The 60,948-nt window shown below is 45.3% G+C and overlaps 2 protein-coding genes and 1 long non-coding RNA gene across 6 annotated transcripts in view; 1 reads left to right on the top strand and 2 right to left on the bottom strand.

Annotated features, from left to right (window-relative positions):
• The first annotated feature begins 4,512 nt into the window (after positions 1-4,512).
• Positions 4,513-5,971, top strand: LOC143493638 (uncharacterized). Its single transcript, XM_076992184.1, has 5 exons — positions 4,513-4,601; positions 4,702-4,880; positions 4,994-5,188; positions 5,293-5,379; positions 5,471-5,971. The coding sequence occupies exons 1-5, from the start codon at positions 4,573-4,575 to the stop codon at positions 5,905-5,907; spliced, it is 927 nt and encodes a 308-aa protein (XP_076848299.1). The 5' UTR covers positions 4,513-4,572; the 3' UTR covers positions 5,908-5,971.
• Positions 5,972-10,959: 4,988 nt separating this feature from the next.
• Positions 10,960-12,889, bottom strand: LOC143493642 (uncharacterized). 2 transcript variants are annotated; one of them, XR_013125547.1, is made up of 4 exons: positions 12,141-12,889; positions 11,796-12,044; positions 11,444-11,714; positions 10,960-11,221 (listed from the first exon to the last, which is right to left on the bottom strand). It is a non-coding gene; the product is annotated as an uncharacterized LOC143493642 (long non-coding RNA). The 2 variants fall into 2 exon arrangements; XR_013125546.1 differs by having other exon boundaries at positions 11,444-11,566.
• Positions 12,890-43,767: 30,878 nt separating this feature from the next.
• Positions 43,768-60,948, bottom strand: part of LOC143493633 (uncharacterized) — a 22,057-nt gene continuing 4,876 nt past the window's right edge. For all 3 annotated transcript variants that reach the window (XM_076992178.1, XM_076992176.1, XM_076992177.1), the window contains exons 6-12: positions 60,288-60,948; positions 59,658-60,104; positions 51,446-51,616; positions 49,874-50,044; positions 47,419-48,566; positions 45,071-45,117; positions 43,768-44,769 (exon numbers count right to left, since the gene is read on the bottom strand). The exon at positions 60,288-60,948 is cut by the window's right edge and continues 139 nt beyond it. In XM_076992178.1, coding sequence (XP_076848293.1) covers positions 59,880-60,104; positions 60,288-60,948 — 886 coding nt within the window. In that variant the 3' untranslated portion in view covers positions 43,768-44,769; positions 45,071-45,117; positions 47,419-48,566; ... (1 more) ...; positions 51,446-51,616; positions 59,658-59,879. The remainder of the gene's footprint in view (positions 44,770-45,070; positions 45,118-47,418; positions 48,567-49,873; positions 50,045-51,445; positions 51,617-59,657; positions 60,105-60,287) is intronic.

Genomic DNA, 60,948 nt, shown 5'->3' with positions numbered 1-60,948 from the left:
TAACAATGGCTAGAGAGGATGGTAAATGTGAGGCAGCAATGAGATCATTCACAAGGGAATGATGTGAAATCGGTTTACCATCTGCGGACAGAAAACCACGTGCCTGCCAAATACCTCCAAAGTCATGTGCTACCCCGAAGGCATAACGTGAGTCAGTATAAATGGTGACGTCGTCATCAGCAGCTAACTGGCATGCTCGGGTCAGAGCGAATAGCTCAGCAGCTTGTGCAGAGTTGAACTGTGTGCTTCTAGGACCCGCTCCGGAAGTTCGCACACTGCATAGGAACACAGAAAAACACCATCAGCAGGTTTTGAACACGAGCCATCAACAAAGAGGTGGCGGCCCTTAGACAAAGGTGTCGATTTGAGGTCAGGTCTGATGCTGGTTTCGAAACTGATGTGAGGTAGACATTCATGTTCTCCATCCTCGTGGGGGGGGGGGGGGGGGGGGGGGGGGGCATATAGAGAGCAGACGTGAAAGGGCCGAAGCCACATTGTCAAGGGAAGTATGTGGTCGCACAGTGAGATTTTCAGTTCCTGTCAGTATAGCTTCATACCCGCTGCGCCTCTGGGCAGATAGGTGTTGTGTGTTCAGATGTCTAAGAACATATTGTACCTGGTGGGTGGTGTGCAAGATGAGGGGATGCGACAGCACAATTTTTTCCGCATCTGTCACCATAACAGCACAGGCAGCAATAGCCCTGAGGCAGGAGGGCAAACCACAGGCAGTGTTATCTAACGTTTTAGAGAGAAACGCACAAGGCCTCACACCCCCCCCCCCCCCCCCCCCCCCCCCCCCGTGCTCCTGAGCCAACACCGCGGAGGCGACCCCCCCTCTTCTGTCACCCATAGGTGGAACGGCAGTTCGTAATTAGGCAGCCCAAGGGCGGGGGCCCTGATCAAAGAGGACTTGAGGTTCTTGAAAGCCTCTTCCATGTTGCTTGTCCACTGGATAGTCTGTTGTGGAGGATCGCTGTGGGAGTAAGCAGCACGCAACATTTTGTCATAGTGAGAACAGTCCGGTATCCACTGGCGGCAGTAATTCACAAGTCCCAGGAAAGCCATCATGTCCTGCTTTGTGTGGGGTTTAGGAGCAGCGGCAACAATTGCCACTCAGTCCTCAGACAGGGATCTGCAACCCTGCGATAAGTCATGGCCCAGGTAATGTACAGTGGTTTGACAGAACTGTAATTTGTCTTTGGATACCTTGAATCCGTGTTCAGCCAGGTGGATCAGCAGTCGGACAGTCGCCTCACGACAATCAGCCTTGTTTGGAGATGATATTAATAAATCATCTGCATATTGGAGGATCACAGAGCCAGGGGGCAGGATGAGGTCACTCAGTGCATCTCGTACTGCTGCAGAAAAAACAGCTGGTGAGTCAATGAAGCCTTGTGGCAGCCTGGTCCATGTGTATTGCTGCCCCCTGTGGGTAAAGGTGAACAGAGGTTGTGTGTCTGGTTCAACAGGGATGCTAAAGAAAGCAGAACAGATATCTACCACACTAAAGTGTGTGTGATGATGTGGAATAGAGGACATGATAGCGGGAACATCAGGTACAATAGGAGCTCGTGGGACGACAATTTCGTTAATTCGCCTCAAATCTTGAGTGAATCTCCACGACCCATCTGGTTTGGGAACTGGGTTGACTGGTGTGTTGTACGGGCTGTGACATGGTGTGATTACTCCTTTGGCAAGGAGGTCGGACAGAACAGCGTCGATGCCCAGAGCCTTTTCCTCAGATATGGGGTACTGTTTAACATAAACAGGTTTAGTGTTGTATTTAATAGCAGCTTCGTATGGGACACAGTTAACGAAACCAACATCATTCCGGTGTAATGCCCAAACAGAATTAGGAACCGTTTCTAGTTCCGGGGAGGAAAGGGGGACCGAAACACAGCTGTGGTTTTTGAAAGTTGGGTTGCCTATATGCAGCGCGGAAGTCTCGGAGGTTGACACTGTCAGGCGGGATCCGCTGAAAGAGAGGCACAGACCCAGTTTACTCATCAAGTCACGTCCTAACAGATTAAATGGACATTGTGGCATATATACAAAATCATGCTGAAATCTAAGCTGATCCTCATTAAGCAGACACAGCAGTGGGGGTGTAAAGAATGAATCAAAAGGTTGTCCATCAATTCCCACAGAGCAAATGGACCGAGAGGACAACGGTCCCTCGTATGTAGAGCTCAGAGATGACAGTGTAGCTCCGGTATCCACTAGAAAAGGGTATAGCTGATTATTAACTACCAAAGTTATAACAGGTAGGTCTGAGTTTAAGGGCGAAGTACTTGTACTAGTAAAGCATGCATGATTAACCTGGATACCCGGAGCAGGCTCTTGGCCCTGTGGGCAGCCCTAACGGCGGTATGGGCTGGTTTCATCCGGAACACAGCGGTCATGTGGAGGGGGCGCCACACCGGGTGGAGCAGGAGGGAGAGCAGGGGGGTTTGTCCCGTATAGTGTTTGGCGAGGGGGAGGAGTGGGCTGCCAGGTTGGAACAACCTGTTCTCCATCTCGCAGCTGTTTCCTGCACTCTTCCTGCCAATGGCCCTCTTTCTTACAATAATGACACTTACCCGGTCTGCGGTTTACTGGTGTTTGCTGCTGAGCGTTACCATGACTACGGCCCCCTCCCTTCTTTCTCCGGGATGGACCGGGTTGTCGCACGGGCGTACCTGCTTGCACACTCAAACAGGCTTTATTAGTTTTTTTCTCAAACATGCCATCAGATTCCAACACTCGCAATTTCTTCTCAATCTCACCAAGCACCGAGGGCCCGCGATCGGCCAAGTGAGTTTTCAAAACCTCGATCGCCTCGGGTCTGCAATTGGTTATGAACGTATTCACAAACAAAGCATTGGGCGCGTTCAGATTAACATCCATATTTCCCATATGTATCCACGTATCAACAAACCTCGTCCAAAACTTAGTAATAGGCTCTTTTCGCTCCTGTTTACAATTAGTCACTTGTGTGAGATCTCCCCTTTTTCGTCTTTTCTCACATAAATAATCACATAACTTTTTTCCCATTCTCGCAACTTCCTTGGGGTCGCTCCAAATATATTTTGTTTCAATCTCGCATATCTGTACACAGCGCTCGGGTGTAGCTGGGGCTGAGGGTGATGCCTCGGCTTCATCCTCTTTTACTTTTTCCTTTTCAACCTGGCTACGGGTCACTGCTCTGCCCTTTTCAAAACCATATTCCTTCGTCTTTTTCTTTCTATTAACGGGTATATCGTGTTTAGGGTGTAACTGGGGCACCCCCTCGATAAGATGGTCTTCATCATACTCATCTCCCATGGCTTGGGGCAGTATAAACCGATAATCCGGTCCACCCAATTGCTGATTACGGGTTAACCGAACCAATGTCTGAGTGAACCGTACGGGGTCCGAATTCGGATCGGGCAGCATTTTTAAGATCCCCCGCAAAGCTGTGACATCAGGGGGAGTAATTTCAACTCCCACTGAACTGGTTGCCCATGCCATGCCCACGTTAGCGGGGGCGCGCGGTGGCCAGGGCGGTGGATCAGGGCGATCGCCAGAGTCATATTCTGGTTCTGAGTCGGAATCAGAATCAGAATCAGAGCTGTCTTGCTTCATCGGTTTCGGAGGTCGGGGCGGGCGAGCTGCAGCTTTACGCTGTACAGCCGGTGTCGCGACATTTATCGCGGTGAGATCGGGATAAAGAGTGGTGACGGGTTTAACAGGTGTTTCAGCCTTTTTAACAGGCTTATCCTCCTGCTTCTCATACGGCGGAGGCAGCGGGGCACTTGGTGCAGACGCGCTGACAGTCGGTTTAACTTTTGATTTAGATTTCGCGTTGACTTTAACTTTAGGTTTAGGAATGGCTTTCAACACAGAGTTTGGAACAAATATTTTCTTTGCCTCATTTCAGGGCTCTCTCATATCATACCAGCATTTATAACATTCCTCCATATAAGGGTAATCCCATTCGGGATCTCCCAACGACTCATGTATCATACGGTAAGCACTAGACAGATACCCGGCATCGAACGTACCCTGTCTCGGGTAGGACGGTATCTGCGGGACGGACTCTGTCCATCCAGCTAAATTATCTAGATACGGTGTAACAAAGTACGCGAGTCCGCATCTATTCATCCACTGTGCAGGGGTTTCATTGAGTTCAGGCTTAGGGAATGACGTACCCATGATGTACAGTAATATACTTATCACACGGCGGTGATACACAGACAGACAATCAGACCAACAAAAAAAACCAGCACTTCTCTTTTGCAGACGTGTAATATAATTCAACAAATAATTTTACTTGTAACTACGTTTCTCAAGAGAAAACCGATGGTTTCTCGAGAACTTCTCCGTCTCCTTCCCCTGGGGAAGGTCAGACTCGCTCCCTCGTAATTAGTGATCCCGTCAATCAGGCAGTCAAAAAATCAAATTTATGTCTTACCTGAGAGAAGGGATCACGTTGGGGTCACCACTTGTAAAGGTATGTCTCTTTCTCAGTAGAAAGCACATCGTGGTGCTCGTCGTGCCTCTGGTCCAGTCATCTCCTGCCTCACTTGTCAGAGGGGTGTTCTTTTCTCTGAAATGAAACTGCACAGGGAGAACTGTAAAGGGTATGTAGCTACACAACCAATTTCTGTGCTTGGATTTGTATTTTGGCTTGTTGTACATTCTAGTGAGTATGATAAGTAAATCTTATTTTGTTACTTTAAGGACATCCATTCAGGAATCAGATAGGGATGGAGAGGAAAATCAGGGTGAGGCTAATGTTAGGGAACCAGACGCGGTCAGTGACCGTATCCAAGTAAGGCCGGAGTCAGCAGGGACATCGGTTGCAAGTGCAGTAGTTGTGGCTGACAGTGAAGAGTTTGAGCACAGAGCAGCAGACCGTGGTTTGTATTCACACAGCAGAGTAGCCATATAGTTTTGATTTGTTTGTAATGATTTTCAAAATGGTATAACATTTATGGATCTTGTGTTGTGCACATATTTTTTTTGTGTGTAGAATGGGGACTTATTGAAAATCCAGTTCAAGCCTCCAAAGTTTTCAAGGAGAGCTTACTTGGGGAACATGCATCTGGAAGGCCACTTAAACTGAAGATGGATATAAGGGACACTGAGGAAGACAGAGAGCGTGCACTTCTGTCATTCTATAAAGAGCAACGTGAATGGGCATGTCCTCTTCAATGTGCCCTTGATGGTTAGTAATATAGTGAGTTAAAATTTAAATGACAGCTACAGACAAAAATCTGTTAGACACTACTTTTATTTCAATTATTGAATAAATATTTTGTTTTATGACAGGGGATGCTGCTGTTGGACAAGGAGTGGTGCGGTACTTTCTGACAACAATAATATCCAAACTTCAGTTTGGATTCAGTCTAAATCTCGGTGTGTGTATAAAGCATATATTATAGCATGTGTAAATGGGGTCAGTAAGTTACTTATACCACTGTAATGGCCTGTTTTGTATTACTGACAGGTGGCACAGGTCGAACGCTGTTATTTGAGGGTCAGCCTGACCACCTCGTTCCAGCCACATCAGAGTCCCTTATTGAGAGCAATCTCTTCCAGGTTGCTGGAAGGATGTTGGGTCATTCCTTCTTGCATGATGGCCCATGTGTGACAGGATTAAGTCCAGCTATAATCCATGTGTTGTTCAATGGAGACCCAGAAATGGCAACAATTGTCACAGAAGACTGTCCCGATTTGCACATCAGGAGCATAATAGAAATGGTACATGAAATTGCCTGTTTTAACCCTTGTGTGGTGCTGATATTTTTGTTACTCAGTGTTTGTGGGTTTGGTGGACCCGCAAACACTGAGTTCACATTCACATTTTGTTCATTGAAAATGCGTTTTGATATACAACATGTTCTTCATAGAAAATTAGCCAAGGCCAATGAGTCTGAGATTTAAAAATAATTAAGTGTATTTTTTTCATTTGATACAAAATGAACACCATACAAGGGTTAAGCGTAAAGGTTTTTGGTTTTGGTTTCTGCATTTCATAGTGCATTTTTATGGATTCAAAATATGACACATATTGGGTGCTATTTACACTTAGTATTCCTTGGGTCAGTGGCATGCCTATGGTGCACAACTTCAGAATGAAGAAGGGTTAATGAAAGAGCTCTGTGCTGATTAGTAATCATTTTGTTTTACTTTATTAATATCTATAATAATCATCAATGCCGTTATTAATTTGTTCTTAAACATTTTGTAGGATAGATTACTGGGCTTGTTCACAAGATATATGTGTTACGGAACAGCTCCGGACCCTTCCCTGTGGGCGTGTCATGATGTCGTCTGCGTTCAGTTATGTCCATGTTGGTACTTCCGTGGGTGTGGGTTGTTTGTGAGCGTGTTCGTTTGTTACACCTGTGCCTTGTCTCGAGGTCACGTGGGTCTGTGTAATTCACCTATTTAATGTGCGTTCGCGCAGTGTTGTGTGCTCGTCTTTGTCTAAAGCTACGTGTCTGTATGAGTGTGTGTGCGCTACTCTGACTACGCACGGAGCTTACACTGGTCGTTACCAATAAAGTTATATGTTTCACCGTAATCGTCTTGGTGCCTGCCTCCAACACCCGGACGTTACAGAAAGACGAGCCGAATAAAAGAAGGTATGCCTGGATATGCCACGAGGGCGCCTAAAGGTAGGAGAAAGAGCCGACGTCACCACGGCTCTTCTCCAGTCCGACGTCCCGAAGCCCCCGTCTCCGAGCAGGAGATGATGCAGAGCCCCATCTGCGCTTACATACTCTGCGCCGCTCGGAGTGTGGAAGACGCGTCCTCTCCCGAGCGAGTTCCTGAGAGCGCCGAGGAGAGGAGAGAGGAGGTGTTTTTCCAGGCGGCGTGGAGAGAGGGACTCCGCGCGATGACGCGCGAGACCAACCCCCTGACCGAAACCAGAGAGGGCACGGAGGACCCACTGGTCGTCTACGCGGGGATGGTACGTGCCAATCCTTCCGAGGACGAGTCCGAGGAGGACGGCTCGGAGGAGGAGGAGTATCCCCCCTCAGTTTGCTCAAGGAGCACTGTGTATTACGGGGGGAAGGGGGGCAGTCTCCCACCGTCTGAAGGCGAGGCGGAGGGGACAGACTACGAGGAGGAGGAGTATTCCCCGTCAGTGTGCTCAAAGAGCACGGTCTACTACGGGGATGAAGACTTCAGTCCCCCTTCGTCGCTGCAGCCAGCCCCGTCGGGAACCGACGAGCAGAGCGAGGGGGAGAGTCTTCAGTCGGTGAGTTCCCTCTCGACCGTATGCAAAGGGGGTGGGAGCAGACTGGACAGTCCGCCCACGTTGGAGAGTGGGGATTCCTGTGGGGAGGAGCCCATGGAGCACTCCCGATGTGAGACCCCCGCACAGTCCATGGACTGGAGCGTGGCCGAGGAGGAGATGCCGGCGATGGACACCACCCCCGATACCGGTTCCAGAGGAGGCTGGTCTGGCACCAGAGGGGCCTCCTACGGGGGCTTCCCAGAGAGGGGGAAGGGGCGCCGGCAGGCTTATGGGGCGGCAAGCCCCTACGGCAATCCCGGAGGAGGGAGCCGCGGACCTGGGAGGAAGGTTGCCGCGAGACCCGCCAGTCGTGCTGCCTCCAAGCGGGATACAGGTTGAGCTGCACCTCGCGCGTCCACCAATAGTGCTGCCACCAAGCGGGTGACCAGTCGCGCTGCACCTCGCGCGTCTGCCAGAGGGACGTCCCCCAAGCGGTCGACCTATCGCGCTGCACCTCGCGCGTCCACCAGAAGTGCGTTCCCCAAGCGGTCGGCCAGTCGCGCTACACCCAGCGCATCCGCTAGCCGTGCGGCACCTGGCGGTGAACAGGCGGAACAGGCGGGAGGTGTACCGCCTTCTGCAGCGTCTCCAGGCCCCGGAGCTTTTGCGCCGCTACAGGCGTTGCCTCAGGCGGGAAGCCTGGCTCCGGTTATGAATGTCTGTATACCCGTGTTTGTGTCAGTCCCAATGTGTCTCCCGAACCCACTGTTCCCGTTTGTGCCTTGTGTGTTCAACGTCCCGGTGTGCATGTTTGTGCTTGTGCCTTTGTTTAATGTTTTCTCCCCTGTCTTCCCAGGGAAGGTGTGCTAGAGCTGTTGGCGGCAGTTCCCGCCATCATGGGGTGAGGGCTCTCGGAGGCTCGTGATCCCGGCGGTTCTGGACCTGCCCGTCGGGGTTGGTTCGGGGCTTTCCAGCTGCGCGGGACGCTCCGGGAGTAGCGAGCCCCTGGTGGGGGGTTCTGTTACGGAACAGCTCTGGACCCTTCCCTGTGGACGTGTCATGATGTCGTCTGCGTTCAGTTATGTCCATGTTGGTACTTCCGTGGGTGTGGGTTGTTTGTGAGCGTGTTCGTTTGTTACACCTTTGCCTTGTCTCGAGGTCACGTGGGTCTGTGTAATTCACCTATTTAATGTGCGTTCGCGCAGTGTCGTGTGCTCGTCTTTGTCTAAAGCTACGTGTCTGTATGAGTGTGTGTGCGCTACTCTGACTACGCACGGAGCTTACACTGGTCGTTACCAATAAAGTTATATGTTTCACCGTAATCGTCTTGGTGCCTGCCTCCAACACCCGGACGTTACAATATGCCTAAGTGTAATGTTATTTAAGAACTGTGTTCAAAGGGTGTGTGTGTGTGATGTTACATTTTAATCTTTAGTAAAATACAGTACTGTTAGACAGTCCTTGGAAATACACAATATGTGGTTTGGTCATGTAGAGGTGATTCAGTTAAATAAGTGTAGAACTGTCTTATGTTCTTTGGGAGAATCAGGCCCATAAGTGAAGACAGCACATAAGCATATCCAATATTTCTGAAAATTGTCATGTACTTTTTTAAATTGTGTCTTAGTGTAATAACTTTTATATAATAATCTAAATTTTAGCTTGAAACTGAAGAACTTACTCAGGAGCAACAGGACACTGTCTCAGATCTATCCATGTCGTGGGATCTTCTAGCAGTCACAAAAACAAATAGGAGATGGCTACAGAACAAACTATTGGTCCATGCTGTAAGTTCACGCTACTAGAGACATCTTTTTTTCAGTGAAATTACTGTTTTTATGTTCAGTGTTGAGAGGTGGAAATTGGCAAGCTATTACATATAAACACCAAATTGTCACCAAATCACTTTAAAAAACTGAGCATTTTAAACATGATTTAACACAGTTAAATTTGACAATTTCTATCCGTGCCTCTCCTGGTAGAAAGTTCTCATTTGTGTTGGCTATATCCTTTAGGTCATTGGAAGGACCAAGCGTCAAATAAAGCAGCTAAGGAAGGGTCTGAAAGATGTGATGGTATGGCCCTTCCTGATATCTAGACCCGACGTTGTCTCGCTGGTTTTCCCCAGAACAGGTGAAATGCTCTACACTCCCCAGGTGATTTATTTTTCCTCAGTTTTGTATCATGATTGTGTTCACACGAGTATTTTTCGTCATCTGTAAACCTTGTAATCGGTATGTTTTGTAAACAACTGGGAGAATTTCCTGTGTAAAAATATGCAAATCTATATGTCCCGTGATCTATGTAAATGTGCATTTATGCAACTAATTAACATTGTTGAATGTTTTCACCCCTCAGATTCTCCTTGACAAAATAATTTGGCCTGTTGAGGACAGTGATGATGATGATGAATTTGATGTTGAGACCACATGTCGCATTACTGGTTTTCTGCGCCTGTTCATCGAAACAGGTACGGTTGTGTTAATACTACTCTGTTGTCCTTATCACAGGTACAGTATGCAGTTTTACAGAAAATGAATACATATGTATGCAAACAATGGAATGGAATGTTTGCAGTACAGTTGTTTCTGATGAAAAAATCCTTATTCTAATATTCTGTGTTCGTTGACTTTTAGCTTCACCAAGGAAACTGGCCGAGCTGCTAAAGTTCTGGGTGGGGTGGGAGGTGCTGCCATGTGAACTCAAAGTGGAGCTGTCCAGAGGATCCTTTCCTACATCCACCACCTGCTTTGAAACTTTGAAGCTGCCAGTTCATTTTAAGACCTACACAGACTTTGAGGCTGCCTTTATGGCTTCCATAAATAGCACACACACTGGATTTGGACTAGCTTAACACAACTTTCCCTTAGATCAGGGTTGTCCAATCTTGTCTGCAAAAGGCCAGTGTGACTGCAGATTTTCACTCCATTGGACACAAGTCTGAAGTTCAAACCACAGTTATTTGTTTGTGACATTGTATACTGTATTTAGTCCAGTTACTTTTCATTTCACACTGCAGTTTAGTGACTGAGCGCACTAAACAATTTTACTACATCCTGCCATCATCACCTAGGTGAGCAGAGTCGCTCTGTACTCAACACCGATTGACATGTAGAATGTTAGCAGTTGAGCAGTGTTATCTTTCCAGGTGTTGTACTGAATCCAACTGTAGGCCTATCCTGCAGCAGATTCAGGGTAGTGCAATCCCCTCTAATTACTTTTATTTCTGTTCCTAAAAAAGGGGGGGTGGTAGGTGGATGTGGGTGATAACGGCACAACACAGTTCTTTTTCTTCTGCTGTTATTGAATGCATTACAATATCATGTCTCAACTTCATCTGATTAGTCCAAAAGCTTAAAACATCTCAGTGTTTTCACACTGCAGATGAACTTAACCATGGTTCAGTTGTTCTGGCCGAAGACAACCTCATTAGGTTGGACCAAACTTTGGTCATTTGTTCCAGACCTTAGTTCATGGCACATTTTGTGCACCTGGTGATGTTGCTCAGATCAAATTGATAAGTCTGTACCAACAAGATTAAGTTTTTTTTCACCTCATGTTTGAAAGAGGCTTGCAAAGGGAAGAGTTTAACTCATGTTTAGCTTCACTATTTTATTCTGTAATAAAATGGACAAACAGGATAGGGCTGTTTAACAACACAGTTTATTTTAGTTCCAGAAAACAAAGAATTATGTCAAATTCATGCTGTTAAAACAAAGTGTTTATTTTTTGCTTTTCATTTACTGTTGTTGAAAATCCAATGCATGTTTATCTAGATATGCTACAAGAATAAATTATATGCAATTTATTTCAGTCTCCTATGATTCTTGACAAAATCTGAACAGTCTCCAAGTACATGCCAATTGTGCGATCCAAAGGCCCCCCTGGAACTGGCAAAGAAGCAAGTTCATCATCGGTGAGCTCACGGCGCAGCTGGATCTCCGGAACAGATACAGTGTTGTCAAGAAGGGTGTGAGGCCCATTCCAGTCAATCCCATAGTCTTCATTAACCTATGAAATATATTATCATAATAGACTAGTGACTTCTTACAGTACCCAGTGCTCATTGTAGAAGCAAAGATAACGTACTTAATGACCAGTCAGTGTATAATACCTACTGTTGCAGTAACAAACCAGCTAGTTTTTCAGCAAAAAATATAAGCAAATGTTTGAAATGCACGCATGCAGAATGTTTAATTACATTAAAATATTGACTTCTCAATGAATACATACCTCGGTTAAGTCCTCTGTGGGAGTTTGCTCTCTGTATCTTCTCCAGAGTTGTTCTGGTGACTGACCCCTTTCAGTTCTAAGGCCATGGAAGTTCCAAGCATCTCTGAAAGACTTGAGATGCCTCTGTATTTGTGGTAGGAAGATCCAATGCAAGGCAAATAGATACAGTTCATTGTCAGGGTGAAGTGCTGACTGATCTTCCAAAGAGACAAAGATCTGGTAGAAGAGGTCTAGAGCATGCTCATAAACATCCCTCCACAACCTTTCTATTCTGTAAGAAAGACATAACCTGGATTGTATATCTTCTCTTGTACAATCAATTAACACTATAATGTAAGGCAAGTGAATTTACCGTTGATTATGAACACTTCTGCCGGTGATGTGGGAATTTCTGTTGGTACCTCTGCTCCTGATCATAAATTCTGCAACGTCTGCATTCTCCCCACCTTTATCAGATTGTACCCTTGATGGCAATCCATACTCATCAACAGCTGTGAGAAAGCTCTGTAAGACTGTGTTTGCTCTGTTATTGCCAGCCACAGTAAGGTAAACCACCAAGCGACTGAATCCATCCACCCCTCCATGGACCACAAACCTCCATCTGTATGAAAGAGACAATTGTGAACAGGTTAGCTAACTCACAATGTTGTACACATATCTGTACATAGATTTTTCTTTCTGCCAGTATTACTGATACCTTATGAGCTTATGGTTACGGTTGATGTGCCATAAGTGATTTGGGCCAGGCACAGAATACTGCCGTCGTCTTAGTGTATGCAACCGTAGACGTCTCATGCACACACCCTCTGCATCAACTCTGCGAAAAGACTCTCTCAACCTTGAGACTGAAAAGAAATATAGCTGAAAAACACATACCACTCTGGAAAAAAATTAAGAGACCATTGCAAGTGATGTATGTGAGTAAAATGAACATTATTGGTTCATTCTATATACTGCTGACAATATTTCTCTAAAATTCCAAATGAAAATATTTTCATTTAGAGCATTTTCTGCAGAAAATATGAAATATAAAAATAAGGAAAAGATGCAATACTTTCAGAGCTCAAATAATGCAAAGAAAACAAGTTCATATTCATTTAGAAATAACAATAGTAATGTTTTAACTTTGGATGAGTTCACTAATCAATATTTGGTGGAATAACCCTGATATTTAATCACAGCTTTCATGCACCTTGGCTTGCTCGCCACTACCCTTCTAAAAAAAAAATCCAGCCCACGTCCAGCTGGACACCCAATAAAAAACTAGCTCTTTACCAGCATAGGCTATGTTTTTGTGGATGACAAGCTGGGCGTGAGCTGGATTTTTGGCAGGGCAGTCTTTCACACACAGCGCTCTCTTCATTCTCTAAACAGCTGTATATATCAGCCAGAACATTAAAACCATTGCAGTGCTCTCTTCATTCTTTACACAGCTAGATAGCATTAAATCCCATCCAATATGTAACCCAGATTTCAAACGATTATTTATTATGCATTATTACATAATACATATAAATAATATAAAAATGAAAATCCATATTAATTATAGTATTTTACCAGCGAGCAGACTAACTTGTGGGACCGCCCACTGCGCAAAATGCTGTCCAATCGGGCGAATAGTTTTGGAACCGCCCACTGCGCAAAATGTTGTCCAATCGGGTCAAATAGCTTGTGGGATCGCTCACTACGTAAGATAATGGGCCAATTGGCAATCGAGTAAAGGTTGCCATAATCTTCGCTGCGCGAGTATTTTTTTTCTCTTCTTCCAGTTGGCGGTTGAGCGGACAGGACGTATTTGCTGCTACGCGCTAACAACTTTGGATAACACGCTAAACTCTCGGCGTCGTGAGTGGATACTGAAAACTAAACGTTATCGGCACCCGATAAAGCTAGAAAGCTTAGATTTGCTAAGTTAGCCGCTTAACTGACCGCGAGGAGGACCGTCGGTGATTTTCGTGACTGCCGCTCACGGGAGCTGAATCATCGTCGTGGGTTTAAATTGGATTTGGTGAGTGATAAATTTGTGAAACTTAACATGTTGGCTAAACGATGCAAACAGCTGAAAGAACAACTGCTGGAATGCTATTTTAATGTACGTGGGGTGGAGTAATTGAACTGTTTTAATTTGAGTCCTCTTTTCTGTTGAATTACCGTTGTAAGATAGCTCTGTGCTATTTTTAAGTTAAAAATGTTACTGTTAAGTGTTAATGTTAAATGTAAAGATTGGATACTAAAGGCTCTGTATTATGAACAGGCCAGTTTGTGGGGATAGAGACCTGCCGCCTGGTTACAAGGATCTCAGTCGGGCAGGATATTGGATGGCGAGCCACAGCCCATAGGACTAACTTTGAGCATCACCAATTTTTTTTCATTCGAGAGGACATTCTCCATCGTTTGCAAGTAAACTGCACTTGACTCTCACCTAATGGACTGGAGTTAACCCTCTCACAGGAACTGTTGATTGTGAGACTTGATTCACATTACCAACTGCTACAGTTAATTGAACGCTGATAGAATTGGTTTGTACAGCTGGTTATCAGTGGGTTTAGTATCATTTATATATTTTTCCTTTCCTCTTCTTCTTTTTGGGTTCTCATGGAAATGATTGTTATTTGGGTCATTGCTGACAACTGTTGAATATCTTAAAAAGGGTATAGATACTTACCTTAATAACCTTCAATAACCCCTAGGGACTAATATAACAGTTACGACGATAAATTAGCCATAATTATAATAATAATTGTAAATACATACACTACATACATTAATATAAATACGAACCTAATGAACAATTATTAGTATTAAATAAGAATTATTATTAAATAAGAACTATTAGTATAATAGATTTAAATTTAATAAGGTATTAATGAGAAGGAATACTTGCATCCTGATTTTTTAATTGAGGCTTTACTGAATTGATTGTATTAGAGGTCATATTTGTTTTCTTTAGGAGATTGTAACGTGGGTCCACTGACTACAGAGGACCCACGGGGTTTTTTGTTTGATGGGCTCAGGAGCAAACTCCAAACACAAACGGTGAACTGAGGCCTCCGCGAGGAGCGGGAAACGCAGAAAATAAAAGCAGAGAATACGTCTCTGAAAATCCCAACAGAAAACACACGGAGGCAACGACTCAACGTGTCTGCACAAAACAGGGGCACAAACGAACAAAAAGAAACCTAAGAACCAAAAACACACGGGGGCAGACTCAACGTGTCTGCACAAAACAGGAGCACAAACGAACAAAATAAAGAAGCCAAAGAACCAAAAACACACGGAGGCAATAACTCAACGTGTCTGCACAAAACAGGAGCACAAACGAACAAAATAATGAAACAGTAATACAGGAAGGGAACAGTGAAGGAAAACTTGAGGTAGGCCAGGAAGGGCGCAGGAGAGAGACTCGAAGTGGAACAGGGGAAAGACAAAACAAACGAGAGAGAGAATGCACTAGAGAGGAGTAGAATACCGGCTGGCAGCACGTGCGAGTAGCAACGAACAACTCAGCAGTGAGGCACTGCAACTGTGCCTGTTAAATAGGGGAAGACACAGCTGCAGGTCCTCACCGCTGATTGCGTCTCGTTTGCGCATCCAGTCTAGCACTCCTTCTAGTGGCGACCGGAGGGACGGTTCTGGACCCAGCCCTGACAGACGTGGGTAGAGCGCGCCCTCTAGTGGCGACAGGGGGAACGGTCCTGGGTCCAGCCCTGACAGAGCCCCCCCTCCTAGGCCCGAGGCCCCGCGGGCCCAGAGCGACGGCCCTGTCGCGAAAGAAATCCCGAATAAGGGCTGGTTCCAGTACACGGGACCGGGGAACCCAGCAGCGCTCCTCGGGCCCATACCCCTCCCAGTCCACGAGGAACTGCTCGCGACCCCGGACGCGACGCACGTCCAAAAGGCGGCGAACGATGTGAGCCGGCGACCCGCCGATGTCAAGCGGAGGGGGGACGGGAGGCCTAGGGGCACCGCACAGGAATGGCCGGAGATGGGACACGTGAAAGACCGGGTGTACACGCATCGAGGGAGGCAGCACCAAGCGGTAAGACACGGGATTGATCCGTCGGTCGACCTTAAAAGGGCCCAGGAACCGAGGAGCCAACTTCCTGGTGCCCCCGCGTACTGGCAGGTCACGGGCAGCCAGCCAAACCCTTTGGCCAGGCCGAAACGACAGTGCAGGGAGGCGATGCCTATCGGCAGCGCGACAGTGGACAGCGGAGGCCTTCTTCAGGGCCTTCCGCGCTCGCACCCAGGCCTTCCGGCACCGCCGCACATGAGCCATAGCCCCAGGGACCGCCACGGCCTTTTCCTGTTCAGCGAACACCTGCGGGGCGTAGCCGAACAGGCACTCGAAGGGCGACATACCCAACGATGAATGCCAGAGGGTGTTGTGTGCGTATTCCGCCCACATGAGGTGGGTAGCCCAGGAACCGGGGTTGTCACAGGCCAGGCACCGAAGGGTTTGTTCAAGGTCTTGATTGACCCGTTCGGTCTGGCCGTTAGACTGGGGGTGAAACCCGGACGAGAGGCTAGCAGTAGCACCGATGAGGTCCAGAAATGCCCGCCAAAAGCGGCTAGTAAATTGAGGGCCCCTGTCCGACACCACGTCCTGGGGAAACCCGAAGTTGCACACAACGTGCCTGAGGAGGAGAGAGGCGGTCTCCTGAGCCGAAGGCAACTTGGGCAGCCCAATTAATTTGGTGAACTTGGAGAAGCGGTCGACGACCACCAGGATAGCGGTGAGACCCTTGGATGGCGGAAGACCGGTCACAAAATCGAGGGAGATGTGGGACCATGGCCTAGGGGGCACGGGAAGAGGATGTAACAGCCCCCTGGGCTTGCTACGGGGAGTCTTACCCCGACCACAGGTTTCACAGGCCTCTACGAACCTCCCCACCTCCTTGTCCATTCGGGGCCACCAGAACCTCCGTCTGATGAATTCCAGGGTACGGCGCGCCCCAGGATGAGCCGCAAAGCGCGCCGTGTGGCCCCAGAGCATCACCCTGCGGCGAACGGCGGGGGGAACATAGAGGCACCCAGTGGGTTCGCCACCAGGCCCGCGGTCCTTGGCCAGCTCTTTTTTAACGAGGCCCTCTACCTCCCACTGGATGGGAGCCACCACCACTCCAGGGGGAAGCACGGTTTCGGGGAAGGCGGGCTCGGGCTCGGGTTCCCACTGTCTGGACAGGGCGTCAGGTTTAGTGTTCTTGGAGCCGGGGCGGTAGGACAGGGTGAAATCAAAACGACCGAAGAACAGGGACCACCTGGCCTGCCGAGCGTTCAGGCGCTTGGCCTGCTGTAGGTAGGACAGGTTCTTGTGGTCAGACCAGACCAGGAATGGGTGACGAGACCCTTCTAACCACTGGCGCCACTCTTCGAGAGCTAACTTAACCGCCAACAGCTCCTTGTCCCCTACATCATACCTGCGCTCGGTGGGCGTGAAACGGTGGGAATAGAAGGCGCAGGGATGCAACCGGGGAGGAAGGCCGACTCTTTGAGACAACACGGCTCCTACTCCCATGTCGGAGGCATCGGTTTCCACAACAAAGGGGAGCTCCGGGTCGGGCACCCGTAGAACCGGAGCAGAAGTGAAACGAGCCTTGAGGTCCTGGAACGCCTGTTCGGCTTCCGGGGTCCATGTGAACCCCCCCAACCTCTTGCTGGTCAGGGCAGAGAGTGGGGCGGCCAGGGAGCCGAAACCCTTAATAAACCGCCGGTAAAAGTTAGCGAACCCAAGGAATCGTTGAACAGAACGAACCGACGTGGGTGTGGGCCATTTAGTAACAGCCTGGATCTTAGCGGGATCCATAGACAGCTGGTTCTTAGACACGATAAACCCCAAGAACGGCACCTCTTGACTGTGGAACACAGACTTCTCGAGCTTGACATAGAGGTGGTTTTCCAGTAACAGCTGTAAGACCCTGCGGACGTGCTGCACGTGCTCCTGGACGGTACGACTATATATGAGTATGTCGTCGAGGTAGACGAACACGTAACGGTCAAGGGCCTCTCTAAGTATCTCATTGACAAAGCGTTGGAAGACCGCCGGGGCGTTCATCAGGCCGAACGGCATGACCAGGTACTCGTAGTGCCCGGCTGGTGTGATAAAGGCGGTTTTCCACTCGTCCCCCTCCCTGACCCGCAGCAGATTGTACGCGCTGCGTAGGTCCAGTTTGGTGAACACCGACGCCTGCTGGAGGGCCTCAAACGCCGAGGACATGAGAGGGAGGGGGTGACGATCCTTGACAGTTATCTTATTGAGTTCTCGATAGTCGATACAAGGCCTAAGGCCCCCGTCCTTTTTGCCCACAAAAAAGAAACCCGCCCCAGCTGGGGAAGTGGAGGGTCGGATGATCCCGGCCGCCAGGGACTCCTGGATGTAATCCTCCATGGCCCTGCGCTCGGGTAACGCTAATGAGAACAGGCGCCCCCTAGGGGGAGCCGTACCCGGGAGGAGATTAATAGCAATGTCGTTGGCCCTATGGGGTGGTAGGAACCCTGCCTTGCGCTTGCTGAAAACGTCCCGGAGGTCGTGGTATTCCGCGGGGACCTTTCCTAACCCCTTGATCTCCTCCGGGTTACCCCCTGGCTCGGGGCGGAGAGGAGTCAAACAGACCTTCTCACATATGGTGCTCCAGCGGCTAATGGTGAGGTTAAGCCAGTCTATATTGGGGTTGTGGCGTTGGAGCCACGGGAAGCCCAATATGAGCTGTAATCGGGGCGCGGCAATAACGTAAAGGGCGGTCTGTTCGTGGTGGTTGCCTATTTGTATCAACAGGGGCACCGTCTGATGAGTGACCATACCAGAGGTAAGTATACGACCGTCGACAGCGGACACAGAGAGATGCTTCTCTAACGGGGTAAGGGGTATCGCGAGGGACGAAGCTAGGGACGCGTCAATGAAGTTCCCCACAGCTCCGGAGTCGATCAGGGCCAGTAGCCGATGCTCCTTGGAGCCTCTCCATGACAAGACCGCATGAGCCATCAGACCCGTGGCAGGGGAATATGTGGTCTGACCCGTCAGGGTTTCCCCAGTCACCGGCGGGTCTGCCCTTTTCCCTGTAGCTCGGGGCAATCCGCGATCTTGTGCTCGGTACCCCCACAATACAGGCATTTACCCCCCCGCAAGCGGTCCTCCCTTTCCTGCCTTGACAGGCGCGTATGGCCTAATTGCATTGGCTGTTCCCCTGTCTCGGCAGGTCCGGACGTAGTGCCGGGTGTGTCTGGGTGTGTTACCACTCTACTCTGTGGTCGCCGCTGCGTTTTACGGTCACGCAACCTGTTGTCTATTTTGATCGCGAGATCGATCATAGCGTCTAGCGTGGTGGGTGTTTCTCTGAGGGCTAGCTCGTCCTTGAGTTCCTCGCTAAGCCCCTCCATGAATATGGCCCAGAGAGCCTCTGATCCCCAAGAGCTCTCTGCAGCCAGCGTGCGGAAACTCAGGGAGTACTCGGCCACGGTCGCCCTGCCCTGGCGTGTCCGCAGCAGTCTAGAACCCGCCAGACCGTCGGCCAGAGGATGGTAGAAGGCCTGACGCATAGCATTGGAGAAGCGGTCGAACGAGGCGCAGGTCTCAGGCTGCTTCTCCCACACCGGCGTGGCCCACTGTAAGGCCTTGCCTGAGAGCAAAGCCATCACGTAGGCTACCTTAGCCCGCTCGGTGGGGAAGCGGGAGGGTTGCTGTTCGAAAACGAGTGAACACTGCAGCAAAAACCCTCGACAGCCTTCGGGTTCCCCGGTGTAACGTGCGGGAGCGGGTAACACGGGCTCCCCACGTGAGACGCTAGTGTGTTTGGGCACCGGAGAGGAGACAGACGGCCCGGGGTGAGCGGCAGCCTGACTAGCCGCCTGAACGGTGGCAGACAAGTTCTGCAGTTGGGTAAGTATCTGCTGTAAGACCTGCTCATGCCTGCCTATAGCTTGCCCTTGAGCAGCCAAAGTCGTCCTCAGCTCATCGACGGTCTGGGAGCCTGCTGAGTCCATAGTTGGCTGAGTTGTTCTGTAACGTGGGTCCACTGACTACAGAGGACCCACGGGGTTTTTTGTTTGATGGGCTCAGGAGCAAACTCTAAACACAAACGGTGAACTGAGGCCTCCGCGAGGAGCGGGAAACGCAGAAAATAAAAGCAGAGAATACGTCTCTGAAAATCCCAACAGAAAACACACGGAGGCAACGACTCAACGTGTCTGCACAAAACAGGGGCACAAACGAACAAAAAGAAACCTAAGAACCAAAAACACACGGGGGCAAACTCAACGTGTCTGCACAAAACAGGAGCACAAACGAACAAAATAAAGAAGCCAAAGAACCAAAAACACACGGAGGCAAGAACTCAACGTGTCTGCACAAAACAGGAGCACAAACGAACAAAATAATGAAACAGTAATACAGGAAGGGAACAGTGAAGGAAAACTTGAGGTAGGCCAGGAAGGGCGCAGGAGAGAGACTCGAAGTGGAACAGGGGAAAGACAAAACAAACGAGAGAGAGAATGCACTAGAGAGGAGTAGAATACCGGCTGGCAGCACGTGCGAGTAGCAACGAACAACTCAGCAGTGAGGCACTGCAACTGTGCCTGTTAAATAGGGGAAGACACAGCTGCAGGTCCTCACCGCTGATTGCGTCTCGTTTGCGCATCCAGTCTAGCACTCCTTCTAGTGGCGACCGGAGGGACGGTTCTGGACCCAGCCCTGACAGACGTGGGTAGAGCGCGCCCTCTAGTGGCGACAGGGGGAACGGTCCTGGGTCCAGCCCTGACAGAGATATCTAACTGTCTATTGCTTACCTTTGTTTACATTACTACTCCTTGTTCTATTTGATTTTACTTTAGCCCCATCTAACCGTGTCAATACACTATAGTTTTCATACATCTGGTTTTGTGTCTCTTATTTACACTGCTCCCAGAGTGAGCCTATCTGGTCCATATCTTCCTCTTCTGTTAGAGGGCAATTGTAGAGTAAGCACTCCGAGTGGGGCATTACAAATACAATGTCTCTCTACACACTTACTTGGAACACGTATACCTCTGGCTTTCAGAAGACCATGCATTAGCTTGTAGCCCGTGTTTGGGTGGCTTCTGTGGACATCAGTTACAATGTAGTCCAGCTCTTCATTAGTGAGTGGTGAATAGAGGTCTGTCTTTCTGCAGCAAACAAAAGCATTGAGCAAAGTCATATATGATGGGAAAGGGATATCTCTATACAATATACTTTACAATTGTACATGTTCATCTTTACAGCAGTAGACAGTATGAATGAAGAGTAATAAACAAGTTAAGTTTGGTGTTCATAGCTCAATGTTTTAGTATATTAAAGCCATGATAAACTGTTTTCATATAGTAGTAAGGTCAGTGTAACGTTTATCAGTTCAGTTTTCTGACCGTTTGAGAAAACTGGAAAAATTGGATGCAAAAATATATATTTTTTTGTCCATTTGGCATCATCAGGAAGAAACTGGTTTCATATTTTTTTTCCAATTTACTTCTTTTCATGTCTGCCCCATTAGGATCTGAATTCCTGGGAAAAAATAATAATTTTTTCCATTTTTTTCATCTTGTAAAAAAGTAGGTTGGATTATATCATCAGATTTTATTACAAAATTTAAACATTTTAAAATCAGAAAACTGAATAGATCTGATCCTGAGAAGCAGAAATTAAATACTTGAAAATTGGAAAAATAAATGAAAACCCAAATTCTTGAAATAATGAAGTTTTACACCCATTTTTCTATTTTCAAATTTAGCCTCAAATGGTCGGAAAATTCAACTGACAAACGTTACACTGACCTAGCTAGTACTTTCAGTACTTTAGTTAGAACTAGATGATGCTACATTAGGGAAATTTATATGGAACAAATGATTGGTTACCCACCGTATTCCGTTCTGTTCCATGTGTCTCCTGATGGTCCTCTCAGATACTCCATACATATCTGCGATTTCAGGAGCTGTTACTCCACAGAGAACATGGTGCTCCAGCATTCCGCTGGGGATGTGAAAGGCTGGGCGACCTGGGCCTGCTGTAGTTTGCTGTGGTTGGATGGAGAAGCGCTGGAGCACTTCTTCAAAGTTTGCAGTTACCCTGTAGTCTATATTTTGGTGAGAGAGAGCAGAAAGCATCCCTAACACTTCTATAAAGTCGTGTATTTGATCAGTGACAGAGTCTGGGGCTGCAGCCCCTGATTCAATTTCCTCCGCTAGCTGTAAGATAGTTCTAACGAACTCCTGAGAAATGTCCTGCAGATCCATGTCGAGAGCCACCATGCTGAGAAAACACTCACACAGGCCAGAGCAATCAACCTGCATCGATCGGAGTTAGGCCCGCCCACTGAGTTTGATGGCTGATGTTGACAGATTTAATTATTTCATGGTTCGACGACGCGCTTGAAATAATGAAATAAATAATGAAATAATTAATTAAATTATTTAAGTTAAACAATTAATGAAATACAAATATCACAATCAACTAACGATGAATTTAATTACATAAAATTATTTATGCTTCCTTTCCATATTTAAATAATTTAATTAATTATTTAATTAATTAAATCTCATTTTAAATATTTAATTAACGTTTTAAACAATTATTTCTTTGTTCATTTATTTATATAATATTGTCACAAATAACCCTCCATACTTCTACAGACTCTTCGTGTGTTTTTATAACTCTGTAGTTCCAAGATTGAATCCCAAGTGATTAATCAACTGATAGAATACCTATTGCTAAAACCAATTTCTCATTTTGGGTGGCAATTCTCATTGATTGTGGGGCTTTCAACAAATAATACAATCTTATTAAATAATACAATCTTATTAACTGATGCGCAACATATGCGTACCCCCTCTAATGCACAACATGGATCAAAAATGACCCACATTCATATCCAGTGTCATATAATTCTGGTAGGGTTTTTCTGTGTTCCTGTCTTTTGAATCTATTCCTTTTATGATTGAATATTCCAAATATTCATTAAATATCTTGTTTTTGATCACTGCTGATCATTATTTTCATTTGTACTTTAATACTTATTGAACAAAAATAGTTTTTATAATAGTACATTGAATTTACACACATGGGTCAAAAATGACCCACATTCATATCCAGTGTCATATAATGCTGGTAGGGTTTTTCTGTGTTCTGTCTTTTGAATCTATTCCTTTTATGATCGAATATTTCAGGAATTCATTAAATATCTTGTTTTTGATCACTGCTGATCATTATTTTCATTGGTACTTTAATACTTATTGAACAAAAATAGTTTCTATACTAGGACATTTGTCACGGTGAGGGGGCCGGGTCGCCACCAGAGGGCGCGCATCCCGGCCAGCAGCCGATCCCAGCACACACCCCCGAGCACGCAGCCACTCCCACGGTCACAATCACCAGCATACTAGACAACTGTTTCTTGTTACTTTGCTCTTTTTTAAGCCCGCAGGTTGTCTGGTCCAGTGCTGCACATTGCCGCTACAAGAGCGTCTCTCATCCTGCGTGTATGTCTCTGCATTTGCGTCTTGTTTACACGCTACGAGCTTTACTTGTGTGTGCTGCGAGCGTTACTCAGCATCACTGTCTGTGCGTGCGACAAGAGCTTTACTGTGTGGTTGCCATGGATAATAAACTCCCTACTGTTCCACCCACGTCTCCGGCTGCCTCTGTCCCGACGCCTTCGGCGTCACAACATTGAATTTACACACATGGGTCAAAGTGACCCCTTCATCCAAATGTGATATAAAATAAAGTAACATAATCCAATAATAACTAGTTTTAAGTAGTTACTTTAGTAGTGAGTGGGGTCAAACATTTATTTGGTTTTTGCCACATATTTTTCATTTTATCACACATACATAATGTCAGGTTTTCAAAGTGATGACCCAAATGCAGACATCAAAGGCAGAGGACATTTAAATGAAGCATCTTCAAAATAACCAATAAAGGGTAAAGGCAAGATCCAAGAACAGAAAATGGAAGACCAAGACAAATAGGGAAAGCAGGACAGGACAACAAGACCTTAAGATTATGACTCTGACTATGATGACTATAAGATAAATACCACATCACTTAGTGTGGAAGACTAATGATGCGACAAAGGCTGAACAGAAAACAGGACTTGAATACAAACACAGACAAGGGGACGAGGGACAGGTGAAAAGAGACGCTCGGGTGAGGACAGTGAGCAGAACACAGGTTGGAGACAGGCAGATCGGTGCAGCCTCTGCAGTGTCACGAACGCTGTAACGGACCGTTGTGGTGAAGGGTTTTTACTGGTCTATACTCCAAGTCTCACCTATGGTTAAAGTGTAAACTTTGGCTAGTATGAGATCATGAATACAATGAGACAAAGAATGAGATTGCGAATACAAGTCAATCAATCAATCAATCATCAATCAAATTTTATTTATATAGCGCTTTTTACAACAGTTGTTGTCACAAAGCAGCTTTACAAGTGCTGAGTCCTAGCCCCCAGTGAGCAAGCCAAGGGTGACAGTGGAAAGGAAAAACTCCCTAGTTTTTTTGCATGAGGAAGAAACCTTGAGAGGAACCAAGACTCAGGGGGGGGACCCATCCTCCTCTGGCCGACATCGGTCACCATGACAACAACAACAACAATTTAGACAGAAAGATAAAGAAAAGGAAAAGATGTAGTAATGTCCATCATGGTGTAGGCTTATCTGGTCAGGCAGTAGATGGCTGGCACTGGATGAATCCCTTGTCTCTCCTCATCTAATTTTTCCTCGAGCAGGCGGGCAGCCATGTGGAGAAAATAAAACAGGGAAAATTAGCTCTGTATGAGGACATATACAGGACAAATGAAATTAAACACATTTCTGGAGTGTGGCAGCAACTCCGGCATTAAGTTAAACTATTACAGCCTAGCTAAGAAGGCAGAACTAGAAGGTAACATAGGCTTGGGGGCATTCTGAGACAATGGCATCCATCCACTGCACTGTCAACACGAGCAGTGTTGAGTGACCACGAGCAGTGACAGGACGACAGCACCAGCGCCCCAGTCTACCATAAAACCCTTTGTCTATAAACCCCTGGATCTGTACCTTTATCTAAGGGGGGATGTTAATTATCAAACGCTAAACCAAATAGGTGGGTTTTCAACCTTGACTTAAAGATTGTGACTGTGTCAGAGTCCCGTACGCATTTTGGAAGGTTGTTGCAAAGCTGGGGGGTCTTATAAGAAAAGGCTCTTCCCCCTGCTGTTACCTTATTAATTTGTGGAACTAATAAAAGACCAGCACCCTGTGATCTTAGTTGACGTGGGGGTTCATAGTAGGAAATAAGTTCCTGGAGGTATTCAGGAGCAAGCCCGTCCAGTGCTTTATAAGTTAATAATAGAAATTTAAAATCTATACGGAATTTAACTGGGAGCCAATGCAGGGCTAATAGGACTGGTCTAATATGCTGAAATTTTCTAGTTCTGGTCAGAACTCTGGCTGTGGCATTTTGAACTATTTGAAGTTTATTTAGATTCCTATTTGAACATTCTGACAGTAGTGAATTGCAGCAGTCTAATCTAGAGCTAACAAAGGCGTGCACCAATTTTTCTGCATCATCATGTGATAATGCATTTCTTATTTTGGCAAAGTTGCGGAGATGTACAAAAGCTATCCTAGTAGTATTATCTATGTATTTATCAAATGATAGGTCGGAATCGAGTTTGACGCCTAGATTTTTGGCTACTGTGCCAGGTGTAATGGGATAGTCTGCAAGATTAAGCATTAGATCTGGTATTTTTTGTCTTGCAGCCTTAGGGCCCACAAGGAGAACTTCTGTTTTGTCCTCATTTAGTTGGAGGAAGTTTAGAGACATCCAACATTTAATATCTCTTACACAGGCCTCAATTTTTCCTAAACTGAGTTTGTCATCAGGTTTGTCTGATATGTAAAGTTGAGTGTCATCTGCATAGCAGTGAAAATTGACACCATGTTTGTTTATAACTGTGCCCAGTGGTAGCACATATAATGTAAATAATAGTGGTCCTAATATGGAGCCTTGCGGGACCCCATATTTAACTATTGTACGTTTGGATGGAATATTATTGAGCTCTACAAACTGATGGAGATTTGTCAAGTAAGAGTAAAACCATGAAAGGGCTGTGCCTGAGACTCCAACCCAGTGTTCTAACAAGTGGCTGAAATGAGTTTCCTCCGCTGGATGTCCGGGCTCTCCCTTAGAGATAAGATGAGGAGTACGGTCATCCGGGAGAGACTCAGAGTAGAGTCGCTGCTCCATCTTGTAGAGAGGAGCCAGTTGAGGTGGTTCAGGCATCTGGTTCAGCTGCCCCCTGAGCTGGCTGGCCTTTCTGTCTTTGCACCTTTTCCTCTTTCTGTCTTCGGGAAGAGGGCAGCGAGCGCACCTCTTCCTCTTCCGTTGGCCCTCCTTTGGGATGTCTTTTTGAGGATGGGTGGTGGCTGTGGTTTGTTTTTGTAACCCACATCTTCCCACTGCCTCAAGCACATACTGTTGGAGTTTGGGTGAGCCCTCCATGTAGCTCTTCATATGTGGCATGACAAGATTTTTGCTCAGTTCCTTGATGAATAGCAGCCATGCAGCGTTGACACCACCCATATCACCACGGTGTTGTGCAGGTGAATTCACACCACCCATATCACCAGGGTGTTGTGCAGGTAAATTCACACCACCCGCATCACCAGGGTGTTGTGCAGGTAAATTCACACCACCCATCTCACCAGGGTGTTGTGCAGGTGAAGTTGGTGTAGACATTGAGGATGGAAACACCCACCATGTTGTACTAGAGAACCACAGGCCTCTTCGAGGTTCAACAGTTAGCTAGTAAATAATAATTACTTGTGACCTTCTGACAAGTAATGCACTCACTCTCAAGGTAACCTAAACCTAATAAAATATTACAGTATGTACAATTGTCTTTCCCAAAGATCATCAAAATATTTTCAAAAGTAATGTTAGAACAATTGAAAAAGCAATACTTGTGTGATGGGAGCTGTGGTGAGTTATGAAATGGTAAATGCATGTGGGTCGTGTAATGCTGGGTGTGGGCGGAAGGATGAGACACGGGTCCTTTCTGCTGCAGCCAACGTAACTCGCTTTTATTTGCACAATGAACATACACACACACACGACGAGCAAACTAAGACAACGACAAGCACACGACACTGCGCGAACGCACATTAAATAGACAAACTACATGAGCTCCGAGTGATTACGAGACGGGCCACAGGTGGGATGAATGAACACACGCAGACACAACCACACCCACGAGGATCCACAGACGCAGACGGCAAGACGCAGACGACGTAGACACACGCCCACAGGGAAGGGTCCGGAGCTGTTCCGTGACAGAACCCGCCACCAGGGGCTCGCTACTCCCGGAGCGTCCGGCGCAGCTGGAATGCCCCGAACCTACACCGACGGGCAGGTCCGGAGCCGCTGGGTCTACGAGCCTCCGAGAGCCGTCACCCCCAACGGCAGGACCCCCACGAACCCCCTAAAACACCCTCCCTGGGAAGACGGGGGAAAACACGTTAGACACACCAAACGGGACGTTCACGAACACACAGACGGGCACACTAACACATAGAGGCACGAAAGGGAACAAAGGGTTAGGCACACAAACGGGAAGACTCACGAACACTGGCACACACAAACATGGAACAGGCGCCCAGCTACGCGCAAAGAGGAGAGCTAGGAGGAGAGAGAGATCGGGAGCTGCGGACGCTGCGGGAACCTTTCCACCTCCAGCTTTGGCTGCCGACCCTTTGCCGGGTACAGTGCGGCTGGCGGACATGCCAGGTGCAGCGCGGCTGGCAGACGTGCCCGGTGCAGCGCGGCTGAAGGACGCATCAGACGCAGCGCTGCTGGCGGACGTGCTGAACGGGCTGTGTGGGCGGTCCCCCTCGGTCTCCATCTCCTCTTCTCCTTGACTCCAGTCCATGGGCCGCTCCGGGCTGTAACCTCGGGCGCAGTCCATTTTGCTGTAACTGGAGTGGTCGGAAGAGGGGGTCCACCTCCCTTTCGTGGTCTCAACCGACAGTTCTGAGGGGGAGAGGCTCTTGTCGTCCTCTCCGCTACCGGAGCCCTCGGACGGAGGGTAGTCTCCACCGTAGCCCACGGTGGAGGCGTCGTCTAATGACGGGGGGTAGTCCTCTCCACCGTAGTCCATGGTGGAGACGTCGTCCAACGACGGAGGGTTATCCTCTCCACCGTAGTCCGGCTCCGACTCCTCGCCTGGGGAGTCCCCCTCCTCCAGCTCGCTCTCGGGGTCTCTCATCAACCCGCAGAGCTCAACGGCGTGTACCTGCAGGGGTGAGGGCTCCCTGGAGGACGAGGGGTGATACACCCTCCATATTCGCACCGCCTCCTGGCGGAGCCCCTCCGCCGCCTTGGGGTTCAGGTGCTCCCGAGCGTGACGCAGCAGGGACGCACATACCGGGTCCCCCTCCAGCTGCGCCAGCGTAGGCGTGGTCTTGTCCTGCGAGGGCTGGTGTTCCTCCACTCCACGGCCGCCCTCTGGTGGCGTACCTGTCTCGTGCCACTCGAGGACGCCGACCCGTATGGGCGAGCTCCCCTGTGAAGACGAGGGCGAAGAGTGGTAATGCCGCTTGCTGGGTTTCTTCTTACCCTTCTTGGACTTGGGCTTATAGCCGGGCATGGTCCTGGTGTCTCGAATCGGCTTGTCGTTCTGTAACGCTGGGTGTGGGTGGAAGGACGAGACACGGGTCCTTTCTGCTGCAGCCAATGTAACTCGCTTTTATTTGCACAATGAACATACACACACACACAACGAGCAAACTAAGACAACGACAAGCACACGACACTGCGCGAACGCACATTAAATAGACAAACTACATGAGCCCCGAGTGATTACGAGACGGGCCACAGGTGGGACGAATGAACACAGGCAGACACAACCACACCCACGAGGATCCACAGACGCAGACAGCAAGATGCAGACGACGTAGACACACGCCCACAGGGAAGGGTCCGGAGCTGTTTCGTGACAGGTCGTTTGTGACCCATGTGTGTAAACTTGATGTATAAATACAAAAGGTGTGTTTTTTCTGAAAGTAAAAAAGGAAAATAAGAATCAAGATTTGTATTAAACAAAAACAAGATATTTACTGCAAACTTGGGATAGAAAATGATTTAATAATTTAAAAGATATACCATAGAAACACTCAGCCAAACATGAAGTAACATAGAAAATGAATGCGGGTCATTTTAGACCCATGTTGTGCATTAGAGGGGTAGTGATACAAAAAGGGTTTTTATTCAAAAAGTAAGAAATGAAAAAATAAATTAAGGATATATGATGATCAAAAACAAGTTAATTGAGGAATACCTTGAAGGCTGAATGATTAAGCAATCTCGTAGCCCTTTTTTATTCGCTGAAACCAAAAGTAAGTGTACTGAATTTATGGCACGGTAGGCAGGTCTCCGAGCACAGGGGAAACGCCCACACAACGACACACCTCTGCAGCTCCGCCTCCCGTTCAGTCAACAACATACTGACACGCCCCTCTTTAGTTACACACACCTGCTGCACATTACCCATCTGCTTTAAAACCCTCACAGGTCCAGCCATTCAGTGCTGAGCAGTGGCGTGCGCAGACATTTTGGGGGGCAAGTGCTCGGGGGGGAATGGGCACTTAATTATAAAAAAAAATACATGCATATATTGAAATTTGACTTTTATTTGTAACATTCTCTAAGCATGAGTTTTCAATGGAAAAAAGTCACACCACAAACTGATAAAATCCATATCCAATATTAACTATATACAGTCATTGTTAGGTCCTTCAGTTAACTTTTGTTTATAGATTTGCAAACTCCACCTTAATTATTTGTATGTGGTCATCCTCACGTTATCGATCATTCATTTGGGCTAGAGCGACTAGTTTATCAGATGACCAGCTAAAAATGCTTAGTAGTTTGGTGCTGTATGAGACATTTCACTGCACAACAAAATGATTTCACGTTGGGCTTAGAGGGGAAACGGTACGATTTTACTTGATGTGTATTTGACCTGGCTGGTGGGGCACGGGAGAAGAAGTCTATCTGTGACCGTGCATGCTGTGCTGAAGACGCTTCCTTCCACTCGCTGAACTGAACTGCTGCTGCAGCGCATCTGGTGTTAAAGGAAGAGAGAGGTCGGGTGTGTGCGAGGTGGTGGCTCATTTCAGGGCATTGTTTTTAATCGCTCAGGTTTTCAAAAGATCATTTCAAACTGACCTCAGTAAAATATTAATAATAGTAATAATTAAAAAATGGCACTTTCATTGATAAAGGGCAGAGTTGGTGGTGCTTTAGCACGCCTCTGGTGCTGAGTGTTCTACTGCCCCATGAGTTCCAGTCTGTGTTTCACATTCTATCTCCTTTTAATGTTTAATGTTTCTTTTTAATGCTTCTTTTTATTTATACTGTAAAGCACTTTGAGTTGCATGTATGTATGAAAGGTGCTATACAAATAAAGATTATTATTATTATTATTATAGAAGCATTTACCGTGTGCTTATTTGAGATTGCTGCTCAGTTACTGTTTTGAAACTCTCAGCTTTCAAGCTCAGCTTCATTCTGGTGAAGCTTTTGTTCAGTTTTGTTGCTATAGATGTTAAAAATGACCTGCCTCACTCTCGCCTCCTGCTGCATCCATGACGTCACAGAATACTCAGCGCACCAGCAGCAGTGTGAACGCCACAGAGGTGTGAACGCCACAGAGGTGCCGCCGTCTTAGCTGCTCAGCCGTGATAGGACAGCAGCTGCAAGAGCTCAAGGCGATGGTGGGCGACATCGCCAGCTGCCTGCAAACGCTCTCCACTCAGGCCACACCGGCCAGCTCCACCACCCCCGAGGTAGGAGGCTGCCGTATCGCTCCACCCGAGCTGTACGCCGGCCACCCTTGAAGTTGTGAAGGATTTATAGTCCAGTGTGAGCTGCACTTCGCTTATCAGCCAAATCTGTCCAGGCCGCTAAGGTTGTATTTATACTCTCACTTCTCACTGGAAAGACTTACGGGGAACAGCACTGTACTCCAACTCTTCTCACTGGAAAGACTTACGGGGAACAGCACTATACTCCAACTCTTCTCACTGGAAAGGCTTACGGAGAACAGCACTGTACTCCAACTCTTCTCACTGGAAAGACTTACGGGGAACAGCACTGTACTCCAACTCTTCTCACTGGAAAGACTTACGGGGAACAGCACTGTACTCCAACTCTTCCCACTGGAAAGGCTTACGGGGAACAGCACTGTACTCCAACTCTTCCCACTGGAAAGGCTTACGGGGAACAGCACTGTACTCCAACTCTTCTCACTGGAAAGACTTACGGGGAACAGCACTGTACTCCAACTCTTCCCGCTGCTACAGGATTATGCAGATTTCATGGCTGAATTCACAGAAGTCTCCACCACCCGTGGTGAGGGAGGGTATGTGGCCAGACTCTACTGCCCCTGAGGCAGGGGAAACATAGTGCCCTGAATTCACCATGTAATTTCATACACTGGCAGCAGGTACCAGATGAAATGATCCGGCGTTAGTGGATGTTTTTGTTGCAAGCTAAACTAAAAAAGAAGTGTCATCCCTTGAACCATATATTTTTACCTTTATTTCCTTGTTTACCTTTTAAACCAAACCAAAAAAAATGTATTTAGCATCGACCAAACACCATTAGTTCATCACAATTTAGTGGTAGGCAATATGCAGAATTTGATGTAACAGGTTTCTGCTTACCTTTAGTTTTGTGCCAGCACGGATGAACTAACAGTCTTTTGACGATGAGTTCCAGAACTCCTTTTGCATCAAGTCGGGGTCACCAATTTGTTGGGCTCTGTACTGCTCTTCAACACTTCAGCCCACCACGTTCGTTTGATACAGAAGGAGATAGCAGAAACAACAGACCAAAATTATTGCAATGACAAAAAGCCTTTTATTTGGAGGGAGAGAGAGAGAGAGAGAGAGAGAGAGAGAGAGATAGAAAATTCCTGAAGATCTCACACATACAAAACATGTGCATCAGAGAGATCCGAAAGTTACTAGTAACAGGCAGGTTTTATATGCTACTGCTCCACCCCTACAGTCCTCTTACATGTTCACGGTATCTCAACCTGATAGGGTGTCATTACAGGCAGTTGTTGCAGGTCACCTTCTGTGGAGCTTATCAGTATAGAACATATTCTACAGACACCTCGCAAGAGTCTGACACTTCCTGTAGACCAAACTCTTTTCTGTTGCAACAATATGCTATATGGCCCTTGTAAGGCCCTTCTAAGTTTATGAATAAACTTTTATAGCTTAAAGCAGGGGTAATCAATTAAATCTTTCCGCGGTCCATTTTTGGCAGATAGCTCAGACCTTATGTCCGGGTCCGTGGTGGCGAACGAAAGTTGTTGAGCGGGGGGGGGGGGGGGGGGGGGGGGCAACGTAACACTCAAATGGGTGGTGAATGTAACACTCGTCTGAAAATAAATTCTCCGGTTTAAAATATAGTCTCCCGTTAAAATTTTTTTGGCATTTGGGTCCGTATCCAGTTAATCAGGAATGTGACTGGGTCCGGAAAGGACGGCGTTCGGGTCCGGATCCGGACCGCGGTCCGCCATTTGGTGATACCTGGCTTAAAGCATTTAGCATCCAGAGATGTTGTGGGTTATTCTACACTGACCTTATTAGTCCCATTCCGCTTCACTTCTACTTCTTGAGAAGAAAACATCACACTTATCTACACAGCGATGGCTGAAATATAACACTGTGTTGCTTGACATGCCCAACATCCTCATTCAACGATGCAGAGTTCTTAATCCAGCCACACTTTACCCACAGAGGATGATGGTGAGTCACATGACTGTGTTGCTGTAACTAACATGCTGTGTTCCTCCAGGTTGGACCTCAATGAAGAACCTCACCACGACTGAATCACCACGACTGCATTTTCTATGTTGATGTGTCAGTATCCAGGGATCCAGCACAGATCAGAACAGAGTAGGTTGGACTGTAGTCGCCCCGTCCTACTTAGTAGTTTCAGTCCCTCTACCACGTCATCTCTCAGCACAGACCGCTGGACTATATGATTTAACCCAGACATGCAGATTGGCAGAAGGAATATCAGTTACTATTTACAATGACAGCAGGTGTGATTTTGGTGTAGTTAATGATTTTGGGCCCATTTGGAAACACTAGTTCAGTGATTCTGATTTCACATCTCAAGCTTGTGTTGGATCTCCTGGATGTTCTCCAACTGCTGTCCACTATTGCTGTGTGTAAATGTGCTGCCCACACTAACGGTGCTGATTCTGTTTCTAGAGGGAACCAAGCTGCAGATGCAGCTGTCATGAGATCTGCTCTGTACCCCCCCCCCCCCCCACAAGTTCCTCTGTTGACCTTGCAGCTCAGCCCCTTCCTCCCCTTCACAGATCTACAGCACACACACACACAGGAGGAGAGGCCGTCTGGAAGAAAACAGGCTGTGCTTTTCAGGATGGTGTGTGGCGCTGTCCTCTGGGCCGTCGTGTTTGACTATATTCATGTTTCTTTACTATCATAAACTGACTCATGGGAAGACCTGTGTGTCCAAAGGGGAGATGATTGATCAATTAAAGACGCATTGGTTCACACACAGGTTTACTACTTATATTACGCATTCCTGACAGAATTTCTGCACATCATTTCTGTGCATAAGGTAAGATATCTTTGTCATTGCACAAACAATGAAATTTTGTTGGAGCAATCCTCCTCCAAATGCCAACATAATTAAATAACAAATATCAAAAATATCTAGAATAAATATAAAAAATATATAAATATTTAAAATGACGTAGTGCATATGGACCTGAGTGCAGTGTGTTAAAGTGATGTAGTGAATGTGGGGTTAAAATCTGTTGGGTTTATTGTGCTCAGTGTTCAGTAGTGTAACAGCTCTGTGATAGAAGCTGTTTTTTAGTCTTGTAGTCCGTGCATATAGTGTCCTGTAGCGTCTTCCAGAAGACAGTGGAGTGAAGAGACAGTGTCCAGGGTGTGTGTTGTCCTTTATTATAGCAGTGACTCACCTGGTGCAGTGGGTCCTGTATATGTCCTCTAGTCTGGGGAGCTGGTGCCCGTGATCCTCTCAGCAGTCTTGATAATACGCTGGAGATCTTTCCTATTGTCTATAGTGCAGCCAGAGAACCAATCAAATACAGTATGTGAGGACGGACTCAATGGCTGACCTGTAGAAGCTCACCAGCAGTTGTTGTGGGAGTTGTGCTCTCTTTAAGCACCTCAGGAAGTGTATCTTTGGAGACCTTTCTTGGCCGTCGCTGTGGTGTTGGTGGTCCAGGTCATGTCATGGCTGATGTTAACACCGAGATACTTGATACTCTTCACAGTTTCCATTCTCTCACCACTGATTGTGATTGGGTGATGGACGAGGGGTCTCAGTCTCCTGAAATCCAGGATCAATTCCTTCATCTTTGCTGCACTGAGGATCAAGTTGTTTTCTTGACTCCAGTCCTCCAGGTTCTCGATCTCTGACCTGTAGGCAGATTCATCACTGGATGTAATCTTGCCCACCACAATAGTATCATCTGTAAATATTATGATAGAATTAGTCTTGTGGATGGATTTGTCCTGTGTATTGAGGGAGAAGAGGAAGGAACTCAAAACACAGCCCTGTGGTGCTCCAGTGTTTTGGATGATACTAGAGGACCCCGATCTCCCATGTGCACGGTCTGTGGTCTATTTGTAAGGAAGTCCAGGATCCATTTGCTCAGGTGAGTATTGAAGCCCAGGAGGCCCAGCTTGGTGGTGAGTTTGTAGGGAGAGATAATATTAAATGCGGAGCTGTAATATCATCCACACATAGCTATCACGTTGGTCTAGATGGGTCAGGGCAGAGTGGAGAACCAGTGACACAGCGTCCTCTGTTGATCTGTTTGCCCTGTAGGTAAACTGGTGCTGGTCTAATGAAGGGGGGATGTTGTTCTTCAAGGGGTAAGATGCTCGAAGCACTTCATCACCACCAGTGTGAAGGCCAGTGTGAAGTCATTTAGGAACCTGACTGCTGATTGTTTGGGTACAGGGATGATTGTTGCTGGCTTGAGGCAGGTTGGAACAGAGGCTTGCTCCAGGGAGGTGTTGAAAATGTCTGTAAACACTGCTGTCAGCTCTCCTGCACAGTGCTTCAGAACCCATCCTGGTACTCTGTCAGGTCCTGTAGCTTTTTTGGGGTTGATATGTTGCAGGGTCCATTTCACTTCGTGGGGGCTCAGCACCAGTGGTGAGGGTCCCTGTAGTACTGCTGAAGTGCTCCTCAATGCGCTTCTTATGCAGTGCTTTGCATCCTTGATAACTCTCCTGAGTTTAGACCTAACTGTTCTGTAGTCCTCACCATCCCGAGCGGAAAGCAGCGTCTCGGGCCTCAATAGTCTGATAACAGTCCCGTTCATCCAAGTCTGATGGTTGGAAGTGTTCGTACTGTCTTCTGTGTGGTCACGCTGTCCAGGCAGAAGGTGATGTAATCCAGTAAGGATGAAGTGTAGGTGTTGAGGTCTGTGTGGTTGTTGTGAGTGTGAGTGTAGGTGTTGAGGTCTGTGTGGTTGTTGTGAGTGTGAGTGTAGGTGTTGAGGTCTGTGTGGTTGTTGTGAGTGTGAGTGTAGGTGTTGAGGTCTGTGTGGTTGTTGTGAGTGTGAGTGTAGGTGTTGAGGTCTGTGTGGTTGGTGTGAGTGTAGGTGTTGAGGTCTGTGTGGTTGTTGTGAGTGTGAGTGTAGGTGTTGAGGTCTGTGTGGGTGTTGAGTGTGAGTGTAGGTGTTGAGGTCTGTGTGGTTGGTGTGAGTGTAGGTGTTGAGGTCTGTGTGGTTGGTGTGAGTGTGAGTGTAGGTGTTGAGGTCTGTGTGGTTGTTGTGAGTGTGAGTGTAGGTGTTGGGGTCTGTGTGGTTGTTGTGTGTGTGAGTGTAGGTGTTGAGGTCTGTGTGGTTGGTGTGAGTGTGAGTGTAGGTGTTGAGGTCTGTGTGGTTGTTGTGAGTGTGAGTGTAGGTGTTGAGGTCTGTGTGGTTGGTGTGAGTGTGGGTGTTGAGGTCTGTGTGGTTGTTGTGAGTGTGAGTGTAGGTGTTGAGGTCTGTGTGGTTGTTGTGAGTGTGAGTGTAGGTGTTGAGGTCTGTGTGGGTGTTGAGTGTGAGTGTAGGTGTTGAGGTCTGTGTGGTTGTTGTGAGTGTAGGTGTTGAGGTCTGTGTGGTTGTTGTGAGTGGTAGTCCCTTTAAAAATCTCCCAGTCTGTGTCCTCAAAGCAGTCTTGTAATCTTGTTTTTTTTGCAGACTGTTGGCTTCACTCTTGCAATGAGTGGTGTGTATGCAGTTAGAAGCAGACTGATATGATCAGACCAGCCAAGCTGGGGAGAGGGCGTCCCTTTGTAACACTTTGGTATATTGTAACAAACTTGATCCAAAATGTCAATGAACTGATGGAGTTTTGGCATCACAGTTTTCAGATTGGCGTGATTAAAGTCCCCTGCTATTATAAACACGCCATCTGGATGTTCATTTTGCAGCCCATGAAGAGCATCATGCAGACTCGTTAACGCTAATTCCACGTCAGCATGTGGTGGTATGTAAATAGCAGTGAGGAACACTACGGTAAACTCTCGTGGCAGATAAATCGGTCTGCATTTCAATATGATAAATTCCAGATGTGGGGAGCAATATGTCTGTACAATATTAGTAGAAGTGCACCATGCATTACACACACAGATACACACTCCACCTCCTTTGTCCTTACCGGAGTCAGCTGTGTGATCTGCTCTGAAAACAGTGCCGCCCGCCAGCTCAATAGCAGCGTCTGGGATGTTGGAATTCAGCCAAGTCTGGGTGAAAAAGGAAGCACAGCTGCTGATTCTGTTTGAATGAATCCTCAGTCTGAGCTCGTCGATCTTGTTGACGATGGACTGAGCGTTCTCCACAAACAGACTGGGCACTGCTGGTCTGTCGGGTGAGTATCTTAGCCTAGCCTAGCCTAGCCTGGATGCCGGTCCGCTTGTCCCGCTTTTTCTTCCTGTCTCGTCTCCACCTGCACTGCTTGCTGCTTCGGTTTGTGATCCATGCAGGAACTGATGTGTGGAGCAGCTCCTCCTGAATTTCATATGGTGGTGGAGTCTAGTTATTGTTTAGATTCTGTAACTTGTTCAATCTGTTGATACTTGACTTGGCTGCTTATTTGTTCTCAGTATTATTTCATTTACAGAGAGAAGTCTGAAGGACACCAGGGTTGACAGAGCTGTGAGTGTTGGTAAAAAGAGTGTCTTTTCTCACAGCTGGAAGAGGCAGCGATCACTTCAAGATGAACAGAGAGACATGGGCCAAACTAGTAACAGAAACTCCCACAAGATGGAGATGTAAGCAGAAGATGATCCAGCAGCTACTGGAACAAGAAAAAGCATCACTCAGGTCTTGGCTGCTGACAGGTCAACAAGGCACCTGGGGGGTGTTCCAAGAAGCGGGTTAAGTGAGAAAACCCGGGTAAGTTAACTCAGAGTTCGCGGAAACTCAAGGTTTTCCGTTCCAGAAACCGAGCTTAGAGAGAACTGGAGTCAGTTACTATAGCAACTTATGCTCTGAAGCTAACCTGCTCGCTGGCAGGTTAACTTGGACCTGACCCAGAGTTACAAACACGTCATCATGACGTGTCCTTTCCTCGAAGATCATGTGGATATTCAAACTCAGTTTATTCGCTGAGTTCTTCGTCGGGAACGCCTTATAAAACCCCGAATAGACATAGGCCTACTATCATTTTCGGATTATTTTTTTAATGAACGTTATCGTTTCCAGCACAATCCATTATTTACATCAATAACTTTATTATTATAATAACATTTCAAATATTACACATCGCGGATCAGCCCTAAATCCTCTCCAGAGTGTTATATATCAGTCTTCGTTTTTTGCTAGTGGAAGTTTTCTTTATAGTGTAGGAGATGCGGAATCTGTCAGCAAAGCTACTGTATGTCGGTCTGTCCGAAAACTATGTCCGGCATTAAATTGACTAGTGCCCAGTTTTGTGGTGTTTCCTGGGCTTAAGCCAGTTATGGACATCAAAGAGGAATTCCACAGCATCGTTGGTTTGTCTTTAATTCACACGGACAATAAAGAAATTAAGCAAAGGAGAGGCAATATATAACGAACTTCATTCCATTTACATTTTACAATCCTAGAGTGATTGGCTGTATTGATGGAACCTACATATGCTACCTATTCCAGCACCATTAGAACATGAAAATTCATCCATAGCATTAATGTACAGGTACTAACCTTTATAATCCTTAATGAATAATGTACTTATCTTTAATGGTAACAAAAATAACATAGCTATTGTAACTGACCGTTCTTCCCATCAAGATCATATGTGATGCTTCCCACCTCATCACAAATGTTGAAGCCAGATGGCCAGGATCCGTGTATGATTCCACACTGTACAACAAATCTGAACAGAGTAGGCCTGCGGTAGTTTTGCTAGTTGTTCACATGCAGTGTAATAGTTAAATCATTGCAAACCCTAGTGTGATTATAGGACATGACGGCCTCCTTCATGGAGACAGAGGGTATCCCTGCCTGTCCTATAGGCCTACCTTATGACTCCCAATTCAGATCCTGCACCTGGACCACAGTCCCGCTACAATCAGGCCCACAGCAAAACCAGGGCAAGAATTTAAATGACCCTAGGAATCCTCGAGGCCAGGTTCCAGTGCCTGAAGGGGCTCAGAGTAACCCCTGATAGGGCGTGCCACATAATAATGGCATATGTGGTATTACACAACATGGCAACCATCCAGGAAGAGCGACAGCCTACCATCTCTGACATGCCCACAGACGAGGAACCTTACATGCATGTGGGTGACAACAGAGATGGTGGAGTTGTCAGAGACTCCATCTGCAATCACTGCTTTCCACATTAAATCATGCACCACCACCCACCCCACCATCCACCCTGTAACCTTTTAATATACATTACAGTCAAATTCACTGTTATGTTTCATTATTTCATTTTTCCTGTAAATAAATATAAGATATAGTTATGTACAGCCATACCACTTTGTACACTATTCTTATACTTCATTTTTATCTGATGCCATGTGTGTTTCACACCACTCAGATTAGACCTGGAATTAGTAAGTGTTCAATTAAAAAATATTTAAAAACTCAATACAGTATTATAAAGGTGGAGAAAATAATAATATAATCGCACCCTTCTGCTAAATATAAAAATATCATTTTCACTCACGCATTAACTCTGTTGGCAATTTTTTGACATGCTGACTGCCTTTCTCTAGCAGCTACTGCAGTATTACATTTACGTTTAATAATATTTAAATATTCTGCATACGCAGTCATTAATACTTCAAGCTACAGTGGTGTGAAATACGATGTTCGGCTGATTTTCCCGTTTAAGTCCATGATAAATCCTATTTATCTGCGTTCCATTAAGAATGCCTTTCATAGTTACGCGTGAACGCGCTTCTGTCTGGGTCAACCTACTCAGAGTTGAGCGACCCTGATTACTTTAACTCCGATCCGCCGTTTTGGAACCGAAAACTCTGAGTATGTCAGATCGGGGTAAGACAACTCCGAGTTCAGGGTTAAGTTTAGAGTTTGTTAAACCCGCTTCTTGGAATACCCCCCTGGTCCTTATGTGGCAAGATATGGAGGTACTTGACTCTGTGAACAAGGCCCTTGGTCCTCTTCTAGAGTTTACAAATGCACTGTCTGCTGAGGACTATGTTACTGTCTCTTGTTTGAAGTGCTTCAGTTGTTTACCAGTGACATTCTACAAGTGAAAGAGAATGACACAGACTTGACGAAGACCATAAAAAACATCTGTAACCCTTAAATGGTGAGCACAATAAAAGTCAGAAACAGTTGGGTAAGATAATAGAGTAAAATAAATGTATTAAGCAAGTATGGATCAATCCAGAGTTCTCATCTACATACACTCAAGAGCGTCTGCCACAGAAAGCTAATTCCTCTCTCCGAACTCTCATCTCTTATACTTTAGTTCATAAGCACACAAGGGGTTCACGAGGTGAACATGAGGTGATTAAAGCATATGATTGGATGAACATGACATAAATCACACATGATTTGACAAATGTATATTGGCCTCTCCCCTCATGCCCCATCCTCACACTCAGTACATGGTCCAGAGAGATGGAATCTGTCAGAGCAGAGTGGCACCTCTGACTTTGAAACACCTCAGCAAGCTTCAACATCAGCAGAAGACACAGCAAGTGATGCAAAGAGACTAAAGAAGACTCTTGGAAGCTTTTTCAAGAGGACAGTCCCTGACAAGGGAGTACACACAATGTAAGCAGAGCTAAACAGCTACTTACATGTTCTCCAGCAGACAGTGAAAGCGATCCTCTTGCATGGTGGACGCTGCATGAAATTAACTTTCCTCGGGTTAGTCGTTTAGCAAGAAAATACCAGCTACCAGTGCAGCCCATGAAAGGCTTTTTAGCACAGGAGGCAATATTGTAACATGCCAGCGGTCAGCACTGAAGGCTGCTACAGTGAACATGCTGGTCTTTTTAACAAAGAACTGGATTATTTCAGAAATTAGGGTGTCCATTTGCATATGTTTGTGGAAGAACACTGGAGTGACCAGGTAATTCTTCATCTTCCATCTTTCTCTGGTCCTTGGTCTTCAGTGGTGTCTGTATCAGTTGCTGGGACACAATGTCCTGCTCTTCTTTTATCTGTTGTTCTGTCTTGGTCAGTGTGTCCACTGTAAAGAAGACATGAGGATATAACGAGGATCCAGCAGTGTCACTAGCACCAAACATTTTCTCTCCTCCATCCCTGCAAACCTTTTCTGCAGCAGGTTTCCCTGAGTGTTTCCATCCTCCTCGTGTTATGACCCTCTGCCTGAAGATCCATCTTCAGCACAGCAATGCTTGGGATGACACTGGAGATGGAGCCTCTGAACTGTTGATCTCAAGAGGAACTTCCTCAACAGGTTCCAGCATGTCAATCAAACTGGAAATTATGTCCCATTGATCAGCAGTTGGTGTAGCAAATGTTCCCTAATCTCCAGCGTAGATGTTAAGTGTTTCTGTTCCAGCATTTCTGCATCATCGCTGGTCTGACCAATCAGACGCTATACTGCAGGACTGTTTCGAGCATGTGGATTGGGAAATGTTCTGTGATTGGTCGAGCAGCGTTGACGAGTACGCAGACACAGTCTCCGCCTTCATACGCAAGTGTGTGGATGACGTAGTGCCCTGTTGACAAGTCCACGTATTGCCCAATCAGAAGCCCTGGCTGAACTGTGAGGCTCCGCCCTTAGCACACGCAGCGCTGCTTTCACATCTTTAAATACACAAGAGTACAAGAAAACCAACTACGCTCTGCGTAAATCCATCAGATCAGCTAAACGGGTGTACAGGGAGAAAGTGGAAGCACAGTTTAACACCATCAATACACGGAGTTTATGGCGGGGACTAAACACAATCACGGACTATAAATCTGCCTCTCACACTCTGCCCAATAACAGCAGTGATTTACCGGATGAGCTAAACCACTTCTACACTCGTTTTGATAGTAACCTCGCTGCCCCGCTGGAGAACGCCCCACCCACCATTGATCCCAACCCCCCCCCCCGTCTGTGATGTGCGCAGAGCCTTCAGACGGGTGAACCCGCGCAAGGCAGCAGGACCAGATGGCACACCAGGTAGAGTGCTGAAAGCCTGCTACAGAGAATTAGCAGGTGTTTATGCAGACATCTACAACACCTCACTGTCTCTCTCTATCGTGCCAGCTAGCTTCAAACTAGCCACCATTGTGCCAGTCCCAAAGTCATCCAGCATTACCTGTCTGAATGACTGGCGACCTGTTGCCCTGACCTCCATCGTGACCTCAATGCTTTGAGACGCTGGTCAAAGACATCATCTGTTCCTCACTGCCTGCCACCCTGGATCCTCTGTAATTTGCGTATAGGAGAAATAGATCCACTGATGATGCAATCGCGCTGACACTGCACACTGTCCTCTCCCACCTGGACAAGAAAGACACGTATGTGAGAATGCTGTTTGTAGACTACAGTTCAGCATTCAACACCATCGTACCTTCGAAGCTCGACAGCAAACTCCGGGATCTGGGTCTGAACAGCACACTGTGCAGCTGGATCCTGAACTTCTTGACGGACCGACGGCAGGTGGTAAGGATGGGCAGCATCACATCCTCCTCTCTGACCCTCAACATCGGAGTCCCCCAGGGTTGTGTGCTCAGCCCGCTCCTGTACTCTCTGTACACCCACCACTGCACTGCTACACACAGTTCCAACGCCATCATAAAGTTTGCTGACGACACAACGGTTGTGGGCCTGATCTCCAATAATGATGAATCGGCCTACAGGGAGGAGGTAAAAATCCTGGAAGACTGGTGCTGGGAGAATAACCTCTCTCTAAACGTCAGTAAGACCAAGGAGCTCATCGTGGACTACAGGAGGCGGGAGAGAGTACACCCAGAGATCCACATCAATGGGACTGCGGTAGAGAGGGTCAGCAGCTTTAAGTTTCTGGGTGTTAACATCAGCGAGGACCTGACATGGGCAGTGCACACCACACAGGTACTGAAGAAGGCCCAGCAGCGCCTCTACTTCCTCAGAAGGCAGAGGAGGTTTGGTCTGAAGCCCAGCATCCTCAAGACCTTCTACACCTGCACTGTGGAAAGCATCCTGACTGGCAGCATTACCACCTGGTACGGGAACTGCACTGATCTTGAGAGGAAATCTCTGCAGAGAGTAGTACAAACAGCACAGTCCATCACCGGGGTTCAGCTCCCTAACCTGCTGGACTTATGGCGCATTTCCACTAGGGCCTGCTTGGCGCGGTACGGTTCGATACGGATCGATTCGCAACGGAGCGGTACGGTCGCATTGTGTTTCCATTACAATGGTGGACCACCACAATGTGGGTGGAGTCGCTGTTGGCCCGTGGGTTGTAGTGTCGTGACATCATTTGTATGCGACCACAACACCGTACAACAATGGACGAGGAGTCGATAGCGGAGGAGTCGCTCTCCTGTGACGCATCCTGTGACGACACTCCCAATCAGTGTCATGCTGTTCCTCCACGTCACAGAACTGTACCACTTTGGAACGGTTAGAACCTTGAGCGAGTAGGTACAAAAAAAGTACCTGAAGGTACCGGCAAACTGGTACCTGGTACTAATGGAAACACTCACAAACCGTCGCGAATCGAACCGTACCGCGCCAAGCAGGCCCTAGTGGAAATGCGCCATTATACACCAGCCGATGCCTGAGGAAGTCCAGAAGGATCATGATGGACCCCTCCCATCCTAGCAGGACTCCTCCCATCCTAGCAGGACCCCTCCCATCCTAGCAGGACCCCTTTCATCCTAGCAGGACTCCTCCCATCCTAGCAGGACTCCTCCCATCCTAGCAGGACCCCTCCCATCCTAGCAGGACCCCTCCCATCCTAGCAGGACTCCTCCCATCCTAGCAGGACCCCTCCCATCCTAGCAGGACTCCTCCCATCCTAGCAGGACTGCACCTCTGCACTGTTGGACTATTGGACTTAATAATACCAACCCGAGACAATACTCTAGCCCTGCGCTCACATATACTCACTCCATACCTTGCTCTGACATCAATACAGCATCATACTCACTGGGATTACAGGCACCTCTATACAACAGTAAAATCTCCATAACCTGTTACATTCATCTCCATTTTCTGTGCAATATCACATGTATATTTAATATATTGTAGATATCAAAAATTAGAACAATACTTATTTTTATTTTTAAGACATACAGACACTAGTTTAAATTGTTTGTAATATTTTGTAATATTGTTGCTGCAAATTGTGGAACTTGCACACAAGTTTTTCACTCACCGGGGTACCTGTACTCTGGTGATGTGACAATAAATCTGATTTTGATTTGATTTTGATTCATGTGGTGCGTGGAGCTCCAGTGAGTGGGTTCAGACTGAATGATGCTGTGCTGGAGGAGGCCAAGTTCTTTTACAACTGTTTTCAGATTCTGCTTTGCAAGCACAAAGTGGCTGAAATGTTTATCAATGTTCTTTAGCTTGGCATTAATGTCCAAATGACGTCCAAATGTCTGTGTGGTAGTTTTAGAAGTGAGCAAAAAACTGAAAAGTGCATGGAAAACAGAGAATCGAGCAAAAAACAAACGTGTGCTGAAAACAGTGAAACAAACACACTTAACTGTGTGATTCTTGTTTCTCTGCTCTCACTGTCACTGGTTTTGCTCGGTTGTTTTGCTCAGTGAGTCTTACTTGCTCAATTGAACCTCATCTTTGCTCTCTTGTATTAAAGACAGTAATCTCACTCCATAGGACTGGGGTAAATTTCAGTCTTTCTCTTTAATGGACAGACGTATGCAAATGTACATCACACCAAAACATAAAACTCTTTACACAAGTTGTATTTAACCAGCAAAATCACACACAAAATCCTGTACTTTGCCCAGTTATGATACTGTACATCAATATGTGGTTGTCTGCTACCATCTACTGGACACATACTGGAACTGCAGGGAAATGTCTGCATAAATGTAAAATACTGGATAAAACAGTAAAATGTAGAAGCAGGTTCTACACTGCACGGTTAACTACTCTGTATGTAATCACAGGACTTTATTTACCCCTAAACATAGAAATGTAGAGAAGACAACTGTGTGAGGCAAGAAAAAGAGGAGAGAGAGAGAGAGAGAGAGAGAGAGAGAGAGAGAGAGATTTTGTTCTCCAGTTGTGTGTGTAGAGGAGTGTGTGTTTCCATGGAGACGCAGGTGTTGCTCCAGTACACAGGTTATTCTAGCTCACACACACACACTGAGGAGTCAAAATAAACCCAAAACCCTGCATAGAGGGGCTCAGTGAATGTGGAGTGGAGTGTGTGTAAGTGTGTGAGTGTGTGTGTGTGAGAGGAGACGCTGTAGAAGGACAGAGTGCCGGCGGGCCAGTCCAGATACACTCCTACTCTGTTGGAGCTGGAGGGGGCAGAGATGTGAGTGCAGTTCTTATTGTGATAGACAGAGTAACTGTTATTATAGCAGCGCAGCTTCCAGGACTTTATATTACATCCAAACCCACAGTCATCACTGTCTCCTTTCCTGCTGATTCCTTTATATGTCACTGCTATATCAGCATCTCCACTCCACTCAACCTCCCAGTAACAGCGTCCAGTCAGACTCTCTCTACACATCACCTGAGTACAGACATCAAATCTCTCTGGATGATCAGGATACGTCTGCTGCTTCCACCCACACACGTCACCTTTCTGTTCCCCTCAGACAGAGAGAGATGTGTGTGTGCTGTGTTTGGGTCCAGTGTGAGCTCACACGCATCTGCACACAAGAAGAGACATTAGAGGAGACGACACAAATACTGTGTGTGTGTGTGTGTGTGTGTGTGTGTGTGTGTGTGTGTGTGTGTGTGTGTGTGTGTGTGCGTGTGTGTGTGTGTGTGTGTGCGTGCGTGCGTGCGCGCGCGTGCGTGTGTGTGTGTGTGTGTGTGTGTGCGTGCGTGCGTGTGTATATCTGTGTGTGTGTGTGTGTATATCTGTGTGTGTGTGTGTGTGTATATATCTGTGTATATCTGTGTGTGTGTGTGTGTGTGTGTGTGTGTATTAACTACATAACTGCTTACATTTTCTTAGTCCTGGTTTGAGACTGATCTTCCCTGCATGATCCACCCTAAAGAACACACACACACACACACACACACACACAGTTATTTTTTATTCTGAAGGCTCTGTCCTGAGAGAAATATAGAAATAGAGGAAGAAAGCTCTATTACTCACACACACACATGCACCTAGATAACTGAACTGTCTGTCCCACACACATACACACACACACACACACACACACACACACACACACACACATACACACAAACACACCTCTATAGGGTCTAGACTTCACAGATTACATTCACTGCCTTGTGTGTGGAGTCAAAACCTTTAAAGATTATTCCAGGATCAATAATTAACTATACTGATAGGCTACTGATAAAAGTAGGTGTGTCCGGGGTACAGCTCTCTGTCTCGCAGCAAACTTTAAGGCAACCAATTAAAGAGCTTCTCCAGATCACATGCTTGACAAAAGTTTAAGGACCTACATAGACACCCATTAGTCCAGCGCCCCACACACAGGAAGTATACGGTACACATGTAATGTCACAGACATTCAGTGGACAAAATGAGAAGGTGAGACTCCACTTCGAACTGAGAGACTCCACGGACCCGGCAATTCGAGCTGCCAACTCTCAGATTCGCACTGGACGGAAGTGGAATGCATCCCAAGCAGTTGACCAGGCAGTGGAACGGCTGAAGCACCAGGAGATCGTTGGTGCTACACAGTTGGGCAGATCTGGTCTGGGATGGGCAGTAGCACCAAAGAGCTGGTCCAAAGCGACCAGGAAGGAGAGGAAGGATCTTGTGATCTCTGAAGTTGCCAAGATGGAGGAGGAAACATACAAGATTACAGCAGTGAGCCAGCAACAGCAAGGCAGATGGACTACTTGGGAGGCTGTGCTAAACAGAACCATCACTTGGGCCGATTTGTGGAGAACTCCCCAGGCAAGACTGAGCTGTCGGATTAGGGCCACATACGACACCTTACCGAGCCCCCCGAACCTTCTCACCTGGTTTGGCACAGAAGAACACTGCCATCTCTGTAGTTTCCCAAATCCAACCCTAAAGCACATCCTCTCCGGATGCAAGACAGCGCTGTCACAGGGAAGGTACAGGTGGCGGCATGACAAGGTCCTGCGCAAGCTCGCAGAGATCCTGGAAGCCCGCAGACAGCAGGTAAACCGGTCAGCAAGCCTACCCACCTCCCCGATGTGGATCCAGTTTACCAGGTCAGGGACGAGAGCACGGTGCAGCACGGGGACAGAGCGGTCGCTCCTGTCGCTAGGAAGTGAGTGGCAGTTGGCAGCCGACCTCAGCCGTCAACTGAAATTCCCAGCAGAGATTACTATAACATCCTTGCGCCCAGACATCGTGCTCTGGTCAGCACCTGCCAAAGCCGTCGTCATGGTAGAGCTGACAGTCCCATGGGAGGAGCACATGGAGTCCTCGTACGAACGGAAGAAGGACAAGTACGCAGAGCTGGCAGCAACGTGCTCACAAGCTGAGTGGAGACCATTCATCTTCCCAGTGGAGGTCAGATGCAGGGGCTTCACTGGGACATCCACACAGAGGCTACTGAAAACTCTGGGTGTCACAGGCCCTAACAGGAGGTAAGCTATTCGCGACCTTGCAGAGGAGGGTGAGGAAGGGAGCTTCTGGCTGTGGCTCAGAAAGAAGGATGGCACATGGGGGAAAGAAGCTCTTGAGGGAGACGTTCTGGTATGTGGTCAGTACTTGTGCTTGATTCAGGGAGATGGACGTCCCTGACATGCACAGTCCCCTGCGACTCATTCCACACACAACAATAATAACGCTGGGGTCAGAGAGTGGGGTGAATACAGATCCTTCAGCAGGCTGCAGGGGGCGGCAGGGAGACGTCCCTGTCGCTGCTCCACCACCCAGAGATGTTCTGGGGGATAATGGAGTGAAACATCAGTGAAGGGTGCCCCCCCCCCCCAGCTGACGACCCTGCAGCCCACACAATGGCACCGTCGGAGGTGCGTCAGGCAGCAATGCCAAGCAGGTGTGACCACCTGTGCTTACATCTAGATAGAATTATTGATCTTTTTTTAAATGTACGATAATTGCCAGTATTACTAGTTTCATAATACTTTTGCAATATATAATTTACACAAGTTCATATGTCTAAGTAACATTTTTTCTCTGGATAATTTGATGAGGGCGGCACCCCAGCGCCCCCTACTGACGAGCTGCCACTGGTGTCATGTATGATACTGTATGTATTTTTTGGAATAAGACCATGTGTGTGTCATGTGTGCTGTTTCCATGTATGACACTGTTCTTCTCACATTTGGAGTGTGTGTTCACACACAGGGTGTTTAAGGGGATTCCTACATACCTGAGTGTGTCCAGTCTGCAGTGGGGATCCTCCAGTCTAGCAGAGAGCAGCTTCACTCCTGAGTCTCCTGGGTGGTTGTAAGTCAGATCCAGTTCTTTCAGGTGTGAGGGGTTTGAACTCAGAGCTGAAGCCAGAGAAGAACAGCCTTCCTCTGTGACCAAACAACCAGACAATCTGCAGAAAGGAGGGAAAAAGAGGGAGAAAGACAGTGTCCTCACTGCATTTGCAGAGCAGCCAGTATGGGGCGCTAGAGAGGCCAGTAACTAGTGGAGGCTTCACCCTGTGCTTTATAATAAACTACTGTCATGGTGAGGTCTCATATCCATTCCTCAACTATGATCCTACACCACCAAACACCCTCCATAATATTAAGCCTAATAATCCTAAACTGTTTAACTCTGATCTTTGATATAATGTTGTCAAATGTGTGTGCACAAGCACTGAAAAGGTGGTTTTTTCATTACATGTCATTTTAATATTGGGGTATTTGTCATATGTGTAAATGAAATTAAAAGATATTGCCACATTTTCTTTCACAGTACTGTGGATGTGGACGTCTGGATTTGGAACATTAATAAGACACTTGGGGCAGAGCTGTTTTACAAGCTGTGTGTTTCAGTCAGGTCTGTGTAGGAGTGTGTCTGTTCAGCGGTGTGTAGGAGTGTGTGTTTCCATAAATACCCACATACATTTGGACAAGGACTCCGTCAATGACATGTAGTTCATGTAGTTAACTTTAACAGGAAATATTTGGAATTAATAAAGAAAGAAAACCTCATAAAATAATAAAGTGTGAAATTGTCTTGCATTGCCTTGTGGTAGGATTTTTTATAGTGTAATCAAAGGAAGTTTATTATTTTTAAAAGGAAATTGACATTTTAAAAGTACATAAATATTAATCTTAAAATTGATTAAAACCCTGTAGTGCCACCACACTTTACTGTTTCCATTCCAGATTAAATTGACAGAAAACTCACCTGAGAATCTCCAGTTTACAGTTTGAACTCTTCAGTCCAGCACAGAGCTGCTCCACTCCTGAATCTTGTAGGTCATTATTATTAATTTCCAGTTGTTTCAGTGAGGTTTCTGTTTGTAGAACTGATATGAGAGATTTGCAAGACTCCTCAGTGAGACCACAGAGAGACAGTCTGTAAAGGAGTAAATACAGTACAAAATGTAGATCAATCAGATGATGCTGGATTCCAGAATCTGAACTGCTGATTAAATTATCCTCTGTATCTGTTATGCAGCTCAACCCTGGAGACTGCAACTCCCAGAATGCCCCACGTTGTCTGACCCGTTCCTCCTCCCCTCAGTACTAGTTCACATCTGGTTCTCATCATAGGCTATTATTTATATCACGACACTCACTAAACTCTTTGTGAAGTATTGCCGACATTTTGAAAGCATACATAACGTTTTTTCCTGCATTCTATTCTCTTTGTGGTTCGACCCAGTTTGTCTAGTTCACTGCTCTCCTGGATTCTCCCTTTTTGTACCTCTGTCTGTTTTTTCTTCTTTTTGTGTGTACCTGACCTGGACTGTTTTTTTGACATTGACTTTGGATTACGTCTGGATCCCTCTGCCCAGTTGTTTCCTCCATGTACTTCAATAAACAAAGTGTGTTTAAGTCTGTGTACGTTTGTGACTAATATGTACCCCACATCACAGTATCTTGTAAAATAGGATGAATTTAATTACATTAACAGATTAAAAAGTATCAAAGCAGAGGCCAGTAACTGTAGTGGAGGCTTCACCCTGTGCTTTATAATAAACTACTGTCATGGTGAGGTTTCATATCCATTCCTCACATATGATCCTACACCACCAAACACCCTCCACAATATTAAACCTAATAATCCTAAACTGCTTAGTTCTGAACTTTGATATAATGTTGTCAAATGTGTGTGCACAAGCACTGAAAAGGTGGTTTTTTCATTACATGTCATTTTAATATTGGGGTATTTGTCATATGTGTAAATGAAATTAAAAGATATTGCCACATTTTCTTTCACAGTACTGTGGATGTGGACGTCTGGATTTGGAACATTAATAAGACACTTGGGGCAGAGCTGTTTTACAAGCTGTGTGTTTCAGTCAGGTCTGTGTAGGAGTGTGTCTGTTCAGCGGTGTGTAGGAGTGTGTGTTTCCATAAATACCCACATACATTTGGACAAGGACTCCATCAATGACATGTAGTTCATGTAGTTAATTTTAACAGGAAATATTTGGAATTAATAAAGAAAGAAAACCTCATAAAATAATAAAGTGTGAAATTGTCTTGCATTGCCTTGTGGTAGGATTTTTTATAGTGTAATCAAAGGAAGTTTATTATTTTTAAAAGGAAATTGACATTTTAAAAGTACATAAATATTAATCTTAAAATTGATTAAAACCCTGTAGTGCCACCACACTTTACTGTTTCCATTCCAGATTAAATTGACAGAAAACTCACCTGAGAATCTCCAGTTTACAGTTTGAACTCTTCAGTCCAGCACAGAGCTGCTCCACTCCTGAATCTTGTAGGTCATTATTATTAATTTCCAGTTGTTTCAGTGAGGTTTCTGTTTGTAGAACTGATATGAGAGATTTGCAAGACTCCTCAGTGAGACCACAGAGAGACAGTCTGTAAAGGAGTAAATACAGTACAAAATGTAGATCAATCAGATGATGCTGGATTCCAGAATCTGAACTGCTGATTAAATTATCCTCTGTATCTGTTATGCAGCTCAACCCTGGAGACTGCAACTCCCAGAATGCCCCACGTCGTCTGACCCGTTCCTCCTCCCCTCAGTACTAGTTCACACCTGGTTCTCATCATAGGCTATTATTTATATCACGACACTCACTAAACTCTTTGTGAAGTATTGCCGACATTTTGAAAGCATACATAACGTTTTTCCTGCATTCTATTTTCTTTGTGGTTCGACCCAGTTTGTCTAGTTCACTGCTCTCCTGGATTCTCCCTTTTTGTACCTCTGTCTGTTTTTTCTTCTTTTTGTGTGTACCTGACCTGGACTGTTTTTTTGACATTGACTTTGGATTACGTCTGGATCCCTCTGCCCAGTTGTTTCCTCCATTTACTTCAATAAACAAAGTGTGTTTAAGTCTGTGTACGTTTGTGACTAATATGTACCCCACATCACAGTATCTTGTAAAATAGGATGAATTTAATTACATTAACAGATTAAAAAGTATCAAAGCAGAGGCCAGTAACTGTAGTGGAGGCTTCACCCTGTGCTTTATAATAAACTACTGTCATGGTGAGGTTTCATATCCATTCCTCACATATGATCCTACACCACCAAACACCCTCCACAATATTAAACCTAATAATCCTAACCTGTTTAGCTCTGAACTTTGATATAATGTTGTCAAATGTGTGTGCACAAGCACTGAAAAGGTGGATTTTTCATTACATGTCATTTTAATATTGGGGTATTTGTCATATGTGTAAATGAAATCAAAAGATATTGCCACATTTTCTTTCACAGTAGTGTAGATGTCTGGATTTGGAACATTAATAACACACTTGGGGCAGAGCTGTTTTACAACCTGTGTGTTTGTCGCTTCTATGCAGGTGTGTGTGTGTGTGTGTTCAGCTCCGTGTAGGAGTGTAAACGTTTCCATAAATACCCACATACATTTGAACAAGGGCTCATATGAGTCTCTTTAGAGTGTTACATTTCTCTTCTAGGAGATTATGTAAATCTACTTATGCATCACACATTTTTCTTTCTCTCCGCAATGTGGTCAGTCAATGAAATGTAGTTCATGTAGTTAATTTTAACAGAAAATATTTGAAATTAATAAAGAACGAAAACCTCATAAAATAATAAAGAATGAAATTGTCTTGCATTGCATTGTGGTAGATGTTTTTATACTGTACTCAAAGGAGTTTTATTATTTTAAAAAAGGAAATTTACTTTTAAAAGTACATAAATATTTATCTTAATATTTATTAAAACCCTGTAGTGTCACCACACTTCACTGTTTCCATTCCAGATTAAATTGACAGAAAACTCACCTGAGAATCTCCAGTTTACAGTTTGAACTCTTCAGTCCAGCACAGAGCTGCTCCACTCCTGAATCTTGTAGGTCATTATTATTAATCTCCAGCTCTTTCAGTGAGTTTTCGGTTTGTAGAACTGATGTGAGAGATTTGCAAGACTCCTCAGTGAGACCACAGCCAGACAGTCTGTAAAGGAGGAGTAAATACAGTACAAAATACAGATCAATCAGATGATGCTGGATTCCAGAATCTGAACTGCTGATTAAATTATCCTCTAGGGGTGTATTCAACTAAGGATTTTCATAGTCGAATCTGTCGAGAGGACTTTTTTCCTCTTCAAAGTAAAAACCTAAAACACTCAGATAAATGAATAAACACGGTAGTTTGGCTTTATTCAGCTTTTATTTATTTACTTATTTATTTTTTTTTATGAAACATTAGAGAACATTAACCGTCAGTGCGCATTGCGCATATCAAACTGTCAGACAGGCACTGTGCAAAATGTCAAAAATATTTTAAATAAAATATGCCTGCCTGAAAATATTTAAAAATTGCCACACAACAGCAAAATAATACAAGGAAAGGTTCAAGTAACAGGGTTTAAAAGCAAACAACAAAAAATGTTTAGGCTATAGGCCTACTTGCCGAGACGCACCGCGACGAGACGAGACGACACGACTGAAACGACAAACGTTTTTTTTTCGCCTTACGCGTTTTAAATGGTATGCCATGTTGGTTGTTGTCGTGCAAAATGAAAGACGTTGATGACATAACTTGCACTTTACTTTGTTTGATTTATCTTTGTTTTTCAAAATACTTTTGAAGGTTTTTAGTAGCCATTATAATCTCGTCAGATGCTGCGCGTATTCTGTAGCGTGTTCAGCTCCGCTCGTTTGGATTGTGCAACAGCAGGGTGTGATTTATTGATGTGTAGATGTGTAGAAGGAAGATGCCTATTGTTAATGCGCAAACATCATTTAAAAATATTTATTAACAGAAATTAGGATGATTTTATATGACAAAAGGTTATATATAACGAAAACAAAGACATTTCATGCAACAACTAATGCTTAGCTTCATCCTTGGGCACCCCCATGCAGTTAGAATGGTACATTCGACTATGACGTTGTGACAGAAATTATTGATTATTGATTAATTATCATTGATTAGATTATGTTTAGAGATTATTATAATACTTATGAGTTAGTATTTGTCCATTTTGGCTAAGCAGAAGGACTACATACAGACTTAGTGTGATTCAGTGTAACCAGGTTTAGCTCATGTGGTCCATACTATGGCCAAGGTCAGGCAAAGTGCAGAAGGTCAGAGCACTTTGTCAACTGAGTGTCACTAGTCCACTATCCTGGGATTCAGCTGTCTTTGCATTCTATTGATACACCAGTTTCTTCCACTAACTCTAGGAGAGTCCATATTAGGAGATACACACACGTTAGGTAAAAGTAGCCTGCTGGATGCCTGTGTTTTGGTACATGCTGTGCTAATAATAACTTGCCTGTTAGAACTGTTGAACTGTGTATAAAAGGGAAGAGGACTGCCCTCTTCCTTCAGAGTGTCATGCTTGAATGAGACTCTCATGTCTGCGTGATTTTTGTCTTATTAAATCAATCATTTTAACCACGTCTGAGTCCTCATCCATTTATTAGAAAATTTCCACGACAACGTTCATAGTCGACTAGGGGGTATGGTCGACTCTAGTCGAATCAGCGACTATTGCAGGTCACCCCTATTATCCTCTGTATCTGTCATGCAGCTCAACCCTGGAGACTGCAACTCCCAGAATGCCCGACGTTGTCTGACCCGTTCCTCCTCCCCTCAGTAATAGTTCACACCTGGTTCTTGTCATAGGCTATTATATATATCAGGACACTCGCAAAACTATTTGTGAAGTATTGCCGACATTTTGAAAGCATACCAAGAGTTTTTCCTGTATTCTATTCTCTTTGTGGTTCGACCCAGTTTGTCTAGTTCACTGCTCTCCTGGATTCTCCCTTTTTGTACCTCTGTCTGTTTTTTCTTCTCTTTGTGTGTACCTGACCTGGACTGTTTTTTTGGCATTGACTTTGAATTACGTCTGGATTACGTGTGTTTAAGTCTGTGTGTGTCTGCGATTAATATGTAGGCTCTATGTAGCAGTGTGTGTGTGTGTTCATGTAGTTAACTTTAACAGAAAATATTTGGAATGAATTAATAAAACTTCCCAGACCCAGCTGTCCTCACACATACACTCAAACTCAGATTTACATTCACCCCCATGTATACACCCCTACATACATACACACACCCCCTTATATACACCTTATATATATATATATATATATATATATATATATATATATATATATATATATATATATATATACCCAGCCCCGTCGACAGGGGGGGACAACCGGGTCTGTTGTCCCGGGCCCCAGGGCCAGGGGGGCCCATCAAAGAGCCCAGCAATTTATTTTTATTTAAAGTCTATAATTTTTTAATAATCTTGAAATCTTTAATAAATATAATATTCTGTACTCAAAATAAGCTCAATGGCTAAAATATATATGTTTTTTTACCTATCTACATATTTTCCATTAAGTGCATACACCCCCGCCTCCCACTGAAAAATGGTTTGATCCAGCACCGACCGTAACCGGCTGGTACCCGCCCAACAGCGGGAAATACAGTGGTGGATAGTTAAAGTAAACAGAAATCTGGATCGCAGAAAAGAAAGGATAAACATTTACCTGACGAATTTTAAAGTTGCATTGTGTTCCAGGTTTGAAAAGTGCTGCAATTTAGGCTAAAGTACTTGAACATGCTTGAAATTGTAACTACTTCGTTTCACAACAAATATCTGTCTGACTGAATAATTCTCTTGTATTACGTTAACAAATACGAGCCTCTTGTAATTCCAGGACGAAACACAGAGAACGTGAAGATGTTAAGATTGGGCGTTTTGAAAATAAACAACCAGTAAATAATGTGAATAAAAAGCGAATTATTTCGAATCATTGAGTATATGTATAAATATTTAACTTAATTAGGTTTAACATGCTGGGAAATATTGAAATGGACCTTTAAAGTGATGTACAAGTGCTTTAATTCCACCTTATAAAGGTGTATGAACCCTGCAAACATGACTTTGTCCATCGCGCTGAAGCGCGGCGCGCTTGCGACGTGTCAAGTATAAACTAGTCAGCTGTCAGAAACAGTTTGATGTGTGGCTATATTATATACTATATAACCTAACACAAGGATTGTCTGCTACAGAGGTAATTCAAATGACGTGTGGGGGGGCACATGAAACTTTCTTGTCCCAGGCCCCAGCAAGACTGTCAACGGGCCTGTATATACCCCTTATTATTTACTAGTCTTAACTATCGAGAGATTTGTAATTGTGGGTGATTTCAACATTCATTATGAAAATGAATCAGACCCACTGAAAATTGCGTTCGACTCCATACTAGATTCAGTTGGTATAGCCCAAAATGTGACAGGGCCTACCCACCGCTGTAAACACACCTTAGACTTAATACTTACTTACGGATTAAACATAGAACATTTGGCAGTCATCCAAAATGATGCCATTTCAGATCATTCCTTACTAATATATGAAATGACTTTATACAATGTACATCAGATGCGCCATACAAAAACCACGCGCACTATCACATCCGACACTGCAGCAACATTTATAAACTTACTGCCAGAGCTACCGAACACTATGCCACTGCAGCCCAATGAATTGGAACAGGCAACACAACAGTTTTATTCCACACTCAGCAATACCTTAGACAGTGTAGCGCCAATTAAAACAAAATTAATTAGGGAGAAAAAGCTTACACCATGGTATGACGAACACACTCGTCTTCTAAAACAGGCAGCTCGAGCAGCGGAGTGAAAATGGAAATCCACCTCACTAGAAGTGTTTAGAATCACATGGAAAGACGCCATAGTCAAATATAAACATGCCCTAATAAAAGCTAGAGCCGCATACTATTCAACACTAATAGAAAACAACAAGAATAACCCTAGATTTCTCTTCGCGACGGTATGTAAACTAACAAGAAATATCAACGACACTAGTTCTAACACAGCACTTACACACACTAGCGATGAATTTTTAAACTTTTTCAATAATAAAATAGATAATATCCGACTACAGAGTCATAACACATCGCAGCCTAACCTCCAATCCAACCCCAGTAGTTTAGTTATTAGTAACTATGCATCCAAAAATATTACTGAGCTAAATATCTTCGATCCTATATCGCAAAAAGAGCTCACAACACTGATTAATTCGTCTAAGCCTACATCATGTATATTTGACCCAATTCCAACCCGTCTATTTAAAGACCTACTCCCAGCCATTGCAGGGCCCTTACTTAATATGATTAACTCCTCCCTTAACCTAGGTTACATGCCCAAACAATTAAAATGCACCGTAATTAGACCCTTGATTAAAAAACAGAATCTCGATCCGCAGATTCTAGCTAACTATAGACCTATTTCTAATCTCCCATTTATCTCTAAAATTTTAGAAAAAGCAGTTTCCAATCAGTTAAACCACTATCTCCAAAATAGTATCCATGAAAAGTTCCAATCAGGATTTAGACCAAACCACAGCACTGAAACAGCTTTACTCAGGGTAGTGAATGATCTACTAATATCGGCCGATAATGGGCTTGTCTCGTTCCTTATACTGTTAGATCTTAGTGCAGCTTTTGATACTGTAGACCACAACATTTTGCTGGATAGACTAGAAAACACGGTAGGTATTAAAGGAGTCGCACTCTCCTGGTTTAGATCATATTTAACTGACCACTTCCAATGTGTAAGTGTTAATAATAAAACCTCTAAATCTATGCAGGTTAAATATGGTGTCCCACAAGGGACAGTCCTAGGACCACTTCTATTCACACTGTACATGTTACCCTTAGGCGAGATTATGCATAAGCATGACATCAGTTTCCATTCCTACGCAGACGACACTCAGCTATATTTATCGGCAAAACCCGATGATTTAGGCGCAAACAGTAAGATTGAGAAATGTGTAGAAGAGATAAAACATTGGATGGCGTGTAACTTTCTAGCACTAAATCCCGATAAAACAGAATTAATAATAGTTGGGTCTAGGGCTGCGAGAGACAAGATACATAATGTAGCATTGAATCTACATTCTTTTACTATAACCCCCAGTGCAGAGGTAAAGAACTTGGGCATCACAATAGACCCAGATCTCTCGTTCAATACACATATTAATATAATATAACTAGGGTAGCGTTCTTTCACTTGCGCAACATTGCCAAAATTAGAAACATATTAAATATTAGTGATGCAGAAAAACTAATCCATGCATTCATATCCTCTCGTTTAGATTATTGCAACAGTCTCCTAGCTGGATGTTCTGGTAAATCGATAAACAAACTCCAGCTGGTTCAGAACGCAGCAGCACGAGTTTTAACAAAAACTAAAAAGTTTGATCACATTAGTCCCGTACTATCGTCATTACACTGGCTGCCAAATAGATTCCGTATTGACTATAAAATACTTTTATTAACATATAAAACGCTGCATGGCTTAGCTCCAGACTATCTTAGTGAACTTATTGAACAATATAACCCAGCGCGTTCACTTCGCTCTCAGGACGCAGGGTTATTAACTGTTCCTAGGATCAAAAAGATCACAGAGGTGGAAGAGCCTTTTCTTTTAAAGCTCCACAATTGTGGAATAATCTCCCTGCCTCTATTCGGGACTCAGACACAGTCTCATTGTTTAAAACTCGATTAAAGACTCATCTGTTTAGTTTGGCCTTTGATTAATCTGTTACATAGTTACTACATCTCGTATCTTTTCTCCGAGGTTCACCTGGAGAGTAACATTGCAGTTGGAGCCTACAATACCAGCATCGCTGCTCCGACATGGAATGAAAGCCTGGCGTTTATCAACAGACATGTACAGTGACAATATCAAAACCCAGAACTTTCATTTTTACCTTTACTTAGTCTGATTGTGTGATTTGTGTGTGATTTGTGTATTTGTCTGTATTTTGTGTAATTTGTGTGTTAACGGGCCGCCCAATGGAGGATGGGTTCCCTTTTGAGTGTTGGTTCTCCCGAGGTTTCTTCCTAATCCCCACCATCATAGGGAGTTTTTCCTCGCCACTGTCGCCTTTGGCTTGCTCATTAGGGTTCTGGACCCATAGTATTGTTAACCTTTTAAATCCTGTAAAGCGCTTTGTGACAACATGTGTTGTGAAAAGCGCTATACAAATAAACTTTGATTTGATTTGATTTGATACACCCTCATTATGTATACACCTACACACATCCATATACACACACACACACACACACACACACACACACACACACACATACTCATCCACATATATACACCTACACGCCTACATGTACATCCACACAAACATACACTCCCACACACCAGTGTTAATTTCGTTGACGAATAATTTTCGTCATAGTTTTCGTCAACAAACCTTTTTTTCATGACGAAAACGAGACGATAACTAAATAAAAACTATGCGAAGGGATAAAAACGATGACGAAATTAATGCACATTTTCGTCAACTAATAAAAACGAGACGAAAATATTGGCCAGCGACGACATCTAATCAGACCTGATTTAGTTTAGTGAAAGGTAGGGATAAGTTAAGAAGAGATCTAATCGTAACTACTTTAGCGTACACGGATAGGCGGGACAAACCAGGTAACCATCCAATCAGAACTAATGTCTTCACATCGCACAGAACCCGGGAAGACCAAACCAGCCTGTGAACTGTGGTCACTCGTGAAATTCAACTGAATCAGCAGTGGAGAAAGGGAGAAAGATGAGCGGCGATATATGGACGCATTTCTCCTTTGACTTTGAGAAAAAGAATACGGTGTGTAAACCATGTGGGACGATGATGTTGGGAAAAATACGACAAATGAAACGACATCAGCGGTCTATGGCGTTGTTTTTACGGCACCCAGTTTTATATACAATGTAATATGCATTGCTCATAAACTACATATGCTTTTCAGGTAGAGCGGACCTACTGGTCATCAATGTTGTGTTATTGTTATGCTCAATAACTATAAGTTCAGGTCAACAAAGTTGTTTGGAAATTAGTTTTTGTATATATTGCACATACAAACAATAATATTCTGTAACTGGTTAATAAATGTTTCATTTTGTGCAAGAGTATATAATGACTATTACATCATTTATATTTTAGTCAACTAAATTCTTTGAATAATTAGTCGACTAAATTCTAATGATAATTAGTCGACTAAAACTAGACTAAGACTAAAACAAATCAAAAGACTAAATTATGACTAAAACTAAATGACATTTTAGTCAAAAGACTAAGACTAAAACTAAATAAAAAATTGCTGTCAAAATTAACACTGCCACACACATTCACCCACACCCATATACACTCTTACGGACATGTATACACCCACAAATGTACTTACACATTCACCCCAATATATACACACACACCCATATATACACCCCCCCCCCCCCAACATGTACACATTCACCCACCTATACCAAAAGAGACAAGGACAAAGACACATTCATCCAAACTAACACACCCTCCGTGGCGGGGGCAAATGGCTGGACCAGCAAGGATTGGCAGCGGGCAGGGCCCCAGCACGGGGTCGGGTGGTCCCAGGCACCGGGCCCCACCACCCAGCCCCGCAGGGGAGGCCAGCCACTCCTCTGAGGGCCAGCACCTGCTACCCCCGCACCCAGGGCCCCACATCCCAGAGCATAGAGGTAGCCCCCCCCTCCCCCTCCCCTTTTTAAAAGGACATAAATCTTTGTCTTATCTTAATATTTGTCATGGTAGGCCGGCCCAGATCAATGTTCATTTTTTATATTGGGGTATTCGTCATATGTGTATGTGAAATTAAAAGATATTACCACAAGAAAAGTGTCCTGATAAATAACCTTATCAAGTGGTGTCAGTATCTTGTGAAATTGTTCTTGGGTGTCTCTATGTTGGGTCTATCTTCTTTTCTCTCTCTTTTTTTCTATCTCTTTTTAATGCAGGTGCTCTACTCTTCTCTCTCGAATCTTCTTTCTCTTTTTAATGTAGGGCCTCTCTACCCTTCTCTCTCTAAATTTCTCTCACTCTCTTTTTCATTTGTCATAGACCTTCTGATTCAGGAGCATCCAGTGCTATGTCCACTGTTAATCTCTAAATGAAAATACTCACATGACTTTTCTGGATGTTTTGACCACTGGCAGCAGTCTCAGTAGACATTCCTCTAATGGGACATTGCTCAGGTCAAACTCATCCCGCTCCTCTTCTGAGTTCAGCAACACAAACACCAGAGCTGACCACTGAGCAGGAGAGAGCCTGGCTCCACGGAGACGAGTGTCACCTCCTCTGCTCAGGTATGTTTGGACTTCCTGTACTAGAGAATGATCATTCAGTTCATTCAGACAGTGGAACAGATTGATGAATTTCTCTGAAGAGGGATTCTCCCTGATCTTCTCCTTGATGTACTTGACGGTTTCCTCTTTGCTGTGACAGCTGCTTCCTGTCTGTGTCAGTAGACCTTGTAAGAGAGTCTGATTGGACTCCAGTGAGAGACCCAGAAGGAAGCGGAGGAAAAGGTCCAGATGTCCATTCTGACTCTCTAAGGCTTTGTCCACTACACTGTTGAGGAAGTCAAGAGAAGATATTGATTTTTTTTTTTAATAAAATTTTTTAAAAATACTGAAAAATCCAGTGCGTTGCTGTGCGTTGCACCAGCACATTTGTGTTGGTGGAGATGAAGGTAATGAATACATATAAAGCAGCCAGAAACTCCTGAACACTCAGATGTACAAAGCTGAACACCTTCCCCAGCTGTAGACCAAACTCCTCTCTGAAGATCTGAGTGCACATTCCTGAATACACCGACATTTCTCTGACATCAATGCCACTGTTTCTCAGGTCGTCCTCATAGAAGATCAGGTTGCCTTTATCCAGCTCTTGGAAAGCCAGTTTTCCCAGTGCCAAAGGAAGCAGATTCCCCTTGATGAGGTTTGTCAGCAGCACATCCACTGAGGTCGACTCTGTTACATCCCACACGCTGTCATTGTTCTGGAAATCTAGAGGAAGACGACACTCATCCAGACCATCAAAAATGAACAGAATTTTGTAGTATGTATAGTGAGTTGGTTTTAATTCATGTGTTTCTGGAAAAAAGCAATGAAGAAGCTGCACCAGACTGAGCTTTTTCTCCTTCATCAAATTCAGCTCCCTAAAAGGAAGTGGAAATATGAAGAGAACATCCTGATTTACATTTCCTTCAGACCAGTCCAGTATGAAATTCTGTACTGAGACTGTTTTACCAATGCCAGCCACTCCTTTAGTCAGCACAGTTCTGATGGCTTTGTCTTGTCCTGGTAAGGGTCTAAAGATGTCACTGCATTTGATGGGTGTCTCCTGTGTTGCTGGTCTCCTAGATGCTGTCTCAATCTGTCTCACCTCATGTTCATTATTGACCTCTCCACTC

The sequence above is a fragment of the Brachyhypopomus gauderio genome, unplaced genomic scaffold, assembly GCF_052324685.1.
Source record: "Brachyhypopomus gauderio isolate BG-103 unplaced genomic scaffold, BGAUD_0.2 sc90, whole genome shotgun sequence".
Taxonomy (NCBI): Eukaryota; Metazoa; Chordata; class Actinopteri; order Gymnotiformes; family Hypopomidae; genus Brachyhypopomus; species Brachyhypopomus gauderio.
This window is presented reverse-complemented; position numbering and strand designations above follow the sequence as displayed.

Bases quoted from the DNA above. Each gene is read 5' to 3' on its own strand.
- LOC143493638 (XM_076992184.1), top strand. From the start codon at position 4,573: ATGAAACTGCACAGGGAGAACTGTAAAGG. The intron at 4,602-4,701 runs GTATGTAGCTAC...TGTTACTTTAAG, and splicing joins CACAGGGAGAACTGTAAAGG to GACATCCATTCAGGAATCAG. The intron at 5,380-5,470 runs GTGTGTGTATAA...TATTACTGACAG, and splicing joins TGGATTCAGTCTAAATCTCG to GTGGCACAGGTCGAACGCTG.